The sequence below is a fragment of the Bactrocera dorsalis genome, chromosome 5 (assembly GCF_023373825.1).
Source record: "Bactrocera dorsalis isolate Fly_Bdor chromosome 5, ASM2337382v1, whole genome shotgun sequence".
Lineage (NCBI taxonomy): Eukaryota > Metazoa > Arthropoda > Insecta > Diptera > Tephritidae > Bactrocera > Bactrocera dorsalis.
Window position 1 is genome coordinate 52,669,703 of NC_064307.1, and position 72,089 is coordinate 52,741,791.

General features: G+C 35.2%; 4 protein-coding genes across 8 annotated transcripts; 1 reads left to right on the top strand and 3 right to left on the bottom strand.

Moving 5' to 3' along the window:
• Nucleotides 1-33,176: 33,176 nt before the first annotated feature.
• Nucleotides 33,177-36,825, bottom strand: LOC105225235 (uncharacterized). 2 transcript variants are annotated; one of them, XR_007422948.1, is made up of 6 exons: nucleotides 36,292-36,825; nucleotides 36,087-36,231; nucleotides 35,320-35,930; nucleotides 35,101-35,254; nucleotides 33,825-35,035; nucleotides 33,177-33,764 (listed from the first exon to the last, which is right to left on the bottom strand). XR_007422948.1 is itself a non-coding variant. In XM_011203609.4 (5 exons), the coding sequence occupies exons 1-5, from the start codon at nucleotides 36,608-36,610 to the stop codon at nucleotides 33,880-33,882; spliced, it is 2,385 nt and encodes a 794-aa protein (XP_011201911.3). In that variant the 5' UTR covers nucleotides 36,611-36,825; the 3' UTR covers nucleotides 33,177-33,879. The 2 variants fall into 2 exon arrangements, 1 of the variants encoding a protein (XP_011201911.3); XM_011203609.4 differs by having other exon boundaries at nucleotides 33,177-35,035.
• A 1,151-nt stretch (nucleotides 36,826-37,976) lies between these two features.
• Nucleotides 37,977-39,848, top strand: LOC105225234 (guanine nucleotide-binding protein subunit beta-2). The gene is made up of 7 exons (XM_011203608.4): nucleotides 37,977-38,239; nucleotides 38,407-38,622; nucleotides 38,701-38,930; nucleotides 38,989-39,190; nucleotides 39,245-39,374; nucleotides 39,445-39,531; nucleotides 39,598-39,848. Exons 1-7 carry the CDS (start codon nucleotides 38,171-38,173, stop codon nucleotides 39,702-39,704), a joined length of 1,041 nt encoding a protein of 346 aa, XP_011201910.1. The 5' UTR covers nucleotides 37,977-38,170; the 3' UTR covers nucleotides 39,705-39,848.
• On the bottom strand, nucleotides 39,837-40,870 carry LOC105225233 (ER membrane protein complex subunit 8/9 homolog). The gene is made up of 2 exons (XM_011203607.3): nucleotides 40,562-40,870; nucleotides 39,837-40,432 (listed from the first exon to the last, which is right to left on the bottom strand). The coding sequence occupies exons 1-2, from the start codon at nucleotides 40,757-40,759 to the stop codon at nucleotides 40,022-40,024; spliced, it is 609 nt and encodes a 202-aa protein (XP_011201909.1). The 5' UTR covers nucleotides 40,760-40,870; the 3' UTR covers nucleotides 39,837-40,021.
• Nucleotides 40,871-42,473: 1,603 nt separating this feature from the next.
• LOC105225231 (hypothetical protein) lies at nucleotides 42,474-52,005 on the bottom strand. 4 transcript variants are annotated; one of them, XM_011203603.4, is made up of 6 exons: nucleotides 51,862-52,005; nucleotides 51,706-51,786; nucleotides 46,211-46,331; nucleotides 45,862-45,992; nucleotides 43,983-44,132; nucleotides 42,474-43,914 (listed from the first exon to the last, which is right to left on the bottom strand). In XM_011203603.4, the coding sequence occupies exons 2-6, from the start codon at nucleotides 51,755-51,757 to the stop codon at nucleotides 42,764-42,766; spliced, it is 1,605 nt and encodes a 534-aa protein (XP_011201905.1). In that variant the 5' UTR covers nucleotides 51,758-51,786; nucleotides 51,862-52,005; the 3' UTR covers nucleotides 42,474-42,763. The 4 variants fall into 4 exon arrangements, with proteins under 4 accessions (XP_011201905.1, XP_011201907.1, XP_011201908.1 ...); XM_011203605.4 differs by lacking the exon at nucleotides 45,862-45,992 and adding an exon at nucleotides 44,779-44,891 and having other exon boundaries at nucleotides 51,862-52,004; XM_011203606.4 differs by lacking the exon at nucleotides 45,862-45,992 and adding an exon at nucleotides 44,779-44,891 and having other exon boundaries at nucleotides 51,706-51,806; nucleotides 51,862-51,931.
• Nucleotides 52,006-72,089: the final 20,084 nt, after the last annotated feature.

Consider the following 72,089-nt stretch of genomic DNA (forward strand, 5'->3'; position numbering starts at 1 on the left):
AGCATTCTCGGATCGTCTCTTGGCAGTACGATTTCTTCTTCATCTTCAATGCCTATGGCCCTTTATATTGCCAGCACTTTTTGCGCCGATAATGATGTGTGATGTTGGAATTTTGTGCACTTTGAAGTTTCGTTGGATTCTCGGCATTGGAACGCTGCAAGGATCACAAGTTATACAATTGCATTTAATAAAGTTGCCATACTTTGGTGATGAAGCGGTCGATATTAGCGCTCAGTGGTTGGATCGAACTACATACATAAATACAGTTTGCGGCATGTAATAATTAAATTTTCGCGAATTCGCTATTGTTTCGATTGAATTAAGAATTCTGTCTGTCGCAATGAAAGTGACGGCTTTCATCAAAGAACATAACGGCGTCTGTACGTCTGGGTGAGTTTTCATTCTATACGCACCAAAATTAATATTGAAAATGGATCTACAGAATTGAGTAAGTAAAAGCAATTTTAAGTAATTTGTAAGTATTGTACTTACTTTATTTTATCCAAGCTTACGATAAGCTATGTCTTCTATTACTGTGTAAGATGAAGGTGCATCTAGAACACATCAACCACAGATGTTTTTGCTTTTGGGCACATTCTTAAATGCATGCATATGTTGTTGTTTCAAAACCACTTTTAATGTCATTATAACTAACCAATTTTAAATAAAATACAGTCTGAAAGAGTTTTAACGTAGATTTGGCTATAAAATACCACTTCTATATGCCATCTTGCTTAATTAAATAGACCTTTTAAGCGGATTCAGCAACTATAAGCACTTAGAATTGGCGCTTTGTTCGATCCAGGAATAGAACGCTCTATTTACAATTATTAAGAAAGTGTTTATGACGTAGTTCTCCTTCCTTGGTATGATCTGAATTGATTTAAATTTTCTAAAAGTATAAGAATTTTTCATTTGCATTGCCATTATTTATTTCTCTATACGGTAGGGAGCAATAATAGTCACTTGGTTTGACTTTAAAAAAGGCCCAATGTACCTTGTGTGTATTTTATACTCCCGGCGCCAAAAGATGTGGGCGAGAATAAAGTTGACTGGACACGAAACCCCTTTTGACTAGATTATACAATATTATATAGTACGTTGAACGTTAAGTGCTGAAACCCCCGAACCTAAAACAGTTGTAGGTAACTTATCCAAAATAATAGCGACTGTTAAGTTGAAAGGAATGTGAATATACACCCTCTTGATGTTTTAGATCAAGGTCAAATAAATTCATTATCCAATCTCTATAAAACGCTGAAATCATATAATAACGACGCCAACTCTTCATATAAGGGTTATGTTGAAAATACACACAAAATCAGAAGCTCTAGGTTTGACAGCTAAAACAACATTTAAGTTTTAAGACGGGTGTGACACCGTCCACCTTTAGGTGAAATTCTATATCTCAGGAACTACTAGAGCAATTTCAACGAAATTCGGTGTGTTGCTTATGTCACAGTGTGCAAATTAGTAGAATCGGAGTCCAACCTGGACTACTTCCCCTAAATAAGAATTTTGAATTGTATCTGAGTTTTTCTCTTTCTTCTTCTTCTTCTTTACTGGCGTAGACACCGCTTACGCGATTATAGCCGAGTCAACAACAGCGCGCCAATCGTTTCTTCTCTTCGCTACGTGGCGCCAATTGGATATTCCAAGCGAGGCCAGGTCCTTCTCCGCTTGGTCCTTCCACCGGAGTGGAGGTCTTCCTCTTCTTCTGCTTCCCTCGGCGGGTACTACGTCGAATACTTTCAGAGATAGAGAATTTTCATCCATACGGACCACATGATCTAGCCAGCGTAGCCGCTGTCTTTTAATTCGCTGAACTATGTCGATGTCGTCGTATATCTCGTACAGCTCATCGTTCCATCGGATGCGGTATTCGCCGTGGCCAACGCGCAAAGGACCATAAATCTTCTGCAGTACTTTTCTCTCGAAAACTCATAACATCGGCTCATCAGTTGTTGTCATGGTCCAAGCCTCTGCACCATATAATAGGACGGGAATTATGTATGACTTGTAGAGTTTGTTCTTTGTTCTTGGAGAGAGGACTTTACTTTTCAATTGCCTAATCAGTCCGAAGTAGCACCTGTTGGCAAGAGTAATCCTGCGTTGGATTTCTAGGCTGACATTGTTGGTGGTGTTAATGCTGGTTCCTAAATAGACGAAATTATCTACAACTTCAAAGTTATGACTGTCAACAGTGACGTGAGTGCCAAGTCGCGAGTGCGACGACTGTTTGTTTGATGACAGGAGATATTTCGTCTTGCCCTCGTTCACTGCCAGACCCATTTGCGTTGCTTCCTTGTTCAGTCTGGAGAAAGCAGAACTAACGGCGCGGGTGTTGAGACCGATGATATCAATATCATCGGCATACGCCAGCAGCTGTACACTCTTATAAAAGATTGTACCTGCTCGGTTCAGTTCTGCAGCTCTAATAATTTTCTCCAGCAGCAGATTGAAAAAGTCGCACGATAGGGAGTCGCCTTGTCTGAAACCTCGTTTGGTATCGAACGGCTCGGAGAGGTCCTTCCCGATCCTGACGGAGCTTTTGGTCCCGCTCAACGTCAGTTTACACAGCCGTATTAGTTTTGCGGGGATACCAAATTCAGACATTGCGGCATAAAGGCAGCTCCTTTTCGTGCTATCGAAAGCAGCTTTGAAATCGACGAATAGGTGGTGAGTGTCGATTCTCCTTTCACGGGTCTTTTCCAAGATTTGGCGCATGGTGAATATCTGGTCGGTTGTTGATTTTCCAGGTCTGAAGCCACACTGATAAGGTCCAATCAGTTTGTTGACGGTGGGCTTTAATCTTTCACACAATACGCTCGATAGAACCTTGTACGCGATGTTGAGGAGGCTAATCCCACGGTAGTTGGCGCAGATTGTGGGGTCTCCTTTTTTATGGATTGGGCATAGCACACTTAAATTCCAATCGTTGGGCATGCTCTCATCCGACCATATTTTGCAAAGAAGCTGATGCATGCTCCTTATCAGTTCTTCGCCGCCGTGTTTGAATAGCTCGGCCGGCAATCCGTCTGCCCCTGCCGCTTTGTTGTTCTTCAGGCGGGCAACTGCTATTCGAACTTCGTCATGGTCGGGCAATGGAACGTCTGCTCCATCGTCATCGATTGGGGAATCGGGTTCGCCTTCTCCTGGTGCTATGTGTTCACTGCCATTCAGCAGGCTGGAGAAGTGTTCCCTCCATAATCTAAGTATGCTCTGGGCATCGGTATCTAGATCACCTTTGGGGGTTCTACAGGAGTATGCTCCGGTCTTGAAACCTTCTGTAAGTCGCCGCATTTTTTCGTAGAATTTTCGAGCATTACCCCTGTCGGCCAGCTTATCAAGCTGTTCGTACTCACGCATTTCGGCCTCTTTCTTCTTCTGTCTGCAAATGCGTCTCGCTTCCCTCTTCAACTCTCGGTATCTATCCCATCCCGCACGTGTTGTGGTCGATCGTAACGTTGCGAGGTAGGCAGCCTGTTTTCTCTCCGCTGCGACACGGCACTCCTCATCGTACCAGCTGTTCTTTTGCACTTTCCGAAAACCAATGGTTTCGGTTGCAGCTGTACGTAAGGAGTTTGAAATGCCGTCCCACAGTTCCCTTATACCGAGTTGTTGACGAGTGCTCTCAGAGAGCAGGAGTGCAAGCCGAGTAGAAAATCGTTCGGCTGTCTGTTGTGATTGCAGCTTCTCGACGTCGAACCTTCCTTGTGTTTGTTGGCGTGCGTTTTTTGCTGCACAGAGGCGGGTGCGAATCTTGCCTGCAACAAGATAGTGGTCCGAGTCGATGTTAGGACCTCGGAGCGCACGCACATCTAAAACACTGGAGACGTGTTTTCCGTCTATCACAACATGATCGATCTGGTTGGTGGTTTTTCGATCCGGAGACAGCCAGGTAGCTTGATGTATTTTCTTATGCTGGAATCTAGTACTACAGATAACCATATTTCGGGCCCCGGCGAAGTCGATCAGCCTCAACCCATTTGGGGATGTTTCCTCGTGGAGGCTGAATTTACCGACCGTAGTGCCAAAGATACCTTCTTTGCCCATCCTGGCGTTGAAGTCGCCAAGCACCATTTAGACATCGTGGCGGGGGCATCTCTCATAAGTGCGCTCCAAGCACTCATAAAAAGCATCTTTGGTCACATCGTCCTTCTCTTCCGTCGGGGCGTGGGCGCAAATCAGCGATATGTTGAAGAACCTCGCTTTGATGCGGATTGTGGCTAGACGTTCATTCTTCGGAGTGAATGATAGTACTCGGCGACGGAGTCTCTCTCCCACCACGAATCCAACACCAAACTTGCGCTCCTTTATATGGCCACTGTAGTAAATGTCACAAGGACCTACTCGTCTCTGTCCTTGTCCCGTCCATCGCATTTCTTGGACGGCGGTGATGTCAGCCTTTATCTTTACGAGGACATCTACCAGCTGGGCAGCGGCACCTTCCCAATTAAGGGACCGGACATTCCAGGTACATGCCCTCAAATCATAGTCCTTATTTCGTTTGCCATGGTCGTCATCAAAAGGGGGGTCTCTCATCCGAGGCTGTGTTTGCTTTTTCATTGGGGGTGTTTTTTTACGTGGCGGGTCCCAAACCCAGCGCACAACCCTATGCAGGGGATGTTTCGCCTTCTCACGTTAGCTCGCCTTCAAACGGATGTTCTTAGGCTACCCAGAGGATACTTGGTCAAAGACCGGAAGTCGTGAGCTGCTTGAGTCATATGTAAAAGAATCGTTTCTGGCCACTCCCAAGTGAATGGCGATCAGAGAACTTTCCTCACTTGCGTGAACTTCTACACGTGACTCCATCCTCCCTTTTCTTCTTTCTCTTTACAGTATAAAAATCAAGCACGATCGAAGTCATCGGCATACATGAGTTTACAAGTATATCACATACATAAATAAAGTATGAATTAATTAAATTAAGATTGAAGAAAAACATAGTAGTGAAACTAACAGTGTCTAGGACCTACATAATAATTTACAATAATAACAACCCGAATACCCTCCCATTCATAAAAAATCCAATTTCGTTTTATAATGTTTGCATGGCACTTTTTAATAAAAATAAATTCAATTAAGCCCTGTGGAGCTAATATTTTTTTTAATCGTTGAAATAAAAGTTCTAGTAAGCTTTTTAAGCTGCTTCACCCATGTTACCCCTTTTAATAATTAGATATTAGTGAACATTAAAATATACTATAAAAAGTAAGTTTTCTATAATATAAATGCAGTATTGAAAATGGATAAAAAAAAAGTTTTTATTGGTTGTAGTAATACTTTTAAAGCGTTTTTCTTATATTTTAATTTGACATAAAAATGTACATTGTTTTTAATAGTGGATATGACGGTCTTTTTCTTTTACAACATTTTTAGCCTAGTGGGTATGCTCTCGTACAATTTTTTAATTAAGTCTAAATAAATTTCATTAAACCTAGTATATTTAACAATGTCGTTTGGTTTTTCAATGTTTTCCAATGTGCCATAAACCAAATGGCGTCGAATTTTGTGCTTTATAATTGTCTACAAATTGTCAATGGGGTTGAGAACAGGTCTATTTTCAGGCCTTGTGAAGAGACTCAATCCCCAAAATAGCTTTATATTCAATAACCTATACAAAGTAAAAACTTTATTTGTAAGAAATACCAAAATAATTTTTTCTTTGAGCTTAGTTAAAGCATCGATGGCGGCTAAAACACCTTTTTTTATTATTTTTACTCTGAACACTTTGAACACATTAATCACTGTATCGTTCTTTGACTCTGCGTCGAACCATGATAACCGAAACTGGTCCAGTAAAGTATATTTTGCTTTCGTCTGAAAAAATAGTTCGAGCCCATTAATTTTCTGACCATTATGTTCCCTCTTTGCAACAATTTTCGCAACCCTTCGGACATTCAAATTATTCTTTCAACCAACGTTTGACAGTTGAGTTGCTTTATTCTATTTGATATATTTAGGCTCCATAGCAATTTCTGAAGCAGTTTTAAAACGGTCTCTCTCAGATATTTGTACTAAACCCCTTTTTTCAATATTTCTTATTTATTGGATATTCTTTTTTTAAAGACTAACAATAAGTTATAAAATCGTAAATCTATTTAAAAACTAGAAAAGCTCAAGCAAGTTATTAAGCTGTTTTTGGTGATACGTTGATCGTTAGTACGCAGGCGTCTGTGATCGCAGGAATGCCATAGATTTTATTACAAGGTTTTTGCTAACACCTGAAAGTATTGTCCCGACTTTTGCTAACTACGAGAGTATAAGATGTTCGGTTACACACAAACTTAGTCATTCCTTAATTGTTAAGCTTGACATCACATCCCAATAATGACGATGCTAATAGGGAGGGATTATCTGCGTATTTGTATATTTTCTTTTCGGAAGCCCCGCCAATTGTATTCATTTACAAATTATATACATATAAATTATCTGGCTTATAATTCTAGAAGTAATGTATTTTTGAGTTGAACTTCGAATGCGACACTGTAAGTGTTCAAGCCTCGAAATAATGTATCTTTCTTCCCATCGATAACAGCAACAAATAACAATGAACATTACAAACTCAATTAAGCAGCTGATTTGCACGAGCTAAAGTGCAGAGCTGGAGTGTGTTATCCACTGCAACATCATTGAAGTTTATTTGCGCACACATTTGGCAACTCGCCTAATTATCACCAGACCAATTTTATCATCAAAAAGTGATTTGTCTGGCGTGTTGTTGCAGCAAACGGCACACAAACAAGACATATGCGAGTGTGTTGTTGCAACATTGCAGGCGATTCGTCATGCTGCGTTGCGCACACATACAAATGCATAAAATAATAGCAAAAACAAAAGCGAAATCAACGGAGTTCAGGTGGGGGATAATTACTACAAATTCTGAAATGTCATCGGTACGAAGGCGATTTGTACCAACTCCACACGCTCCACGGCGGGCGCATTAACCATGTGATAAGCACGATTAAGCAAAGTAACGGCAACGTGCAACACGCTACGGTGACACCGAAGGCGAAAAGTTGCCGCTGGCTTTGTGGTTTGAGCGGTGTAGAAGGAGGTGTGACCGTGTTGACGCAATTGATGCTTAATCAACGTCATTGCGGACACATGTGACGCGCATTTCCAAAAATACAAGGCGAAAGGGCGACAAAGACTAAATATACATAAATTAGTAAATGATTTGTAAAGGAGCTGCAGCATTAAGCGCTTGCAAGTAAAATAATGTACGTATGCACATCCATATGTTTATATGTATGAACAATTTGATGGCAGAGAGAGGCGCACGTATGTATATTTATATATGCTATCTGTTATCACAACCATTTAGCTTTACTAACTTCCACATTCAGTTTAAAACATCTAATCTCCAATTCTTATATTGGAAATTCTTTAAACCAGCCTCACATGTGGGTGGGGCAATGGCACGTGTGCGCAAATTCCATATGCTTGTATGTACATATATTTACAGCACCCCTTCCGCATTTTAGTTGCGAATTTATTACTGTTTCTCGACTATTTCGCAAGCGCTTATCATCTTCTCTAATCTTTCAACTCAGTGGGGAGAAAAAAAATCCGAAGCTTATCTGTAAATATTACAAACTCGTATATGTACATACGCTTATATACCCACTATATATGTAAGTGCATAATACGTAGTCTTTTGCAGGTTGTTTCAAGCGAAATAGAAAAAAGTTTCATTCATACATACTTGACTTTATATATGTATTTACATATACAAAAGTTGTATTTGCTTTTATAAAATGCATCCAAGCGATAGACAATAAATCTTTTTCAATTATATCAATTGGGGGCTTCCTTTACCAGTTTTTAAATATCTTTAAATTTAACTTATTTCAGTGTTGAATGAAATAATAATTCAATAATTCAGTACAAAATGAAATAATAAAGGAATTTTATTTTAACATCAAATACATTTATTCAAACAAAAAAATATTTAATTGTTTGTTTGTAATCATTTAAATAAAAATGGCATATCAGTTGGAATCATAGGGATACGCGGTATTAAAAACCTTCCTACCGCCTTCTGATTTTGCCGTTAAGATCGTAGCTTCAGTCAAATTTGGCAACAATTTTTTCACTGCCAAACACCAACAGGTTGCAAGAGTATAATGATTTTTGTAGCACCAAAAAATGTCATTTGAAATTTCGAATAATATTGTTGAAATTACTCAAAAAAATCTTCGACGTTTGAGATGTCCCAAAAATTCATGAATACAATAGTTCGGGTGGAGTTTTTAATGCTGGTAATCTTACTTTGCCATTAGCACAACACATCCCGGGCGTTTCATCTTGAGCCGTAATCACAATGTGGACAAATTGCGGCCATCATTTCAATGTATGAGCACATACTATAATCAATCTGACTGTTGTAATTAAAAGCAGCACGCCTCATTTTAGCCAAAATAACACGACGTATTCGTGATCGCCGCGTTGCTTTTCTTCGTTCGACTAATTTTGTGAAATAGGCCAAACAAACCCTTAAGATTCTTAAGTTATAAAATTACAACGAAAAGTGGTATTACTTTATGTATACAATACTACATATGATTAGATTAGATATTATGCTACTTTTTTTTAATTATCTACCGATATTTTATTAAATTGATACTATTCTCTACAGAAAATTTAACTGTCCTGTCGCGCGCTTCGATCAACTTATGGTCAATAAAATCGGCCTTCTGAGAGCTATTTGCAACACCATCACTCATTATTTATTATCGGATAATGTTCGACTAAATTAGTCCATATAAATGTCGTATTTCGGTTAACATTATATAATATAATATAGGAATTATCCTAAGGAAATATACGTTTCAGTATAAAGATAGGTAAGCCCTACATTCATTTAGGACGAATATCTCAGATATAACATTTTTGGTGGCGAGAATCTCAATATAATTAAATAAAAAAGAATTTCGAGGTTTTATTCCAATGTTATTTAAATCGATTAATATCTCTCTTAACCGTTAACCATATACAATATTTGGAATCCCTCCTTCCGGTTCGTTTCGTGAGATATTTTATGAAAAACAATTAAAAATGTTTTACTCATTATCTCAATATCCATATAACGAATAAATAATTTTGGAAATACCATCAATTCATGCTTGTGTATCAATTTCATATACTAAATTTGTTTTAGGAAAGACAAACATTTGTAAAAACACACTAGGGTCGGTTTTGGACTCGTATAAGTACGTATTACAATCTACATTTATGGTACATTTGTACCTGCTAAAAAATATTAACTATTTTACCATGTTCCAACCATTTCCAAGTAAGTTGTTATTTTCAATTGTCCTGCAGTGTGCTTTTGTAGACATGTTTGTATGAGTATATAGTCACTTACTAAATGGTCCAAATCGTTTGGCTAAATTTTAACTCCTTGCAAATGTGTTCAACACTTTGTCAAGCACAAACATTTTATTTTTATATTGCCTTAGCCGAGCGGAGTTAGATAAAAAGCGAGGAGAATATGTCAAAGTAACTATCTAACTTTCAAAGGCATTTCACAACACAAATATTCACAACTCTGCGACTCCAAACGGCTGCGGCTGAAAGCGTTATTGTGGGAAAGTGCGGCTTTCCCCCAAACGGTGCTTTGCCGTTTGGTAGTGCAAGCAGCTGCGATGGTGTCAAAGTACATTTTTCAAATGTTTTTCAGGTTCTCAACACACGAACTGATATAACACATGTACATATATGTATGTACCATATGTATGTGTATATTCGCATTATTTCTTACTTTTGTACGAGTATTAGGCGTCGATTTCGAACGGAAGCGGATGTGTGTGAACTGCGGTTACACAATCGGATGTGAATATGGTTGTGTGGTTGTGGTTTTTGTCGGCCGTTTGTCGCTGGCAATTGAAGTAAGTGATAGTGGCGCAGCTTTTTATGTGCGTGGCTGGAGGGTGAGGGTGTTATGTGGCGGAAAGTGGTAATTGTCGCTTCTGTGAAATTCAGTTCCGCTGCCTTTGCAGCATTGTTTTTGTTTGCGTGTCGCTTCCTAGTTTCCAAAACGATTTGCAAATCATTGTTGTTGTTGTCGGGTTTTTTGTTTCTGCCCCATTTGAGATTTTTAAAGCGTATCTAGACAAGTTGTAAATTTACCGATTAACATCCTTTTTGCACACAGGCAAGGAGTTTTCTTTTATTTTTATTATTTTTTCTTTTTGTATTTTTAGAAAGAGTTGTACGGTATCCCATGTAGAGATAAAAGTAGTGGATGAGTTATATCCAGTTAGAATATATATTGGAAATTTTCATATTTGCTTTCAGATTTTATGTGACTATGTGTCTTTAAAAGAATACCTATATTTATATGAAGGTAGGCAATCGGAATAAATTGCTTTCTGAGATGTGAAATTAAGCTGATTTTAAGCATTTTTAGTAATAAGAAGAAAAAACGTTAACCTAAATTGCACCAACACTATAATACCCTTCATAAATACAAAAGGTTCCGAACCACTTTTTGTTCAATCGCTCAATTTGTATGGCAGTTCTTCTTCTTCTTTACTGGCGTAGACACCGCTTAAGCGATTATAGCCGAGCTGGCAACAGTAACAGTATGGCAGTTATGTGCTATAATTAGCTATGTGAACAATTTCTTCTTAGATTAAAGTATTGCTTTGTACCATAATAATCGCCAAATTTCGTGTAGATATCTCGTCAAATTAAATAGTTTGGAAGCTATAACATATACACAGTTTCCCTGAACTTTAATTCTAAAAATTTTTGTTATATTATAAAGGAATATGATGCTCTTGTCGAATACATCGGTCAATATATCATATAACTTAATGCAATTAAGCGAACTATTGTGGCCCAAAGATAATCAAGAACTTACCATGAAATCAGTTCACATTTCTCTAGTGTTCCAATGTGGTCTCAATACAAATTATAATTTTAAAAAGTTACGATTATTATTGTTTGGTTTGGTAACACAATTTTTGAGTATACATAATGTACCCCTTAACCAGAATTAACCGTTTTTGATGATTTTCCTTCAAAAATTAATATTAGGTAGTCGAAAAAGTCTCTTCGTATTTTGTAAATAGATGTTGTTGCGTTGTATATCTCCAGTGCTGTCAATCACATTGTGTCATAGTGATGGGAATTTAATTCGGGGAAGTTGAAAAAAGTCACAGCTGTTCAAAAATGAGTGAAAATCATAAAAAAATCGCTATATTTTGAAATTTTTGTATAAAAAAGGGAAAAATGCCACGCGAGCCACAAAATTTGTGAAGTTTACGGAGACGATGCGGTATCAGTTCGGGACATAGTCAAGTTTAATCTGAAATTCTTCGAAATTGTATTGATTGATTAATTACCTGTGTGAATATTTTATGACTTGGTACCAAAAAATCGAAGGGTTTCACATCTTTGTCTAGACGCCATAGGCCAAAAATTATTTAATTCGAATATCTTTCTTTACTATAGTACAAGCTAAAAAAATTTGTTGAAGATTTCATTTAATAAAAATTGCCCCCGATGAATTTTGAAGTATATCATGCATGGTAAGTGTTTTTAGCATTAGCTGCATCACATTTCAGAAAGAAAATTATATATGTACGTGACTTAAATCATATTAAGTTAAAGCTGAATATGCTGTCCATTGAAGAGTTTCGAAAGAGCAAAGTCATGATGGCTTATATATACTATATATGTCTGTACATAGATCGAATAACTCACTACAAAATTTTTTTTTGTTTTTGGATTCTGTTTTCATGTTCAATTTCGGATTCTAGATATTGAAAAACATTGGAATTCTTCATTTTGACTCTCAAAGGTGGCTTTTACCAGAATAGAAATACGAAAAAAACTATTACAAAAGAAAAAATTAATAAAAAAAAATTAGTTTAACATGTAGAAGTCAGACCCGAAAATTATGTTGCGTATAAGAGTGTACTGGGTTTGTCACAGATGATTCCCTCGGCGTTTAATATTTTGGTTTGCAACGATCCAAAAAATACATGAGACTAAAACACCAACAAACATTGCGGAGGACCCCGCACTCCAGGAACTCACTGCGCGGCATTTCATGAATAAAACATTTAGCTTGAGTTGCAGCATTTTTGATGTCATTGTGATCGCCAATGGGCTCATTGTTGTTACTGTGCCGCTACATATTGTTTTATGGTCGCAGTTGAGACATGTTAAATGATGGAGAAGCGTTTACAAACTTCTTTACAAGTTTTCACAAGTAACTCCTTTTATTTGCTCCATCAAACATTTGGATGTTGTACTTGTATTGCTCTTTGCGGTCTACTCGCCAGCCACATTGGCGGCAGCGCTGATGTGGGAACCTGAAATATTTGTATGTACACACATACATATACAAATGAACTTGCAAATCGCAGTTGTTGTTTGTTGTGCGGCAACTTCGTAATCTGCCCCTGGCTAGCACTCCGGCTACTCTTGCTGGGGTCGACTTTGGCATGATTCCGAGAAACAATTCAAATTGCGCCATCATATGTCGCTCGAAGGCCGTCGTCAATGTGCTCGGCTTGCACTGCACTCAACTCTTTCGCTCTTGTGCGCTTTTCTTGCCTTATGACTGCTTCTTGGACGCCTACTGTGGATGTTTATTAACAGCAATAAATCAGTTTACAGATGCTGCCGAGGCACTTGGCTAGTTGCTTTATTGCTCTGCATCTTGGTTACACCTTTCTTCGCTGCAAAAATACGTATAACATATGTATATATCCCATATTTATTTAAGGATGAGAGGAATATGCAACCTAACGTAAACATTTTTACTATTGTGCTAGGTATTTAGAATTATTATTTTTGCTAGAATGGATGAGCCTCGGCACATACTGTTATGTGCCCATGGTACCTATACATATAAACCTAATCATAAAATTAGCTTTCAAACCAACTTCAATTCAAGACCTATCAATATTAAGGAACAGAATGTTAATTTCCTAGAGGTACTTAATTAGGTGATCTTAAATGATGTAGATAGAGGGTATTAGATCACCGCTTTGCTAATGACTATTACCTTTACTTGAAGCACATTGAACTTAATTACGGCAAACACCGTTTGGACAACAATTTCATATTATATAAATATATGTACGAGTATATATGTACAGTGTGCGACAAAACTAAAGCGCGGAATCTACCTTGTCGGTATTTAACCGAATAAAATCATAAAATAGGCATTACATGATGTTTTATTGATTTGTATTATTAGTTCATGTATTCTTCTTTTAAAATTAGTAAAAATTAAACAAATTAACTTATTGAAATATTATATAAAATTAAATATCTGAAGAACTTCAAAAATCTGGTGCGACAAAACTAAAGCACATAGCCAATAATTCATATTAATTGCACATTAATTGTTTGTTTAACGGTTTTTAATGATCAAAAAATGTTGAATATGTGTAGTTATTAGCTAAATAGAAAAATATTAGTGCATATTCAGTTTCAGTTCGTTATTCAATACGATTGGTTGTATATTAAAGTGAAAGATATATCAATGGCTCGAAATAACTATTCTGTTCATTTTAGAGAAAAAAATTTTAAGGATTTTAAGAAAAGAGAATCGGTTATAACTATTGCAAAAGAGTTTGGAATAAATCATTCTATTGTTTCCCGAACATTTAGCCGATTTCGCAAATAAAGCTCTTTGGTTACAGCGCATAGAGGTAGACGATCACGGAAAACAACCGAACGAGAGGATAAGGGAGTCATTTGGGCAATAAAAAATTACGCCCTTATATCGGCAATATGTATTGTAAGATAATTACAGAGCTCCATACAACGTCGAGCTGTCCATGGGGGGTTTTCATGCTAACTGTAGCAAGTTAGTGCAAAAAAGCTGTATTATTTATTTAAAGAACAGACTGGCGCGATTGGAATTTGTGAGGATGCACATAAATTGAACGATTACCAAATTGTAAACTGTACTTTTTTCTGGCGAACTGAAGTTTAATATCAAAGATTGAGATGGGCTGAAGCTGGTAGGCAGACCGAAGGGACAACGCCTAAATCAGCGCTATAAAACAAGCGCGGTGAAACGTGGTGGAGACAATGTACTAGTGTGGGGTTGTTTTCCAGAAAATGGAATTGGGCCAATTCATTATATAAACAGTACAATGGACAAATGCAAGCATAAAAATATTTTTCAGAATATTATGCTGCCGCATGTTGCAGAAGAAATGGTTTTAAAATGGCGTTATCAACATGACAACGACCAGAAACATACTGCTATTTGTGTAAAACAGTGGTTTGTTGATAACAGGATTGAGGTTTTGAAGTGACTCGCACAATCACCTGATCTCAATCCCATAGAGAACCAATAGGAAATTGTAGATCGAAAAATCAGACGTGAGAATTGTAAAAATAAGGCCGTTTTATACATACAAGTAAAGGTAGCATGGAAAAGCATTTCCTGCGACACATCAAATAAATTAATTGAGTACATGCTTCGCCGATGTGCACCTGTATTGAAAAATAAGGAATATGCAACAAAATATTGAAAGACATAAATTTTTCAATCATAAAACCCTTTCGTGCTTTAGTTTTGTCGCACCAGATTTTTGGAGTTTTTCAAATATGGAATTTTATAAATTTTCTTAATAAGTTAACTTGTTTAATTTTTACTAACTTTTACTAATTCAAAAAGAAGAATGAATAAACTAGTTATAAAAATAAAAATAAAATCATTTATAACATACTTTATGATTTTATTAATTTAAATACCGAGGAGGTTGATTCCGTGCTTTAGTTTTGTCGCACACTGTATGTATATTCTTCTAACCATATCTTTATGTTTTTTGAACCTTTCTTTTTGTTAAAAAAAAAATACTATAATTATCAACAAAGTCGTATTACGAAAAACTATAATACAATGTAATTCTTCATAACCGGACACCCACCGCAGTGTATTTGTCCGGCTAAGAGAGCGTGTTCACATATAGGGACGTGGCAAAACGTGTGTTTAAAATATGTATATTTTCACAGTTAGAAGCTACAAATCGGAACTATATTTCTACTGAATAAATATATACGAGCCAATGTCAGACAGGAGTGAATGAATGACGATTATCTCATTAGTTTCCGTTGAGCCACCAAGAATCAGACAGCGCCAGTGCAAGTCAATTTGTTTACTGTGTGTATGTTAAGTATTATTCTTAAAAAATTTCTATCAAAACAATAAGAAATTAATAAGATTTTAAAAAATCGGGAACTATAAATTGAACACAATCTTCTTGACACACTCTTATAAATCTTGTCCGTCTATCAGAGATAATTTTAACGAAATATTACAAGAATAGTGTCCTTGTACGGTCATTGTAGCAAATTTATGTCCATAATGGTGAATGTCACTATATAACGAAGAAAATCATTAAATCTCGCTTTTTTTGGTTCTCAAAATTTACGGATTAGTTAAGTAAAAATGTTGGTCACCGAATTAGGGGTATATATCATATTTACACAAAATCGTTATCTCTCGAAGGACTTCCAGGTTTCTAGGCAGTGTCCCCAGTAACATATTTTACTCTCGTCAAGAAGTTCACCTCTGTTCTAATTTCAACTTCTTTATTCAAATACTAAATTAAGAGCTTGTTTAAATTGTTCAATGGCATAATTTCATGGCTGAAGTTTTCAAAACTTATTGTAATACTCGTCCACAAAGAGACGAAATTTTCTACAGGTACGACTGTTAACTAACATGAAAGCGAAAAATAATTTATGTTTTTGTTTATGTGATAATGTAAATATTGTATTATCTTGCTTTGGTTCATTACCTGAAACAGTCAGCCCCTTTCTACGTATATCGAATCAACAAACTATGTAAAAAGCTACACTTTCATTTAGACTCAAATCGGCTTAAAATAAAAAATATTTATCAAATCCAAATATTCGTTACTTCTAGTCTAAACTTTAGACCGATAATATAGATGAGAAATATTTACGTTAAATGATAAAGTTTGATGTTTTACATATATAGAAATTGAATTGTTGAAATCGAATTTCGGAATAATTTCAATAACAAAAAATCGATGGGATTATTAAAGCGTAGTTCTATCACTTAGAAGTGCTTCCAGAGATTCGAATAAGCTTTTAAGTCTCATAATATATGTATTACCATATTCCACATGTACAGTAAAAAACATCTTACATGTGACAAATTCGTTCCTTCCTTTTCGGCAATCTGATCTTGGGAAGAGGAAGGGAAGGAACGATTTATATCGATTTTCAGCAAAACGCGTCTCATATACTTTTGCAAAAAAGTCGTATTCCATTTAAATATGCAATAATTTGTTCTGATTATTTGGCATTATGCGCAACTTGTCAAAAATATGTAGGCACAACCAAAACGCTACTACGAAAACAATAAAACCACTTTCGTTGTTAAATATTCCTATTTTCATTATTAGGCCAGAAATATATATAGCAGCCCTCGTATAACTGCACTTTGTTCAACCGAAATTCTTAAAAAAAAAACAATTTACAATCTCAGTGCCTGCTAGATCTAGTGCATCTTATTGAAACTTAGAGAGTATATTATTGGTAAGTGGCATAGTATGTGGTATTACCAAAACTAGATAAAAACGGCTCAATACGTCCCAAATACGTAACAGACAATTTCAAATTTCTTTTGGCCGTATACCTTATATGTATGTACACGAATTACTCTCTCTCTCTCTCATAAATACTTCATCTGTATAACGATTTCAGATCCTTCAAAAAGCCTTATGACGAATATGTCGTTCAGTGTGTGAGTTACAGACATGTTATATATAAAATTTTTTGAAAATATTTTTGCAAATAAACCTGAGCAATGTCCAAATTTATGCAATCAGCCCGTCCCTTTGTATGCTCCAATTTATCCTATATAATGATTACTGACTTTCCACCTGAATTTAAACTGAACAGGTTGGTCAAAGTGTCTGATATTTGAATAAAATTAAATGGCAAAGTTTCCTTTAAAATTGTGTGATTAACCATCACAAATGAATGAAATTGGTCTATGCCTTGGTCTCAACCTAATATTCCTAGTATAAAGAATCAAGAGTATAAAATGTTCGGTTGCACCCGAACTTACCCCTGCCTTAGCTGTTCTTTCTTGGTTTTTATCTAAATCGTTTAAATAAAAATGAGTCACACTTCCGCATGGTACACCAAAGTTTATTATTTTCGTTTTCGTCAGAAAAAACAGTTAACCACCTTACTTTCTACATTTTCCTTAACGCCGGAAACTATTTTTTCACTCAGTTGCACTTAACACATTTTCCTTAAAGTGATTCGAAAATTTCTGCCAAACATGATTTCATACATTTGAAGCTTTTTAAATATTTGCTGGTGCATTTTTCCGCAAAGTATGTGCCAGGCAGGCCAGGCTATGTAATGTAGCACTTAGGCGTACATTTTTAACGGTTCAGCGCTTCTCTCGTACACACTCGAAATCAAATTGTCGCGTGGAAAATCTTCAAGAATTTTCAATTCTGCCCAAGAGTCTCATCGCCGCTACCTTTTCACACACCCCGAGTGGGCAGCACGCAGCAAAAGTGTACCGGCTCAGCCAACTGCGCTGGAGTGTCGTTGCGTTTGCTGCGCCTGGATGCGTCAGTGGATGCCCTAGGCTGCGGGTAAATGTGCAAACTTCTTTCATTTTTCTTTTTCTTTATTTGATTGATGCTGATACTTATTTTCAGTCGAAATTTACTTTTTCTAACGGTTGCATTTACTCAGAAAAATAATCATTTTCATATCCTTCAGCAGAAAATTACAGAAAATCAAATTTGGTTTGCCAATTCGTTTGCCAGAGCGAAAAGTTTATTTTGCGCCTATCGGAGATGAGCTCATTTCCTGATTAAAGGTGCAGAAAAATGATACTATTAAGTTGACGGCTAAAATTACCCACTCATGTTTGTATGTCTGTATTACAACGTGTTGCCATGAGTTAAAAAAGCATTAAAGTTCACGAATTATTAAGAAAGGTTATGGATAACATTTTAGATATATGTGTGCATATGCATTTATATAATAGTATATGTACATAAGGTACCAGTATTGAATTTATGGGTTGAAATGAACCGCTATACAGAGATAAAAATATCAGTAGAAGGAAGTACTTTAAGTTAACTTACTTTTAAATGATGCCGGTGAGCATTCCAAGTCATCCATATAAATAAACCAAATATGTGCTTTTATTAAAAATACCGCCATTTTTTAACCGGCTATAGCATTTTTTTATATCTCGGATATTTAAAGAAACATTTAAAAGCTTTGAAATCATATAGTTGCATTAAAGCATTTTTCAGATAGGATGAGTTCGATCTTTACGGTTCTCTAAAAAATTATAATAAAAAACTAAATATTTGCTGAGAGTTTAGACCTGTTAAAAGTTAAAGTAAGAAAATATTCGCAGATCAAAGCTGAAAATATTTAAAAGAAAAGTATTGCACAGGCTAGAAAAAAGTAAAAAAAAAAACAAGTATAATGCATAAATAAAGGACGATATGCGATTATATATAGTAATTGATTTTGTGTCGTACTAGCTCTTTTAAGACGATTGGTTATTTCTATAATTTTTCCTTTTACACAAAAATTTATTAATTGCAGCGAATATCTCCATCAATTGCAACATCTGTATTCAGCCTTAAAGAAAAAAATTCGATATAAACGTTACGTTCTAAGTGGTTGGCAAGCTCTTACGTATTTTGGCTCTGATCAAATGTGTAGCACAAAATAACTAACGCCAAAAAAAGTTTCACATTTATAACATGAGTCCTTAATTAAAACTGCATTCTGCATCGTGCTACCCAATGGCCAATACAACTATTATATCCGTACGTATATTTAAATACACACACGGTCAAAATAATAAGTACTTACACTTGTGTGGCTTTCAATGACTAATAAATTCCCTTTTATTCATGTTTGGAAGGAAAAAGTTTTACATTTCATTTCTTTGATCATTAAAATAAAAGCGATAAACATATTAGTAATAAAAATTTAAATTTAAATAGAAACTTAAATTTCTGGGATATAATTAAGACTGTAAAAGTGGCTGAACAAAATAATAAGTACTTCATGTATCTGTTACTGAAAAAATTGATTAGTTTCAGTTTTTTTGCCATATTTGATTTTTTGCTTATTTGCTATTTCATCGGTAACTAGTATATCTGTCATTATTTTCAGTTACTTTCAGCTCCCCCCAATGATTTCATTTGGATTCAAGTCGGGGGACTGACTTGCCAATTAAGAGCACTGCCACCGTTGCTCTGAAACCAATCTCTTACCAACTTCGAAGTATGTTTATGATCGTTATCCATATTAGTGGCATAATTTCCTTAGCATATGCAGCATCGTATTGTACAATATATCTTTATTTTGAAATCTGTTCATAGTATCGTTCATCCATACCATGAAGAGTAGCACCAGGCCATTAAGTTGTCGCCAATTTGTTCATCGTGAATGCAACTTTTTGCCTTTTGGATGTCGAACGTTGCGACCGGCATCATTCCCGAACAAATTAATTTTTTTCATCACTCCACAAGATGTTGCCACTAACTACCTGGGTCGGACCAATTTCTATGATTTTTCTCGAATTATGATCTTATCCTTAAATTTTTTTGTCACAATAAAGGTTTTTCTCGCAATCCTGCCGTGTAAATTAGCTCGTTCTAGCCTTCGTCCGACCGTTCAAAAAGATACTATCTTAGCAATATCGCCTAAAATGTTTCTTGAAAATATGAATGGAACCTCTTTAGCGAGATATGACGATACGGTTGTCTGTTGTTATTGTCTCTTTTTTTGGTTGACCGCGACTTTCGACATTATTTTTAATCTTTACAGCGTTCTGCATGAAATACAATGAACATCCTACATTTTTAGCGATATTTCAAAGACTTTAGTCGTCTTTTTTGAGGTTTGAAACGATTGTCTCCTCCTCCACACCGCCATTGCCTATTATTTTGAGCACTCAAAAAACGAACTTCAACAATTGATTGGCACACTTACTCTAATGAGGGGATTCACCACTTTATTTTCACTCTTAAAAGTATTGTCATATCGAAAGAATTAAAATTGACCCAGATTGCTCTCGTTTACAACATTCAAAAGAAATGTACTTATTATTTTGACCATGTGTGTATACACACACATATATATGTTTAGTACTTTTGCAACTGAAATAAATTTGGCGATTTATAGTGGGTGCTCACATGAAAAATCAATCAACTGTGGCGCAACCGAAATGTGCGCCAATAAACCCAGAAAAAATATTCAACAAATCACATGGACGGAAAAGCCAGCAATCACACAATTAAACAAACAACATTGATTTTACCAAAAAGATCAGCGACTATGATTTCTGCTTTCGTGGCACATTGCAAAAAAAGTATAACATAAAAGACTCCGCGCTATATGGTTATATATTACTGCCACGGTAGATGTGGTCGCTCTCACTCTTCGACCATTGTTGCACACATTTCCCCTTTTTCACAGTGTGGCCACGCCCAAGTACGTGTGCAGTACATAATTACGCACACCAGCCTTGTAACTGTTGATTAAGGAAGCTCATATGCGTTCTCTCACTCTTACACACATTCTTATTGGCTGCTGCCATAAACCTGTTTTCGTACATATGAGATGGATAAGACCACTCATACTCGCTGTAAATAACATGCAAGAGAAAGAGAGAGTGGAGAACGTGTGCTATATACTCCGCACTCCAGCGAGCACCATCTCGGTCACACCTGCGATCTGTGCTGCCTTGAAGCTTGTGCATTTTGAGTGTATAATAAACACAATTGAGCCCACGCCGAGCCATTTCACTGGCCCCTATTTACAAAGATGGTAGAAGCTCGTCAGTTCTTTTTGCTTTTTTATGCACCTGCTTTTCTTTAATTTGCTTTGCTAGTTTTAAAGAAGTCACGAGTTGTTTGTGTTAATTGTGTGCAGTTTTTGTAGTAGTCTTCATTTATTTTGCAGCCTCACTGTTCATAGCTGAAAGGATAATAGTGTTTCCTGACTTCATTGTAGTTGTGGCAAAGGAATAATTACTTTTTTAACCATTGGATGGGCGTATAGAACTAAAGTTAATTATGTAAAAAATATTATGGTCACAATTTATTGAAATGTATCTAATGGTTGGCACGTGCCAAAAGTATGGGAGACAACAAAAAACGTACTAATAATAATAAAATGATTTCCAAACTATTTGTTACGAAGGAAAGTTGTTATGAGGTAAACACGCCAAGGTTAGCAAAAGTATTGACAAACTTTGATTTTTGTGAAAAATGAATATGTATATGTAAATGTATACATACATTCATATGTATATACATACATGTATGTATGAACATGTTAATATACATACCTAAGTATACATACATATGTATTTGTTTAAATTATTATTTTAAGAAAATTATATTTTCCGAATAACCAATGTGTTTTTTTTTACCTTCACCGGAGGCAACCCATTAAGATGCAAGAATTAAGCATTCACTGTTTTTATTCAAAAATCGATTGTACATATGGGTGGTTGCCAGGATAAACCAACGTCGAAAGTCCGTATTTTAATTCTCATAAAATATACTTAATAGCGGTATGAAATACTATATATATGTGACCTGGTCTACGGAAAGGGGCTTAGGTGTCAAAAATTCAGAGATAACGAGAAACTGACGAAACGAGTAGTTTATTTTTAACAGCTGTTTCCCAGAAAACTAGTTTTCACACGTTAGCTCCCTTTTCGTAGACCAGGTCACATATAAGTATCAACATGTGTCAAGTTACTATTATCAACACAGTCTCTAGTCTTTAGTTACGAAACATTTTCTCAAATTTCTCATCTGATAGTTAGCAGGTCGCAAAACAAAAACTAAATGTTTGCCATTTTGACTTTTATACTGACTCTTGACTTATAGAGATCATCTTAAATATTACTCGATTGGCCGATTTTTTATATTTTGCTAAGAACTCACACACTAAAAAGGTAAAACTAAATCAATTTCATTAATATTACGTAAATATTATGAAACGAAGTCAAGTTTTTATTGGTGTTTATGCTTTTTGATTGTGATATATATAGAAAATTTAATATTTGTTATCGACTTATTTTTATTCAAGTTTGTATACTTCGCTAAATAATGAAATGTATGAGCTGATTGGACCTGTTCGTTTTCAATTGAGAGACTTTTGTGACTGTCTCGTACTGAGTTTTAAAATCGTCAAAAAGATTGTCTCTATTTTAAAATCTTAATTTTAGAGACTTGTGGCTGTATCGTTTTACAGAATTATGGTATTAATTTAAGAAAAACAATGGTGTAGCCAAAATCGTAATATCTTGAAGAAAATCTGTGTAAAATATACTTATGTAGGGGAAGGTGGGGAATGTTGGGCCACGTTTTGATTTCGGTTAAAAAGTCACATAAAAGTTATGTTTTGTGAAAAATTCCAAAGCATGGATTTGTAGTAGTGCGTTATAGCCATTAGCAAAAAACCTGATTTTGCGATTTTGAAAAAAGGTGGGGAATGTCGGGCCAGTCTGTAAATCGATTAAAACATGATTGTTACCGATGAAAAACGTTTATTTATCAATGGGAAATGAAAGAGAGAGATTCATAAATAATAAGAAAAAATAGGAATTGGCGAAAAAAATTATTCCGACTCGCAGTGGATGCAGGTGTAAGTGTTCGGGTTCGGTCCGGCACATTTCAAGTGAACCCCTCGATCACAAAACGATGTAATGGGCCGTGTTTTTGACGATTCTCGTGCTTCGGCATCTTTTTCTTGCAAATCGTGCAAAAAAATCGAAGTCCTCTTCGATGTCGGTTTCGGTCGGAGACGGGCTTCTCTTCCGTGGCGTCTTCGATTTGCCACGGCCTTTTTGCTTCTTGGCTGCTGGTTCATCGGCTGCCTTCGTCAATTTTTGCCGCTTTCTTTTCGGCCTTGTCACGCAGATCTGCGACAACCTCAGGCGATGTCAAAATCGTTGACTCCATTGTCTTGCGGCCACGTTTTGATTTCGGCGCAGGTGTGCCCAATTTCAACGGGCCAACCGATTTCAATGCATCACGGAGCTGTGGAGCCGAAACAAGAGACAACGACGATGATGCAGCACCACTTGTTGAAGCTGGGGCACTTGTCGATGCCTCCGACGTTGACACCTCCTCATTCGCAGCAGTCACAATGGCATCACCAAAGGCAAGAAGGAACTCGACGTTGATTGTCGTTCCATGGATCCGGATACGACGCGCCAACTTTCCGAGCAAATTCATACGCGAGCTTACGAAGCTCCATCAAACTAATTCCATAGTTGATGGTCGCTGGCCTGGAGAATGTAGCTTATCAGCGTCTTCTCTTGTTCGATGTTGAAGATCTGAAATAAAAAAAAAATTATTTATGATTCGATGAAAGAAAAAGAAAGAAACCAGCAGAACTCACTGTTTTTGTGCCCATCGTCGTGCTTTCAGCCAGCAAATTCTTCATTACATCGGCATTGGCAGTAGTAACGTCGATGCTCGCACCATCAAATGCTGCAATATAACGCATCAGGTAGGTCCTCGGAATTTTGTGTGCCGGCGCAGATTGTCGAACGCTGTTGTGATGTATTTTCACCGACTTGATCGCCTTCAAAGTGTTGTCGAAATCAACAATTTTCTCTTGTTTGGGATAGTACCGCGGCATAATGACTAAAAAAAATTTTTCGGAGCACGAAACTATCAGGAAATGTTGAAAAAAAACTATTTGTGTTGTTGAAATTCTGCACGAAAAATCACGTACACACGTCAAATATATGAAGTTAGCATGTCAAATGTAAAAAACTATGTGGCCCGAGATTCCCCAAACGCTCATATTTGCAAAATGGCGGTGGTGGATAACGAACACAATGTAAATTCGTGCAAAATTTCTTTTGTGTGTCGAAGGCTAAAGGCTCAACTAATATTATAAACATATTTACCTGAATGAATTTATTGGAAAATGTGAAAAATCAACTGTACACAGAGTTGAAAAAAAAACTTTTCGGAGTGTCGAATTTCTTTTTGTTGTCGCAGAGAGGTTATAACACGTGTTCACAGCTCGAGTGCTATATAGAACTGAGCTTAGTATGAGACGAGCCGATGACAGTTGGTTGCAGCTGTCAACCTATACTAGGGAAAAAAATATCGCGCTGGCCCTGGGATTCCCTGCCCAAACATTCCCCACCTTCCCCTACATATATACTTTTTACGGTTTTAACCCTGGATGGGCTTCGTTATTTTGCTGCTGTTTGCAAAACACGATGATTCTTAATCACGATAGAAAAATTATTGGTGTTGGCAAAATTAAAAGTTAAGATTTGACGGATAATTAAAGAGTTGCACGTTTTTAAACGAATAATCAAACAATCGCTAATTAAATTCATACGTTTTGTCAAATCCATTTGAACTCCCTATCATCAAATAAGCCAAAGTTTTACTGATAATTAAATTATTCGAATAAGTTCACACAGTCGTTAATGTAATATTGGTAGTCGAAAAAGTCTTTTCGTATTTCTAATCAAACTTCAACTTATTTTTTTATATTTATACTAATAAATAAATAAACAAATATGTACCATTTTGGTCGACCACTTTTTGCCATTTTTCCGCTAAAGACATACTCGTAAATCGAAATTTCTAGAACGTAAGCGAGCTTTGTTGTGCTACACGAACCGATACAGCATCGTGTGTTTTATACAGGGTTTTCCACTAAAAATGATATGATTTTTTTTCAAAACAAAAAAAACACCCTAACTGCTAAAGAAATTCAAATGCTTTTATTAAATATGAAGTACAATCGATACGATAAAGTTCTAGATACATATCACATCATTTAAATGGCCTCCACGACAAACTTCTCAACTTCTTTCAAATGCGGGCAACTTCTTTCAGATGATTCTCCCAGACTAGAAACCATACCAAACTGCCAATTTAGATGAATGTAATGGTTGTTCAGGAATAACACGGGTCAACACAAAACTTGACCTTAACTTTAAAGCAGTAAATTTCTATGTTTTACGTCGTAATTAGACGAAAAAAAATATATGCCATGAAAAAGTTTGCTTTTTTATTGAGGAAACCGCTTTAGCGATAGTATAATTATATAGATATAATTATTATACATATAGTATTATCACTATAACTTTTACAAAAGCAAACTTTATACGAAAAAAAAGGTATTTTATTATCGTTTTTGTTCATAATTAATCAGAAAATCATAAAATCAATTTTAGGACACAGAACGAAAAATTTTTTGTAGAGTCGTGTAATTTGTAGATATTCGTCAAACCAGACTCGACAGTTTAGTTCATTGATGGCACCACTCAGATGATAGTCAGCCGCATCGAAGAAGACTTGCTGAACGAAGACTTTTCATTACTTCGAGCGGTTCTTTGTCCGCATGAATATTATGTAAATAAAATTTTACATTTTGTGTGCGATTATTTTGATAGTAAAATTGAATAATTTGTTAACGTTGTTCTTGCATATATCCATGATGAAATTGTAAACATTACTGAACACAATGAAAAAAAATTACAAATCATGACATATTAAAAATGGCCGAAACGACACTTAGAAATCATATCATTCCTATTAGAAACCCCGATGTGGTATAGGGTGATTTTTTAAGAGCTTGATAACTTTTAAAAAAAAAAAAACGCATAAAATTTGCAAAATCTCATCGGTTCTTTATTTGAAACGTTAGATTGGTTCATGACATTTACTTTTTGAAGATAATTTCATTTAAATGTTGACCGCGGCTGCGTCTTAGGTGGTCCATTCGGAAAGTCCAATTTTGGGCAACTTTTTCGAGCATTTCGGCCGGAATAGCCCGAATTTCTTCGGAAATGTTGTCTTCCAAAGCTGGAATAGTCTAAAGGCGTTAAATCGCATGATCTTGGTGGCCAACTTACGGGTCCATTTCTTGAGATGAATTGTTGTCCGAAGTTTTCCCTCAAAATGGCCATAGAATCGCGAGCTGTGTGGCATGTAGCGCCATCTTGTTGAAACCACATGTCAACCAAGTTCAGTTCTTCCATTTTTGGCAACAAAAAGTTTGTTAGCATCGAACGATAGCGATCGCCATTCACCGTAACGTTTGCGTCCAACAGCATCTTTGAAAAAATACGGTCCCAATGATTCCACCAGCGTACAAACCACACCAAACAGTGCATTTTTCGGGATGCATGGGCAGTTCTTGAACGGCTTCTGGTTGCTCTTCACCCCAAATGCGGCAATTTTGCTTATTTACGTAGCCATTCAACCAGAAATGAGCCTCATCGCTGAACAAAACACGCGCGCGAAACACATTTCGAACCGAACACTGATTTTGGTAATAAAATTCAATGATTTGCAAGCGTTGCTCGTTAGTAAGTCTATTCATGATGAAATGTCAAAGCATACTGAGCATCTTTCTCTTTGACACCATGTCTGAAATCCCACGTGATCTGTCAAATACTAATGCATGAAAATCCTAACCTCAAAAAAACCACCCGTTATTATTATTTTTATTAAACGTAACTATGGAATCTTTATCCGCGGCGATATTACTGGTTGAGGAGGAGAGCAGCGCATCTCAGAATGCTGGGGTGAGAATTGAAAGGAGAAGATTACGAGATATGTGCGATCCCTTCCAGATGAATGACGGGCTGTAAGAAATTGCACGTGAAAGTATACATTTTTCTTACAATTTGTTTATTTATTTAGATTCAAAAAAACTTTCGTCTGAATAAGGACGCATTCAAGTATGTCCTAGATACATTTGCGGAAGAAACGACGGCAAGTAAATTTGATGCTACCTTTTTCCAAAAAGCCTGCACATCTTCCTTAGGACGCTGGTGGAAACCGTTGGCTATATCTAGCTTACTCTCCATCATATCTGCCAATTTTCCATATTGCCCTGGTGTTGTTGTTTTTGACCTGAAAGCATATCAAAAAACCAGGGACCGTAACTCTTATGACTTTTATCAAAAAAATCAAAAAATAAGAATTATTTTTGATTTTTAAATATTTAGATCAAAAATAAAAATTATTTTTGATTTTTATATATTTAGATCAAAAATAAGAGTTATTTTTGATTTTTATATATTTAGATCAAAAATAAAAGTTATTTTTGATTTTAATTTTTTTTTATCAATAATAAAAATCAATTCAAAATTTGTATTTATTTATTTATGCCGTATGTATTACAATATGCTGCATCATTCCAATTCTTATATATGAATATGTGCGACTTATAAGCCTCTCGCAGTAGTAACCATTACTTTTTAAGCTTTACGTAAATAAATTTGCTTCTTCTGAATACTGTTATAATTAAAGCATTGCTACCGTGAATATATTTGCGTAAGAGTTTATTGGACGTTTGATAATGGACAAGTCGCATAATTCATATATAAAAATTGGAATGTTGCAGCATATTGTAATACATACGGCATATATAAACATTTTGAATTGATTTTTATTATTGATAAAAAAAAATTAAAATCAAAAATTCAAAAAATAACTTTTATTTTTGATCTAAATATATAAAAATCAAATTTTTGATCTAAATATATAAGAATCAAAAATAATTTTTATTTTTGATCTAAATATATAAAAATCAAAAATAATTCTTATTTTTTGATTTTTTTGATAAAAGTCATAAGAGTTACGGTCCCTGGTGTTAAGATGTTTTTTCAGGTGTTCAATTTTACCATCATAATCGATTCTAAATGTTCCTCAGATAAATTATATCTCAAATCTCCCAATATCAATCTGAGTGCCGAAAATGACCTTTCTACACTGACTTGAGTGGCAGGTACAGAATGAACAACTAAAGCTAATTTTCGAAGCCATGGATACGCAAATTTTGAATTGATTTTTATTATTGATTTAAAAATATAAAAATCAAAAATAATTCTTATTTTTTGATCTAAAAAAATAAAAATCAAAAATAACTTTTATTTTTGATCTAAAAAAATAAAAATCAAAAATAACTTTTATTTTTGATCTAAAAAAATAAAAATCAAAAATAACTTTTATTTTTGATCTAAATATATAAAAATCAAAATTTAAAAATCATACAATATTTCGCATATAGTTCACCTAAAAATCATGATGGTGTAATCAAAACTTTTCTACGATGTTCCTTTATGTATGATTTTTTTCATTAAAAATTGTAAAATAACTCTTATTTCCGGTCCCTGCAAAAAACATCACTAAAACTGGAAATATCGTGTGTTTTACAACTTTTAAATACAAGTTTTACTTACATTTTTAGAAAATTAAAAAAAAATCACGCAAATAATAAAATTTTCGCAGCAAAATAAAAACACAAAAAGTTCTACGCCAACAAAATTGCAACTTAGCAAAACGGAGCTACGATCGAAATGCATGATAGGCAGAATTGTAAATTTCGAAGTTGAACTGAACGGGAACGGAAGGCATGATACCAAAGTCGCCAAACGGAGAAAATTTCAATCCAAGTCGAAATGCGTGATAGGGGTGATTATATTGCTACGTCCAAGAAATGCGATCCACTTTTTCATATATTGAGGCAAGAGTCAAAGATCTGACCTACTGTGAAGAATACCAGCAACAGACATCGCGACGAATGAAGCGAAATACAAAGTACGACGTCTCTACTACACTCGACGTCTTTGTTGAAAATCAAACACATGGACAACGTTCCGAATTTGAGGTGTTTATTGTCATTATTGATAAGATACTGTCTGCTTTAACTAAACGTATGAAAGCATATCCTATTATTACTAGTGTTTTTGAAGTATTTCGACAGCTAAAATCTCTTCAACAGACTAGATTTTGGAAAAATCCTCTAGTATGGTCATTGCTTACGAAGATGATTTGGAGAACAGCCCAGGGGGCGAATTAGTGCAATTCGCAGAGCTGCTGGATGTGGCTACTGTTATTGACAGCAAGAAACAGGAGCCTCTGGAACAGCAATATTATAAACTTTTATTAAATAATTCTTTAGATTCGTGTATCCCAAACTTAGAAATTGCTTTGTGAATTTACTTTTCTCTCATAATCACTAACTGCAGTGGCGAACGTTCTCTTTCAACATAAAAACGATGTGCAAAGAACTTGACTTGCTTGAAGAATTCGATTTTGAAAGTATTAAAAATTGTCCATAACAAATCCAGAAAACTTTATTTGTAACAATTTCGTTTTATTTAATACCCTAAACTTGAGAACCTATAGGAAGCCACGGGCCCCTTGACAGAATTTGCTAGTTTTATCCGGCACTGGCAGTTTGCGTTACTGATTTCCCTTATATCCTTGTATGCAAATGGTAAGAACTGCGCATTTGAAGATTTGCAAAAATGTTCGGTTTCAATTAAAAAGTACAAAAAGATAATAAATATTGTAAAAAAAAAGTAATTTAATATTTGCGATCAGATTTAAAATTAAACAGATTATTCCAAAATTGGACGCAATCTCTTTCTACTATATACTATAAAATTAAAAACAAATCCATAAATATAATAAAACAATAATAATAAAATTATATTTAGGATAAATAACTTACAATGACATTTTAGCTAGCACAGTTGGTTTTGGCGTAAATTTTTGTGCAACCTCTTTTCAAATGATACGACAGTGTTGCTTTTTCGAACTTTTAGTTTTAGCAAAGATGCCAGGTTTGCTTTTTTGAACTGGTTGCTTTATTGCGGAAAACGTCCAATAATAGTTTCAAGATGCTGTTGTCATGGAAAATTATTGATAATAAATATATTCGATTAATATACTTACATTTTGATATAATCAAACATTCATATTTATAGCTGTTTTAACTTAATCGTCAACTTTCTCTAAGATTTGTATAGAAAAATTTATATCAAGACGGCGTTCAAGTTCCATAAGTAGGAGTGTACCTAAGAAGCTTGCTAAACTAAACTACGAAATAGGAAGATTCTTCTAAGGATTTGAAATCCGAGCAGAACGATTATTGTTTCTTTCGGCGAACTCAAAGTAAAAATTTTCAACCACATAATAAACACGCCTAGAATTATGCTAAACAATTCCGTCAAGTTAAACTATTTACTTATTTATTTATTTTTAAAATATACAGACGCCAATCGGCATTATACAACCAATATTCGAATTTCTTAACGAGCATTATCAGGGGTAGGATCCGCAATTAATTAAATCGACAATTAATAAATTATCCTTCCTTAATTTGATTTTAGGAATAAAGGCACTGAGCGAGCCAATGTAGAAATCCATGTCGTTGTGTAAGGAGTTGACAAGATTGCCGATGCGGTTGTGAGGGCCGTTATATACATACATATGTACATAGTTCTTGGTAGTTTTTGTACTTTTTAGCAGACGATTGTGTCTTAACGAGAAATCGAAACAACTGTTAATGTCAGGCGCGTTAATCAGAAAGAGTCATAACGGTAACCTAAGCTCTTACAAAGTTTCATTTGCGGTGCCGTATTCCAAAACCTCAAGAACAAGAGATGAAATCCTTGCCAGTGCTGGTTATAAAAGCTAAAACTTTGAAGAAAAAGCCTGGAAGTGATCTTATCAATGTGATTGTTGAGTCAGTTTATTATCTATGATGATGGCCAGGTCCCTTATGTGAGAGTGTGAAAGGGCTACACACTATTTCATGTTCAAAGTTAGTTGGTTTTTGTGACACTAGGTCATACTGGAGATAATGGGTGTCTTGTTCACTAGTTATCGTACTGAAGATCTTCAAACTGTCTACAGCAGATATTCAAACTGAAAGTTATCATCAATATCGTTTACAAAATCATTAAAGAGAGTTGGATCCAGGTGTTATCCTTGTGGCACTCCTGAGGTTACATCATACTTTGTAGATAGATGTCTACCAACTGTAACTTGAAATTGCCTTCCAATTAGGTATGAGTGGATCCATCCCAGCGCGTTCCCTAAAATATTGTATCTACTTAGATTATTGAGAACGATACTATGGTCCACCCTATCAAATGCTTTGCTGAAGTCCGTGTAGACGGTATGAACAGGCTGACCGTATTTAGAGTTGCGAGTAGCAATTTTACATAATGAATTTGTTGGAGGTAGTTGACCTCCTACAGGTGATTATATTCTTAAAGAATGCAGTGATTGTATACAAATTGGCCTATAGATAGAGACATCAGATCTTGTGAATAGGTCAGACATCGGAAGGTTTCCCAGCAGTTCTGAATGTATCATTTTGGTGTGAGAAACTGAACATATGTGTGATATGTTCTCTGCCAGGACCAGCGTCCTTTCTCGTATTCAGGCACAATAGTATTTTTTAGACGTCATTAATGCTAGCCTCAACTCTTTAATGGCTCATTTTCGATTAACGCGGAGCACTGACGAGAATCTTGATTGTACGACTGTTTAAGAAGGATGCAAACATATTGCTAACTTCGACCGACTGATTTTTCAAGAACATAGTGAACGGAATATCATTATTGCTTCTTCTTTTGTGTTCGACATAGTTCAAAAACACCTCTGTGTCCGATCTTGTAATATAGAATACTTATCTTTTTACTTTCTTGCCTAAGTTCGCTAAATTTTACATAATTCAGTTTGGTATTGTTTTTCTTACAAGTGAAAGGAGCTTCCCTCTCGAATAATGTTTTATGTTTTAATTGGTTAGTGAACCAATAAGGAAAATAACTAGTTTTTGTGTACGAACTGGAATATAAGTTAAGATACTTTCCTGAATTACCTGTATGTCGTAAAATTTGATTTTGCTGTCTAGGGAAGACAATGCGTAGTGATGTTTAGATAGTAGGCATTAACGTTGCCGCATTCAATGTTCTTGAAGTCGAAGAATGGTAAAGTCATTTGGTTTGAGTCTAAGCTGGAGCTCAACTGTGACATCAATGCAGGATGGTATAATTCCATGGTGGTAATCGCCTGGGTGTGCTCTATATGAATGCTAAGGTTAATCAAATATAGTTCAAGAATGTTATAAATGTCGATTTAAGCACTTTTAAGTAGTCGGAGGTGGAGGTGTCTTTTAAAATTTTAATAAACGGTGTGATATCACACGATCTTGGTGGCCAATCGACCAGTACAAACCGTGAAATTATCTGCTCACCGAAGTGTTCTCTCAATAAATTCATTGATTGATGCGATGTGTGAGAAGTGGCGCCGTCTTGTTGAAACCAAATGTCCCCGAGTCACGAGCTTCAATTTCAGTCATTCAATGGACAATTATGGCGCGATAACATTTGCCGTTGACGGTTTCGTTCTCCCCGGCATCATTTCTGAAGAAATATGGACCGATGATTCCACCGGCCCACAAACCACACCAAACCCAAACCGTTGTTTTTTCTGTATGAAATAGCAGCTCTTGAACCTTTTCAGGTTACTCATCGTCTCAAATATGGCAATTTTGTTTGTTTATATACCCATTGAGCCAGAAATGGGCCTGATCGCTGAACAAAACTTTGTTCGAAAATGTCGGATGTTCTTGGATCGAAGCTATGTCGCTTGGGAAGGTCGAGCGGCTTCAGTTTTTTACAAACTATATTTTGTATGCTTTCAGTTTAAGATGTCGACGCCAAGTCGCTCAAAACGTCAATTTGAGTTGCCGCAAACGGCGCCGAATTGACTTTCCACGATCCACACCTCAGCTAAGGTTGCTATATTTTCTTCACTGTGTGCTGGACGTGGTCTATTCAGTCGAATATTATACAATAATCAATGCCGGGTCTCAAAATTGGTGATGGTGTGGCGATATACGCTCAGTTGAGCGAAGCGCGCGAATCACATTCTTTATCGGAAGTGAATCTTCGTAATAAAGTTGAACGATTTGGAAACGTTGTTCAGGCGTAACTTTTTCCACGGTGAAATGCTTAACAATTCCGACCAAAAATAGCATCGCGTGCTCTGTCAAAAAGAGGCTATTGAAAAAAGTACTACTTGTAACACCCGTTATAAACAAAAATGCTGAGCACTTAGTATGTATTAGAACCTTGAATTGATTTCTAAAATGTGTTTGTTTGTAAATATTTATGTATATGTCAAAAATTTAATGTTTTCTTGGTATCATGAGAGTTCTTGATTTCGAGATTAATTTTTTTTAATTAATAATTATTTGGTTTAGCTAAAATTTTTATTTACAAATAATTTATATATGCGTACATACATATATATATGCATAAAAGCATATCTATTTGCATATGCACAAAGTTTTCGTTCGAAATTATTCTTATATTAATGAGAACAATACAAATATAAAATTATTTTATTTCATTTAAAAAACTGTGCAAAGTTTACGAATATAATAATACCACTAATTACATATGACCAATTGAAAATAGCACTAAACGCAGACAAAACAAAATCTATATCTAATTCGCAGCCACTGTTGGACTTTTTTGCACACTTTGCTCAAGTTCAAGTCCACTTTTTGTTAATAAATAATCTACTTTGGCACAAATCTAGCCATTTCTTTTAACATAATTCATAAACGGCATAATAATTCATGAGGAGGTTTAGTTAATTTAAAGAATATTTAAGTTAAAAAACATTAAATTTTGAATAAATTAAAAAAAATTCAGCTATCTGCGCGTGAAAATTACTTTTAATAACTTTTAAAACAATAAAAAAAATTGTTTAGTAATAGTGTTATGATTTAATTTAACTTCAAGACGTACTGAAGAACTAAACATAGCCTATTTACACAAACCAACACGTACCAATAAAACATATCTGCAACAACAGATATCTTTTTTGTAAGACGGTCAAAGAATAAACTTAGTAAAATACGAACAATTTCTGAAAAGAAAGTACATTGAGGAAATGAAAAACATTTATAATAAAGGACTAAGTGCTTACATTATATAAGAGAATACAAAAAATTACACGCGCGATGAGCTGTAAGAGCTTCTAACTAATTGTGGCGCAATGTACTGTTTATCACGCGTAAAATATCGATTTGTAGGTCGGTGAAAGACACCGGCGACATATTGGCATTGCGTATTTTCATGGCAACTGCTTTGAAGAAAGCGCCGACCTCATCGTCTCCAAAAGTGTCGGTCGCTCTTTGATTATCAGCTATTGGAAGAGAGGCGGCAGTGACTGCGGTGGACGGGGCATGCGTTGTGATCGGTGTTGTCGTCGAGCTATTATGTGAACTACTTGTCAAAGATTGTAAATTGATGGCCTCCATGCTGAGGGAGGTACTAGGGTTTAATATTGACATGCCACAGTTGTTGTTGGAAGTCAAATTCGCACTACTGCTCTTCACTAAACCACTTGTAAGCGCTTGTTGGGACTGTTGATGCTTTATTTCGTTACTGAAATCATGTATTTGTTGCTGCGGCTGCTGTTGGTGATGTAGTTGCATGAGGGATTTATCCCTAGTGGTAAGTGTGGCAGTTCTTGTCTCCTCACCAACATCTAAAGAGAGCAAATGTTGGTGGTGCGTGGTAGTTTGCGACGTTAACTTCATTAACGGTGGCTGATGATGTTGTTGTGATAGCACCAACTGTGTCTGTGACTGCTGCTGCTGAAGTGACGACTGCTGTTGATGTTGATGTAGTTGTGTTTGTAATGTTACATCATCTTGTTGTATCATTATGTTACTATCTTTTATATCTTTGAATTCATTCATCTCCGTTTTTACGTCATTACCGGTATCCTGCTGATTTGCGCTGTTATTGGCAGTCATTTTAGTTGTTGAACTTGGCGGATACTCTGTAAAATGTTGATGCGATTTTTGATCTTCCTCGTCATCGCCAGTATCAATGTCTATCCCATCATCATTGACGCCCGTATCGCTTGTATGTCCGATAATGTAGTGATCAATATCCATTTCATCGTAGCCGCTAACACTGCTGCCACTAACAACGCACATATCATGTGTTGCTGTATGCAGGTCATGTTGCGTATGTGGACCTGACAGAGTTGGTAATGTTTGCTGATCCAAATCGTGTTGTACTACTTCTATTGGAGAAGGCAATGGCGGACTGTCGATGATATGTTCATCTACATCAAGCTCTAATTCAGTTTTAGGCAATCGTACCGCATTTTTAGCATCACTCTCGCTGTAAGAAATATTTTGAAAAGCGTTATATTTAATATACACTCATCTCAAAATATAACAAATTACCTTGTTTTATGCTTTATAAACTTTTGCAAGAATGTAAGCGCATCATAGTGCTTCCAACGCGGCAACAATTCAGAATGTTCACGGTCTTTCAGTCGTTTATGTTCTCTGATATATTGATCCCGCAGTGCTTTCCATTTCAAACGACAGCGCCCAACTTAAAATTAAAACAGATACATAAATATATAATAATTGGAATATTATCTTAGTTTTCACGCTAACCTGGCTTTTTTAGTTTGCGTGCAATTTCATCCCAAACTTCAAGTTTCATTTTGGCATTGCGATAATTTGGATGAAAATTATTATATATAATATCTTCCTGTTGAATCATGTTAATGAGGTCTTTTTCGAAGAAACTTTCTATATTGAGGAACGTGTGTATGGGATCGTCGTCTTCTTCCTCATTGTGTGATTGTGTTTGTTGCATTTGAACACTTGTAGACGGTACACTTTCTACCAAAGCGCACAGCATATCATCAGCTTCTGAGCTCGGGTGTGTATGTTGTAATAAATTAGTATCGTCGAGTTCATTAGGGCTGTGCTCATTTCCTTCCAAAGTGTGAACATCGCTTGTGGTCGTTGTCGTGGTGAGATAATTCCAACTTCCACTGTGTTGCTGCATCACTGAGTGCAGCTGCTCATCGCTTAATGAGTTTAGAAGGCCTGAAGTTGTTGAGTCAAGCTTATCTTCTGCACTCAAAACGTTATCGGCGGTAAAATCAGACGCGCTAAATTGACCATGTTCCATTTTAATACTTGGTAATTTGTTACAAGTATTTTTTCCGTTCGACCCAGTTAAATTTTCGTTTTTATTTGTGGCGCGCGGTCGATAGCTAATTTCACAAAATTGGACAAGTTAAACGCTTATTCCTAATATTTTTATAACACTAATCTTATAACAGTTAGTTTCACTAATACATATGGATATTATTGTATATGTACAAAAGAAAAGATGAAAATAATAAATAAAAATTAAAACAAAAACTTACTTCCTCGACAAAGCAAAAGGTCGTAAAAATTCTAATTCCTTGAAATATTTCCATTTTACATTAGCTTTGATATTAAATTTGCTGCGTTTTAGTTCACGACAATATTGGTCACGCATGGCTTTCCATTTTGATTTACATTGTGCCTCTACATGTTAAATTTATTATTGTTATTAAGTTGCACACCATTTACATTAAACATACTTACCAGTCCAACCGACGTTGTCAGCAATCTCTAGCCACTTAGAATCTTTTCGATGTGTATTACGATAGAATTCATGCTTTGGATTATAAAGAGCCTGCTCTTGCGATACCAGAGATATTAGCATAACCTCTTTGGGTATAGATACAACATCTTCGTTTAATCCGTGGTTAATACTCCCCATGTTATCGATATTTATTAATTGCTGCTGCTGTTCATTCAAATGATTTGCCTGCTCCTCCAAAGTTGGAGAATGTCCATCCTGATGGACTTGCATATGCATTGTTGTAGTGCTACCTGTTTCAGTCAATGTTAGAGTCGCCATTCTTGTCAACTTGTATTCGTATGATTCGCCTTTTTTTACTGCATATTTTTTTATTTAATAATAATAATTTACTTTAGCTAATGCTTTATTTTGATATATATTATTTTTGGCTTAGGTATTCAGGAAAAAAATCTTAGAAAAACAATTTTCCACCTTATGTGGAATAGTAAAATGAAATGTCAAAAACGACTGCTTCAACGAACTGTCAAAGACAAAAGGGCAATAAATGCTGCCACCTAATACTTATAAAAGCTTATACGAATTGTAGTTGTTTTAATTTATACGACGAGTTGTGAGTTCAATAAGTTATCGTTTTTTTTTAGCAAGATTAATAAGCCAAAAAAGTACAGAAATAAATAATACTGTTCTGAACAAAGAAACAAGTTACAAAAAATTCACGGTTAAAACAAAATTCCGTTCGAAAATATATACCAATACACATGCACACTTTTAAATCTTATGGATGGTGGAGCCTTCGTTAACTTTATTATGAATACACCGCCCAACCTAACCGTTTTATGTAAGATTTCACGTTTATTGTAAAGTTAAGGTCTGGTATTATTAATAAAATTAAAAATTATTTTTGGAAATGATCAATCCTTTTCAAAGTGCTGTTGTAGCGGTACAAAACATTAAACTGTTTGATCAGTTTAAATTGTTCGTTCCGGTTCCTGTCATATATACCTGTCGTGGGTTCACACATGAGAAATATTTTTTAATGAGTATCCAATATCCTCTTCTGTATTTAAAAAAAATCGATTAGGATAAAATTATTGGAAATTTTCTTAATTCTTATGGATGAAATAACATTTCGATTTTCATTGTTGACAAGGAATGTGGTTAATTTAATTAATTTGCTTACATTTTTATAGAATAATTTCAACACATTGTTATGTTTAGAATTATATTTTTAAGTCTAGTTGTTATATGGTCACTTACGACGCGACTGAAATTTTCCCAAAACATATCCACATATGTACATACATACACACATATGTTTTTTTACACGGTTGAAGCACTTGTTTGCTCATTTTGCTTCAACTTCCGTCTTTCACAACAGGAAATGCTAGACCGTCACACCTCCTGTTATGAGGTGGATAACATAATTTACTTCCTGCGTTTTACTTTAATGCTGCAAACATAAGAATTACCATTGAATGCGTTATTTAAAAGTTTTAAGAAAAACAGTGCTTAATGTCGTTTCTTCTACTTTCCGATGGTGGTCATGAGAAAAGTACCTTTCGATTTCGGTTTGCGCATGCACTCTCGCCCTATATTTCCCACTAAAATTTCAATCCAATTAGTTAATTGCATTAATGTTTTGCTTTTTTATAACGGCGCATTATCATAACAGTGAAAATTTTCAAAAACTTTTCGTAGAACAGTTGGCATGCAGACGTTGACTTTGAATAGGTAGTGGCGGTCAGTAAAGAGTGTTAGTGTAAACAAGTTTATTTCATTGTAAATTTTATTAAATACATTAATTAAGAATACCAAACAAAAAAAAAATAATAATAATAAAAGTTAAAACAAATAAAACAAAAAATTAAATAACTCAAAATGCCTAAAATTGATCCTGAAACTCAAAAACTTCACGATGAGATTAATGGAATGATTCAAAAGTTCAAGGTAGGCCTTGAAGTTAAACAAATTAACGCACAATGAACATATTAAATAATTTGTTAAAGCATTATATTGCAAAAAGTATTATTTATTATAATTTTACATATAAATTTATATACACGGTGTGTATTAATTAAATAAAGAAGCGAACTAATTACATTTACTTTCTCTAGGACGATCAAAAGGCCAAAGCTGACTGTACATGGCAGGAAAAATGTGGCGATATGGGTGATGTACCTAAATTACGACTTAGTTCGAAGAAGATTCTGAAGGGTCACATAAACAAAGTCAATTCTGTGCACTTTGCTGGCGATTCTAGACACTGTGTCACTGGTTCGTTGGATGGAAAACTAATTATATGGGATACGTGGACGGCAAACAAAGTTCAGGTACAAAGTACAATTTCTTAATTACTTACATTTTGTTAATTTTTTGAAATCCATTTATTGGGTATTTTGTTTTCCTAGGTTATTCCTTTGCGTTCGGCATGGGTTATGACAGTCGCTTTTTCTCCATCGGGCAACTTTGTCGCTTGTGGTGGTATGGATAATCAGTGCACAGTTTATGATGTAAATAATCGAGATGCTTCGGGCGTCGCCAAAATGACACGAGAACTTTTGGGTTACGAGGGTTTTTTGAGTTCATGTCGATTCTTAGATGACGGACATTTAATAACGGGCTCGGGTGATATGAAAATGTAATATAATTGATTGCAATTAAAGACGGCTCGGGGTATAAAACTCAAATATTTGCAGTTGTCATTGGGACTTGGAGAAGGGTGTGAAAACAATGGATTTTAATGGACATGCTGGTGATATTGCTGGTTTAAGTCTTTCGCCCGACATGAAGACGTATATAACAGGTTCAGTAGATAAGACAGCCAAACTGTGGGATGTACGTGAAGATACATACAAGCAGATGTTCTTCGGTCACGAAATGGACGTAAATTCTGTCTGCGTAAGTAATATTTTTATATATCATACAAAGTTCACTCATTATATTCACTTATAGTATCATCCAAGTGGTTTTGGGTTCGCCTCTTGCTCTGAGGACCAAACAGCGCGTCTTTATGATATACGATCTGATCAGCAAATAGCTCAATACGAGCCACCGCAGAAAAACACAGGCTTCACTTCGTGCGGTATATGAAGAATTTTTCTTGTTTTTACCTTAAGGTGTTTTTTTTATAAATATGTTTAATGTTTGTATAGCTCTATCAACCAGTGGTCGCTATTTGATGTGTTCTGGAATTGAGGGAAATATTCATGCTTGGGATACAGTTAAAGTTTCACACAATGGTAAATTACGCCATTGAACGCCGTTAAAAATATGATTAAATAATATTTATATTTAATCATTTCCAGCAATGCTACAAGGCCATGAAAATCGCATCACATGCATTGGACTCTCACCGAATGGCATGTGCCTTGCATCTACTAGCTGGGATCAGCAAGTGCGCCTTTGGCTTTAAATTCGATTTATTAACGGAATTTTTACTCAAGCGGAATGTATTCGTAAGGCAGACCTGTGCAAATTTTTCAAACTAAAATGTAAATGCTCAGAAAATAGCTAAAATTTAAAATAAATACTATAGAAAAGCGCGTTTATCATGTAATTATGTATGTATTATTTATTTCTTTAGCTAGGTTCCATAGATATTTTAATATTTTCATCAAAATACTATCAAACAAATACGTTTAAACAGAAATGCATAGAGACTTTATACCAAAATTGCACGCTACAATTAGACACCTTGACCCCCATTCAATTTAATACCTCTTTATAGAACTAGTACATGGCCATAAGCTGCTTCAAGTCCCGGTTATAGTGTTGATTCGTCCAATCGTTCGCTGGATTATCTAAATGATTATCGAAGTCCACCACTTCACGCATAGCTCCACGCTGTAACAACTCTGATACCGTTTGTAGTGTTATTTTCTGCTGAGCGATTGTGTAGTTAGCTTTTGACCAACGTGCAGACTCTCCGCTACTACTAAATACTTTTAGTGCTGCTTGTGTATGATTCAAGCGCATTAACTTATTGTCTACTACTACGAAGCAAGCATTTTTGTTAGTTTCAAGAATTTTTTCACCGATTTTCGCCGCGGGTGCCTTTTCCACGCTGCTGTCATACAGGTTCTCTGGAGCTACATAGTAGCCGGCTACAATCAAATTTTCGCGCTCGGCGAATGCATCAACCTTTGCAACAAAGAAAAAGGAGCGTATAAATAATATAATCATGGGAAGAAGCAGGTGTTCTTAAACTTGAAATAGAACAATATATCTCAATCAAAGTCTCGTAAGTTATATTTCACACTAATTGTATACCTGTGTAAGCGCAATCTCTGCCATTGGTGTAACATAGAGACATTGATGGAAAAGTGGTATCGCGTCAACTATTTGCACTGTGTTGCCTTTCGGTGACTTCTCACTTAATAGAACTCCATTAACGGCCAAGTGTGGATATTTGGCAGCATGGAAAATTATTTTGGCATAAGCACGTTCATTGAATTGATAGTCAGTCATATTGCTACAAAGTGAGCGATTATATTTATTTCAACAAAAGCGAAAAACACAGAATAGTCGAGGAAAAACACGTACGAATTCTCTAGTGGGAAAGTCAGCTAATAAAATAAATTAATGCTGTCAAATCCAGCTGTCACGGCTTCGAAATGCGTTTGGCAAAATAAGTAATTAAACGCTTTATTGTGAACGTGTCAAAGCAGCGTTGCCAGATAGTTTGATAACCAAAACGGTGAATTAAATATTTTTCCCCCAACATTGTCACCACAGTTATTTAACAGTAAATTTAAGAAATTTGAAATATAACTAGTGCCATCCTGGTTTATTAAGTTTTATATCTCCGATCTTTTCGCTTCCACTAAATCCACAGAGGTCATATTCACTAAACTGACCAAAGAGAACAGATTAATTAAGATTCCGACTGTTAATAATCCTATAAATTTAGGTGTCACTTTTGACAGTCTGTGCTTCTTCACTCCTTATACGACCGCGATTATCGCCCAAGTACAGAGCCAGAACAAAATCCTCAAGTCGGTAGCTGGCATATGGGGAAAGGACAAAAAAACGTTCTTGCAAACTACAAGGCAGGCAGAGGTCATTCCTCAACCACCCATTTCAGACGAAGAGCTCCAGTTGTCGCGAGAAACGACAGTCACCTTTGCGCAGTTTCGTTCTGGATACTGTAGCAGGTAATACTCCCATTTATCCAGAATAAGTCCCGACATATCCAATATATGTATGCCCTGCGTCCACTAATCATTAACTAATCCTTAGCACAACATTAGGTTTCCGTACTCGTATATTGAGTTAGTTATGAGTTGCCTTGTTCACCATAATATCAATTCCGACGTAGTTTGGTCCGAAACATGTTTAAGCTTTCATTACACTCAAAGCCGAAAGTACTAAGAAGATCCGGTTTACGATTAGAGAAATTCTGCTTAACTAAACCAAATTCTATTCGACTTGAATAAGGTAGAACCGAGTTTTGTGGTATAAAACTATCGGCAATGGCTTTCGATGTTTCGGTTGCTGGTTACTTTGGTTGCTAGTGGGTGTGTCTTCGTGAAACGGGCAGTTTTCGTAGCTGGCTGTTATTAAATTAAACATATGGCTCAAGGAATTTTAAAAATAAAAATCAAATTTTAATTTCTTTAGGAATTTTATTTTGCTTTAAAACAATTAAATTTTTTCAGAGAAAAATTCATTTTCATGTATTCCTTAGTTAAAATACTAACATAATTAAAAACGAATATAAACTGTTGTGATATATTTGGCGTTTTTCTTGAAGAGAAAACACAGTAAAAGGAAAATGTAAAAGTGGAAAGCGGAGAAGAAGAGAGTTCATAAAAGTGGTGAAAAATAAAAATATATCACTTTGTACAGGAAATATTTTACATTAGAAAGATCATAAGAATAGGAGGAGGAAATAGAGGAATAGAACATGTACAAGAAAGCATACAAGTTTATCAAAAGAAAAATGAAGATAAATAAATAAAATGTAAAGGAAATAGTTAAAAGATAGAAGTAGATATGTCAGATATTTGAAGAACATAAGAATAGTTGTGGAAGGATTGTGTGAAGTTGAAGAGAAAGTGTCATAGAGCTTTTAGTTTAAACTAGCAAAGACTTCAAGTAATCGTTAGGTGAAGAGGTTTAAGAATAAAAGTCGGAAATGATTTTTAGAAAAAGGAGAGGAAGATAGTAAAAGGCAAGGTAATTATTTTACAGTTATGAGTATTTTCCACGGTAACAAAGTTTCGTTTAACATTTCGAAGAAATAATTACACTTTAAATTTAGTTTTTTGTTTAATAGATCAGACTCTCGGTGGAACTTCTACGAGTTGCAAATTATTAAGTTACAAATAAAGGTAATAAAGTATAATTTGTATAAAACTCCTTCCGGTCTTAAGTATAAATTACTACAATTTTTCTTCCTTCTGCTTTCTAGATTTTGTGTGTGTGTATGTGAGTAATGTGTGTGTATTCTTTTCTAATCTACTAACGAACTTAAACTGAGAAACCATCGCCTGTGGGATCCAAGATCCATGGATAGTTGTTGGGGCACTCCATACAGGTGAAGAGACGTAGAGTCTCTCCAGGCAGCTCTCTCGTCGTCAGTGGACACGCGTTGGGCAACGAACAGTAGGGTTGACCCTTAACATCACACTTCTCTTTCCATTCCTGGAAATCGCGCAGTGAATTGAGTTCAGTTGGATTCTGCATCCATTGGATAACTTGCAGATTGGTAACGAAGAATACGTCATTACGTGTCAGCATCTCTTCGATGAATTTAATAAGCTCATCACGGTACTCCTTCTTAGATTTAAGCCACGAAGCATGGAAGTGCAGACCCAATGGAGCACGGTTGCTATTGTAGTGACGGTTGAAATTGTGACGCAATAGACGTGCGAATTGATCGCCGGAGGCGACGTTTGAGCACGAGTCCACCATGTGACAACCGGGCAGCGACTCGTCGAAGGTCGGGTCATCACGACGATCCAATTCGTTCATGACCATTTCCCACACTGGGTGGCTACGCGATGGGCAGTTATGTGCGTTACCGTTACATTTGTGTGGCATGCGGAAGTACAGTGTGTAAGGCCAGATGGGCACACGTCCCAATGAGGCGGTGATTGAGGCATCATACACGAAGAATTGATCAGCCATCATCTCGAATTGTTTGTTGCCACCGACACGCAAGTAAGGGGCACGCATACCAATAATCGAACCATCAGTAATATTCGCAAAACGTTCGATAATCAAACGAGCGCCAGCCATTTCGGCGAGCCAATCATCGTACGAACCGCTGCTCCAGTAGTTTGGATCATCTTTGTGTGTCAATGAGAAGACCGAGATCTCGTGACCGCGACGGTGTAAATCTTGCACAGCCGAATAATTGGTATACTTGTGTGAAACGAAGAAGGTACCCTTGATCGAGCAGCCATTTGGATTCTGACGTTGACCATTGAAAATGTCTTCGTACAAATCGATATTATCCACATTGACAGCTCCGTTAAAGGTGATGGTTATCATTTGTGGCACCTGTGTGGGCTCTATGGCGCCAGGTATGCGCGTACCATCGGCCGAGCAGAAACAATCGGGCAAGGCGCATTGTGTGGGGTCGCACTCGGGTGCGCGATTTGGATCGTCATCAACGGCTGTGCGGAGAAAATAAAAACAGAATTGGTTTATGTTCCACATTGCAGTAAAAGATGTCACTACTTACAGCAGGCATTCTCGTCGGACTCATCTTTGCAGTCAGGTTTGCCGTTACAGAACAATTCCTTGTCAAGACACTCGCCATCACCGCAGGATAGTTTACCCTCTGGGCAGATGGGCTCATCAGTCTTCAATATGGGCTTAACCTTACGTGGTTCTAATTCGTGTAAATATGCAAAAGAACGTGTTAATTTATGGGAAGAAATAAATAACGGCAGTAAAAAACACATTGTCAGTTAGTGGATAATTGAAGAATTATATACAAAAGTATGCATAGAAAAGTGGTAGAGTTTGTGTGGTGTGTGATCATTAAAAAAACAAAAGTATGTAATCCGAATTGTTTGTTAGTATTTTATGTGCAACAACACCAAAACCAAAGTTCCAAAATTTTAACAGAAACCTCCATTTTTAAGCAACACAGTTTTTTCGCATTTTCTCAATTAAATTCGGGCAATTAAATATGTATAAGCTGCGGTGGTAGGCGTGATTTTCAGTATCCAGTTTCCATTGTGCCATTTCATAAAGCCAGTAAAAGGTTATATTGTATTTTTTATTTTAGAAATTATGTACAAAGTCATCGACACTTTCAAGTTGCTAAGAAAATGGCACAATGTAAACGTCGCCTTATGCTGCCAATCAAGCGCCTTTCAACCGTTCAACCGGAAACTTTCAAAACTAACGCTACGCACATAACTATGTGTACAGTGATGGCAAAAGTTATTACGTCTACTTTATTTACATTTATTGTAGTTAGCAAAAAAATGGCGCATATTGCTTTGTGTATTGGAATTTAAGACACTTACTCTCTTTTTCATCGCAGTTAGTTACTTTTGCTTTCCAGTCACAGGTTTGTTTTAAAATATCGAAGGCCAAGCCGGAGGGGCACTGAATTTCTTTCAAACCCGATTTTGTACATCTAAGGGAACACAAACAGATTGCAAATAGTGTCCATTGTTAAGACTTGGTGAGTTCAATTACTTAGTTTTACCGTTAAAAATAATGTTTGAATAATAATTTTTTTTTTACTAAAACTTTTTACTTAATCCTTGTATAAAATTAAGTGAATAAAATAATACAGGGTACGTCGATAATATATATATATATATTTTTTTTTTCGAAAAGTACGCAGAACTTTGGTTTTTCGACAGAATTTTTGACATTTCATTTTGCGTTATTATTTTTAAGAATGTATGCTAAAGAGGAAGAATGTATACAAAAAGGACTCGCACACTTATGGAAAATAAAGAAAACAAAGATTTGGTTAGTTACATGTAAGGAGAAATAACGAAAAACGATCGCAAACGAAAATTAAATACAAAAACATAGTAAACAAGACAGCCAACATGAAATTATACATAATACGAGCATACACTGTCACTTGTGACAGCTGCACTGACAGTTAGAAGTGAGCCAGAGAGCGACAAAAATCACCATTAGGAAATTAGCAACAAAGAGGCCAATAAATCAACCAATATCGAATTGTAAAAAATTTCAAAAATTTTCAAAACTCGACATTACTTTCTTTAATGCCACAGAAGCTGTCCGAGCACACAGTATGAAGATTTGAAACAGAAAAAATTCATATTAAACGGTTACAATGTATGTATGTACTATATATGTATATAAGTATATGAATTGAAATTTGGTTTGATTTTGAATGCCAATATGTTGTGGTATTTAGCAATAAATGTTTTTGCACATTTCTCATTTTCGTTCGTGCAGTGTTTGCTAACTAAGTAGTAATACGAATAGTATATATGGAAATTGAGGGCAACGATTTTTTTATTTTTATTTTTTCTTTCACACCAAACAGAAACAACAAAAACAAACAGAAAAACAATGACGTCACTGAACTTTTCAGGCCGGACCATAAATGGTCGACTTACTCTCAATTTGATCACAATTCTTGACATTCGATTTCCAATCGCACGTCTGTCGTGTGATATCGAACGCCAGGCCGCCGGCGCATTTAATGTTGGCTAGGCGCGTATTGCCGTTTTCGCCGGCATTGTCACATCTTCAATTTGCAAAGAAAATGTTGGCATTAATACGGTATTAAAATACTTAGCATAAACTATATTTCTAATACTAAACTTTCGTGAAACAATTTTTTTTTTTTTAATTTTCGACCTCTAATTTTCGACTTTTTAACTTTAATTAATTTTTTTTTGTATACATATATTTAATAATTTCTATTTAAAATTTAATTAGCTGCATTAAATGCTTATAACATACCTGTAAACTTCACGACAGTCGCCGTCGGTATCTAGACGGAAGTACTCGTCAGCGGGTCTGTCGGCGCACACCTCTTCAACATCGACGCCTTCGAGTTTGTCTCTGGAATCTTGACATGTTGCTAAATAATGCAAAAAGAACGGTAATAATTATTTTAAATTGTTTGTGTATTTCAAATGTTTTGTTTTTATGTTTATGTATTTCGCTGCATTAGTTTATAAAATGTCTAAAATTAGTTTATAAAATAACCAACTTATTCCAGTGTGAGAGCGCCTCAAAATAAATAATTGTAACCAGATCGGGCAAAATAATAATTTTTGGGCTTTTAAATTAAAACACCCAATATATTTTACAATTAAAAATTATTTTATATTGGACTTCTAATATACCGCGAAAAAATATAAATGTTTTTTTTATGATTTTATGGTATATTAAAACAACTGACTTTTGAACTTTCAATACTTAATAAGGTGAATTAAGCTTGCTAGTTCTCAATTAATAAATGTTTTTAATCATTGGTAATTGAAAATTAATATTACTATGCATCACATTGCAAAACGTTTCATGAAATATATTTAAATTTCGCATTTTCTTTAGTTTTCATTGTTTTACATTTTTTATTAACGGCGGCAACAAATCGCTCCGTTTACATATCTGGCCATCGCTCGTTTCCAATTTGTAAATGTCAAAACCTCTTGAACTCTGTTAACTGTCAAACTTCAAGAGGTTTGGGCATTTAGCAATTGGAAACGAGGGGTCGCCAGATTGAAATCTTACTAAAAAAATATATATAAAAGGAAGGATTTGTTCCATCTTTTAAGACCACTAATAAAAAATGTTAAATTAAAATATATCTCCGTATCTCTCTTTATTACAACTTAAATACTAAAACAACTCAAGCAACTTGGTTTCAAAAAGTTCAAAATGAAATTATGAGCAATATACAAGATGCGTTTCAGAGTAAACAGGAAAATCAGAACAAATGGTTCTTTCGGCAAAACCAATTTATTTTATTCAAAATAGTTTTGGTCAAATAATCGTCCTTCGAATGGTGGATTCTGAGCAATTTTTGGTCGTCAGTCAATTTGTGCGGAACAAACCGTGCACACACCTTTCGTAAGCCCAAATGTTCGGTCAAAATGCGATAAATCGATGTTTTGGAGATGTTCAATTCCATTTCCGTGAATTTCAATGATGATTTCGGCTGATTTTTGATAAATTCACGCACAGTTTCGGCCGAATTTCCGGTGATCACGGTTTTTGATTGGCCCACATGCTGATCGTCATTTATGTCCTCACGAGCACTTTGAAAACGTAGAAACCAATCGTGCACTCTAATACGAGATAGGCAATCATCAAGTTAATGTTTGCTCTTTGTTCGAAGCTCATTTTCGCACCGATAACACAAACATACTGACACTTAAAACGCAATTCACTTCCAATCGGTGAAATGTCATGAAATTCTTACTGAACAGTTGATAAAGATAGTAGATTCTAACGCACCAATCGACATATAGATGGCGCCACCAGGGGCCCTAGATTAAAAAAGTCCTGTTTACTTTGGAACACATCTTGTAATAGATTTTGACATTAATATGCATTAAGTACAGGAATTTGTTTTAACGTCAAATTGCAAACTCTACCACCGGTAAGTTTTTTTAAGTTATCACTTTCCGACAATTATGGTCTAACATTCAAAAAAACATACATACATATAATACAATATCAAATGACATTTTCAAATTAGATTTTATTATTTTCTATTTTCTACTGAGAGGAATTGAAGTTGGCTCTGAAAACTACTTTTCCATAAAAAAAACTTGTGTTAACATTCATGCTTAGTGCAAATTAGCATATTTGTAGCTCCCTACATTAAATCACTATAAATTTAATGGGTTTAATAGCCAATTTTATAATTCCTCAAATGAAATCGAAAGAAGAAATGCTCTTAGCCATTGCAAACTGGTAACGCTGGGTGCGCATGCTACATACGGAGATAAACAACAAAGTTGGTGAAGAGAAAATCAAAAAAAAAAATTAGTGCCATGAAACCGGTTACGGCGCGGTTGTAATTGCAACCGCAAAACGCGTATCTATTGATGGTCATAAAAAGTAAAAGTTATGCGGCTGTGGCTGCGAGCTTAAGCATTGTTGCTGCCACACAATGAAAAGTAAAAAACTAATGAAAACACAAGAAAACCAACAAACTTGTTTCACAGATTACGAACGTATTGCATAAACGCGATTATCAAATGGAACAAAAAATTAACACACACAGCTTCATATACAAAAGAAAAGTAAAAAAATGTATGCTTTTTTAGGTGGCATCATCTTTCATGATTATGTAAATATTGAATATCAGCGCAAGCGAATTAAGTTATTATGGAGGCAGCTAATCAAAATCAGGCCTAAGCCGCTTGTCTATATCGTAACTTATAGTAATCTTGAAATTCACAAACAAATAATGTTTTTATTTACATATGTATATGTATGTAAGTATATACCATATGGCTGTTTGCTAATGAATTCGCTGAGTTGTTGAAATAAACTGGTAATTCATCGATTCTGCTATAACTGGCCTTAATTATATCTAATTGGTAATGCATACGCCGGGCGCCCAGCTACTTTGCATAATATTTACATTTTTAAAAAGACCTGTAATCATTAATTATAGTACTAATATATCCCATTCGAAATTTTGTGTAATCGTTTAACTGGTTGTGGTAAAACCATTTATTGTTACCTCTAATAAGGTCTTTAAATTTAACGTAAATGCATTTTTATGCAAGTAATTAATATTAATTATAATTTTTTTAAATATTCATATATAAATACATATATTTATAAGCATACGCAATAGAATAAATTCTTTTGTATTGAAAACACTTATAAATATTAAAAATTTAAATAATAAAAAAACCACAGTTATCTCCACATAAGTTAGAATTATATTTTTCATCCAATTCTATTTGCAGAAAATAATTTAAATGAATTTGTTTCTAGCAAATCATCTACAATTGAAGGGTGTAATTTAAAGTGCTTTATATTGAAAAGAAAGGCCCCCTTTCATATCTATTTATTATACCTTGAACAAGGTATATTAAGGTTGTCACAAAGTTTGTAAAACCTGTATCTTCACGAAATTTGACATGGATTACTGTTTAAGGCAACAATATAATCTTCGAAAACATTGTTAAGATCGGATTACTATACCATATAGTTGCCATACAAACTGGACATATAGTTACTAAAAAAAATGTACCTGTGAAGGGTATATTAGTTTCGATGTAGTCGAAGTTAACGCTTTTTCTTGTGTTTTTTTATAACTCTAGAATTGCTAGCTCACATCTCTCTATTCAAGAAGCTAAAAAATACCTAGCAACGAAACTCGTTTATTTTCGGTTAAACTTTACTTTAGTCAATGGCTTTCTGGCAACCCTACAATATTAGAACTTCGTTTATAATTGCTTTGAGTTACATTTTAACGGCATACAAACGCTTGCTTCTAAATATATAACTTCGATTTCTTCATATGAATATTTTATGCTAATCAGTTGCTTAACTTCGTGAAATACCAAGCAACCATCGCTGTTCTGCTGAACGCACTCAATCGCATGCACTAACTGTGTTGAATTGCTTGCAACACCCACGTCCACATCTATGTATATGCTCATATTTAAGGTGCAGCAGTTACACGACATGCTTTATTTTTGTTTCTATTTGCGTCGCTCAAGTGCCCAAAGGCCAAGTAAAAGGTTTAAAACGGGACCTTTCGTGAGCGGCCGCACCTTCGGAAACTTAACGGACAAAGTACTGTATGTTTATATATGTGTGTAAGTATGCATGTGAGTGCAGTAAAATGGTGCCAGAAATGCAAGCAAACTTGCTGTGCATATTGGCATCTTGAAGACACCGCTCGAGACATTGCATGTCTTTAATGATTTATTAATTGTTCGTGAGCTTGTTAGCTCGCCGAGGTGTTTGCTGATGTGTGCTAACTCGCCTACATTTTGTTGTTGTTGTGTGTTTATTTAAATTGATATTGGCAAATGCTAAATCAATGCGACTTTTGCCATTTTCAAATGCAGGCGCTTGGATTCAAATGTCGGTAGGCAAGTGTGTGTATGTGTGTGGGGATGTAGACGGGTTTGAATGAGTTTAGCCTTTAGTTGTCAACCTTGATTTTATCTAAGCAAGAATATGATGGACAGCGACATTATAGGAAACCAGTTTGTGGACAATAATTAGTGCAATTTTATATGTTTTCTTCTTCTTCTTGAGTGTCTGATTGAGTACAGTAGATTTTCGTTTAAAAGTTATGGTCAGCTGATGGCTTTGATTCTGCCTCATCGTGTAACTCGGCACCGGGTTGGTCTGCTCATTACATTGAATAATCTAAAATAATATTTTCTGGTTGAATGAGTTACAGTTTACTTTTAGCTAGATTTCTATTAATGAATTTTTGTCTACAAACCGTCGATACCCGATGATAAAACATTGGGAAATCTCATTATATGATCAAAAGGCCTCTAACTGGTGAGAAATATGAAGTGATATGTACGAACGTCGCCGAGGGGAAAGCGAGGTTGCACATTTAAAAGTGGTATTTAGCTCTTGATTTTTTACTATTTTTTGGAAAATATTACCTACAATTTTTTTGAAACCCTCAAAAAAATGTAAAAAAATAATGTGTGAAAATACATAACTTTCTACTTTGGTAGAAAAATTGATTTGAAAAAATATTTTAAATTAATATCAAAAACAAATTCTAAGGTTTTGTTAATTCTTAAAAACTAAAAATTAATAGAAGAATTGAAATTAATTAAAAATAAAATCCGAAACTAACAAATATTAGCTTTTAAAATTGAGTTATTGACAAATATATAGTATTTTCTACAATACTTAAAATAAACTTCAGCATGTTAAAAAGTTAAACGAAAAATATAATTTGAAAAATTTGTAAATATTATTTCAAATTTTTTTTCTTAATTATAAAAGTAAAAGAAGTTTTAAAAATACAATATTAATAGTTTTAATACTTTTTTGGTAACTTTTAAACCATATTTTTTGAAATAAAATTTAAAATATGGAAAAAGTTGTTTGCGTTAATATTTTTTTAATGAACTGTATGTCTATCCACGTTTATAAAACAGGAACATGTACAAATTATGTAACTTAGTGGATATTTGAATGCTTAAACAGGCAACGACATAATTTCCGGTTGAAGTCAAAGATAACAAATATGGAAATTTAGCGATTTCATTATGCACAATATATTTATATGTTTTGTTTAATTTTTATTATTTATTTATATTGTATGTATATATATAGTACAGAAACAAAATACTAAAAAAAAATTACCAAAACTTTTTCTTTGTCTTCTAAAACACTGTTTCACTCTTAAAAATACACTTTTGAATTTAAAATATTAAAATATCTTATAAAACTCAGCAGCGAAATATTATAAATATTTTCTGACTATTTTTTTTACTCACCTAGCGCACAGCACAGCAAAAATATAGAGAAAATTGGCAACACACGCGCCATTTTGCGTATGTGTTTCCACTAAAACTAAACTGAAATTAATGGAAAGGTACTTTCGTTATTTATACAATTTCAATAAGTGCAGGCTGGGAAAAAATGCTATTTACTTTGTTAAAATTTGGTTAAAATCTTTAACGGACAGCTCTCGAGGTTTACACTCGATACACAGCCACGCTTACACTAGGTGTTGGCCACTGGCAACAAGTTCTATTTATTAAGATGGCCAAAACGGTGGGGCAGTGTGGTGGATTTCTTGCAGTGTGCAAGCGGCTGAAGCACAACAAAAGAAAACTTCATTGCAGAGGGGTAAACGAGAGACACTACACTTCGAGAGAACACATGGGCGAATGAGTGCTACAATATGAGCAGGTGACGGATATAAGCAATATTGTTTAAAAATTGCAGAGCAAATGCAGAGATATTGTTTGTTTGTACATTTAATATTTTATTCCTACAATTCTATGCCTTTAAATAAAGTTTTAATAAAAGTAGTGAAAATCTACAAGTTATGTAACACTTTGAAATCAGTTTAATCAAACATTTCCATTTGTGTATTGTTATTTAAGTACACATCATTTACCAAATCCTGTTCAGGCGCTCTTAATTTATATTCACCACACCTGGTATACCCCTTATTGCGCAGACAAACTCACACATGCTCACAATTATATGAGTTGACTAAGCTCTTCGCAAAAAACCCGCAGTAGTTTCTTTAATCATACCACACATTATTCCACTTATTGAAGTTGTAAACAAGTTTACTGATATTTTTGCAAAATATTACGCAGCGCTTAAAATAGCCAACCTTCCTATAGTTACCGTGACTCCGCACGATCAATGCTGCTTTATCGCTATAAAGAGCGCTCTATCTCTCTGGCTCTCTCGCTCGCAAGTGCTTTAAACTTACTCACCACGCTGTTGGCGGGGAAACATGAGTCCAATGCGTTTGTCGCTTCCGTTGAAGTCTTTTGTGGAATGTTGTGGAACCCAAGTTGGTGGCTTTGTAATTTGTAAAAAAGAAAACAAATTTTCAAAAAATTTGAATAAAAAATACTTTCTGTGCAATTGACATTAAATGCCAAAGCAACAGTTTCCAGGTGAAATGTCAGGGGTACATAAGTCGACTCTGAATTTATGTAAATCATGCCATTTAAGGATAGATATGCATATATTTTATAATTAGAAATATCATTTGTAATTTTACAAAATAATAAGTATGTTATCGTATGACCTACCAAACACGGTGTAGGCATGCGTGAAGTTCTGCTAGTTGTCTTGTCACGTTTTCGTTATTACTTGTCTGCTTTCAAATCGTCATTCGATATGTCCGATTATTCGATACCTTTACTTTTTCCAAGTATTCACTTCTCGTAGTTTCAATGCTTCAAAAACTCGATTGATTCAGCACTTGTTTATTTTTTTTTGGTTGTGCAATGAATCATTATTTCGAAAATGTAATGTAAACACGATTTTTTTTATATATTCTCCGTTTTGGTCCGAAGATTTACTCCATGGCCATAAAATGTTTGGTTCTTGCAGGCAAAAAACTGGTTCAAGTAGTTTTTGACGTCCTCCCAGGACGTGTTGCTTCCTCGAGATCCAAAAACCGGAACAAGATTTCGCATATTTTCGTTCGGTTAACACATCTTCTCCGAACATAGTGTGCGTCGAAAATGCTGTTTTCGGTCTTTCATCTTTGCTAGGCTCAAAAAATTTAAGAAAATTGTTTACAAGCCTTACTATATCAGCTATGTAAATATGTGACGGTGAAATGGTTAAGTGTGAAGTTGGCTGCGAAAAAATTCAAAATGAAAAGCTCTTGTCATCAAATGAAATTGTTTAGTGAACGACCCAATAATGAAAATGTTGTTAGATCCCGGCTTGGCAGATAGTTCTTCCAAAAATTATTATTATTAAGGCTAGAAGGTCTTAAAACCCTTTTTATATAAGTGATCACTTATAACACTAGAAAAACAGTAAAAAAAGTCATCAACAAAAAAAAAGTTATAAAAAGTAAGATATTTTATAATAAGCCATAAAATTTTAAAAATTACAAAGACATACGAGGACTTTTTGATAACGATGAATTTTGTAAAGAAAAAATCATATTCAACATGTAACGATTATTTTTTTCAGGAAAAATAATTATTAAACTTGTCTCATAACTGTTACGGTTCCTAGATTTAGTCCCCTGTCCGATATTGCCACAGAAACTTACGAGGGTGTAGTACCGAAATAGAATTTGGAAAAAGTAATATCGGTCTGTGATTTGATTTTTGGTTTTGAAAGAGAATTCGGGTATTCGGTAAATAAGGAACAATAGAAAAAGTACATATAATACTTTCCTTGTCTCTTCATAATTCTAACCTGAAGGAATTGTCTTCAGTAAATTGGTCCTTTCACTTTACCTTTTTGAGCAGGCGGCTCTAATATATTTATGAAGGAATTATATCTTCCTTTGAGTATTTTAGTAGTTCCGTTACTATTAATACCAGTATATATATAGTATATAAATAACAAAGATATTCGATTTTTCCATGTCTGATAATATACCGCTATTCGAAAAGAGCTATTATTTTCGTCTTGTCTGATAAGTTTACATAACTTTTTTATTGAATGAATCATATTGCTTTAAATCGCAGACTGAGCTGACCTGAATGTAAATCATTGGCAAATACTTCCTTAACATAGTTTTCCAGAAGCGGTCATGCACATTCGTGCATGTATACAATATGCATGTCTGGCTGATAAACCTACATGTACACACGTATGTATGTAAGCATGATTGCTCTGTGGTCTGATTGCTACTTTTGCTGTAAACAATCAACAATGACCGTGAAATTATGATTATACTGCTTACCACCCTTTTTTTAAATACCCACCTATAAGCATGCGTACAAAGTAAAAATAAAATAATAATTTTTCTTCAATAATGGTATGATTGCTATTCGTTGCTGAACTTTGTTGGGCTGGGCCGGCCGGGCTCATTACCCTGTAATCAAATTGCGCATGCGCGAGTACGCTTTCAAGCTGCGCTGCAAGATCAAAGTGTTGTGGTGTTGGCTGTTGTGCCGCATGACTGATGAGAATGGAGACATTATTTAACAATTTCTTTTAGATTATGTTTCCTTCACTCACTCTTCACATGAATTTTAATACGATCTTATGTATGTATGTATATAAGTTTAGCATTGGCCGTAAATTTTAGAAGAACGTACCTGCAACGCATCACAAGCAACTATTTCATGGATCGGCATCGCGATTAGGCGCTAACTGCTGCGCGAGTTGTTCTTTTTTGCTCTTGAAAGCCACCTTGAATACTAAATAGTTTTAAATAATGTTTTGCGCTTGCTTCTACTGGATGATTTACTGGTGATAAAATCGTAAGATATTTCTTAGTCGTATAACGTCGCATAGAAGAGATGAATAACTCTATTAACTAGTATACTACGTTCGGAATAAATTCTATTCGGGTTCAATAGAAGTTGCATTTGAAAATTTGCTGAAAAATATATTAGGGCGATTCTCGTGCTCTTGCAAGATTGCAGATTGCAAAAATCCTATACCGAAATATACAAGGGCACGACAGCACCTATTGCAGAATCTAGTGATATATGAACGGCTGATTCAGTCAATTTATTGTAAATGACTATTGTGCATGGCTATTGTGAATTGGCGCACCTTCTGCATTCATTCTTAACAAAAAAACTGTAACTGAAATAGAAATTATAAAAGCACGCAAATAAACATGGGGTTTGGTCTGACATATTTTACAGCAAATAATTTTCTGCGTGTGTTTGTTGTTGTGCCGTTGCACCAAGAGGAAATTTCTTCAATTCGTGCACCGTTAGAGGGTTTTGCAAAGCAAGAGAACGCCCCTATAATATTTACGTATATATAAATATTATTATATAATTACTGTGAGCTTTTAGAATCTTTTTGAATAACTATGATTTTATCTTCACATGGCTGGAACATTCAAGGGTAGCCGGGGCGTATGGTAGACTTTCGTATACAAATTTGTTGATTTGTATACCTAAATGTACATATGTATGTATATATACGAGTATGAATGTATTTTCTTCACAAATTTTCATTTAAATAGGACGGAACTATAACTTAGGTCGATGAATTTCGAATATTAATTTCGGCATGAAAGCCCTAGTTAGTGTGGGACGTGAGGTCACTTAGATCATTTTGGTTTAATATTTGGTTGTCAAAAAAGTCTTGCGGTATTTTCGCTAGTTGGCGCTGAAACAGCGTAGTTCTAGTTTTATTCGTCGCTTCGGGTCATGCTATACCTTTTTGGAAAGCTCATTTCACGCGCTAACAGGTGTTTGATTGATTGTAGTTTCTTTTAAGTCGTTCGTGAGTTATAGCGTCACAAACATGGAGCAAAATAAAGAGAAAATACGGCATATTTTACAGTACTACTACGATTAAGGCAAAAATGCATTTCAAGCCGTCAATAAAATTTGTGCAGTTTATGGACCCGATACAGTTTCCATTTCCACCGCACAACGATGGTTTCAACGTTTTCGTTCTGGTGTAGAGGTGGTCGAAAATGCGCCACGCTCCGGAAGGCCTGTCGTCGAAAATTGCGATAAAATCGCTGAATTGGTCAAAAGAGACCGGTTAGTAGTCATCAAACCGTTATAAACCATTGAAGAAGTTGGAGTCACTAAGAAGTTCGATGTATGGGTGCCACACGAATTGATTTAATAAAAATACCGCAAGACTTTTTTGACAACCCAATATACCCTTAGTATAATATATGGCGGAGTTTAGAGCTTTATATATGTATAACAGGATCGTTGCATGAAACGGTCCACACTCCGAAATTTAAAATTCAAATATTATAATACGGTCGATACCAATATCCGTCTCTCGACCTGATAACTGTGTTATGTTGCTTATGTAAGGTTGTTCAATAAGTTTTGTCGTTCGATAAGAGAGGGCCTTGTTACTAACCCAAATTTTTGTTTTGTTTTGTTGGTATACTCTTCATATGAACGTATGCGAAGTTTCATTTCAATCTGTCAATTCATTCTTTGTTTACAAGTCATTCAGTGTCGCCGTGTCACAGTATTTTTATACTCTCGCAACAAAGTTGCTAAAGAGAGTATTATAGTTTTGTTCACATAACGGTTGTTTGTAAGTCCTAAAACTAAAAGAGTCAGATATAGGGTTATATATACCAAAGTGATCAGGGTGACGAGTAGAGTTGAAATCCGGATGTCTGTCTGTCCGTCCGTTCGTCTGTCCGTCCGTCCGTCCGTGCAAGCTGTAACTTGAGTAAAAATTGAGATATCATGATGAAACTTGGTACACGTATTTCTTGGCTCCATAAGAAGGTCAAGTTCGAAGATAGGAAAAATCGGCCCACTGCCACGCCCGCAAAATGGCGGAAACCGAAAACCTATAAAGTGTCATAACTAAGCCATAAATAAAGATATTAAAGTAAAATTTTGCACAAAGGATCGCATTAGGAAGAGGCATATTTGGACGTAATTTGTTTGGAAAAGTGGGCGTGGCCCCGCCCCCTACTAAGTTTTTTGTACATATCTCGGAAACTACTACAGCTATGTCAACCAAACTCTGTAGAGTCGTTTCCTTTAGGCATTTCCATATACAGTTGAAAAATGGAAGAAATCGGATAATAGCCACGCCCACCTCCCATACAAAGGTTATGTTGAAAATCACTAAAAGTGCGTTAAGCGACTAACAAAAATGTCAGAAACACTAAATTTTACGGAAGAAATGGCAGAAGGAAGCTGCACCCAGGCTTTTTTTAAAAATTGAAAATGGGCGTGGCGTCGCCCACTTATGGACCAAAAACCATATCTCAGGAACTACTCGACCGATTTCAATGAAATTCGGTATATAATATTTTCTTAACACTCTGATAACATGTACGAAATATGGGTGAAATCGGTTGACAACCACGCCTTCTTCCCATATAACGCTATTTTGAAATCCATCTGATGCCTTCTCTGTATAATATACATATATGTACATTAGGAACCAATGATGGTAGCGGAATAAAACTTTACACAAATACGGTATTTGAGCTTGTGGAAAAATTGTCGTGATCGGACTATAGCTTTTCAAGGTCCCTGATATCGAACACGAAGAACACAGTGCCTAACCTAACCTAACCTAATTTTTCACCGAAAATATCGGTAAATCTCTCAGAATTTAATTCTAATTAATTTTACAGCAAAATAAAAAAATATGTAAATGACGTATAATGAAATCTCGATTATCACTTTATCATGCGAGAGTATAAAATGTTCGGTGGCACCCGAACTTAGCCCTTCCTTACTTGTTTACAATAGAATATAGTGCAGTGATAAAATTTTTATTTTTGGAAAGTGTAGCACTAAAAGAAATTCCCGAAGGAATGTCAAAAGTGTATATTGATTGTTCACCTACAATTAGAATAGTAGAAAGATGGGTTGCTGAATTTAAACGTGGTTGTACAAGCCTTGAAGACGATACACGTGAAGGACGTCCAAAAAACGCGTCAACACCTGAAATCAAAGCCAAATTCAGGATAAGGTTTTAGAAGATCGTCGATTGACTGAGACAGATTTAGTAAAAGCTCTACACATCTCATTAGGCAGTGTGAGCCATATTTTAAGTGAGATTTTGGATTTTAGAAAGCTGTGTACACAGTGGATGCCGCATTCGCTAACAATGGAACAAAAACACATTCGAATGGGACTTTATCAGCAACATTTGGAGCGTTTTAAAAATGATAAAGTAGATTTTGGCCTTGGATTCATCATTATGGACGAGACTTGGGTCTATCACCATGATCTTGAATCAAAATAAGAAGCTAAAGATTGGTATGAACCTGGTTGTTCGGTTTCGAAACGAGTTTGTGTCCGGAAATCGGTCAAGAAGGTTATGACATCAGTTTTTTGGGATGTGAGAGGATTTTGGTTTGTGGATTACTTGCAAACTGGTAAAACAATTATTTCTGAATACTGAACCTTTTGGATCAGTTGAAGGAAGAAATCGTTTTTATCAGGACAATGCACCGAGCATTTTGACAATGGCTAAAAACCATAAATTAATGTTGAGATTGTTTGAGCATCTAGTATATTTACCAGATTTGGTCCCAGCGATTCGTAGCAAGCGTTTTTCATCAAATTAAGAGATCTTAAAGGCTGTTGAAACGAAATTGCAGACCTTCCGGATTCTCACTACAGGGATGGGAACCACAGACTGAAGGATCGTTGAAGCAAGTGTATTAATGTTCATGGAGATTATACTGAATAATAAAGTGTATTTTGAATCAAAAAATTGTGTTTTTCTTATCAAGCGACAAAACTTATTGAACAACCTGGCCAGTATTTTGGTATACGGCAATGTTAAATTTATATTATTTTCTCCATTTGCGTACTTAAAAATATTTTCATTTAAATTACCTCCATCATAGTGAATTAATAAAATCTTGTACAAATTTTTGTTGAGCAGACGCTCAAATGAGCTATTGATCTTTGCATACTCACAATGACTGCGATAATGGTAAGCATTTGAAATATACATTCAAAAATTTTATATTCATAATCACATAATCGAGTCATGCATTAAAAGTTCCCAATAAGCATCAAATGTATAAGGTTTTGGTGGAATGAGAGACAATTTCACGAATTTTGACTTTTATTGATTCCTATAAACAATTAAGTGAACTCACGGAAATGTGGTGGGCTTGATTGGGCAATATGTTTGTATTATGCTTATATAATTCATTAAGCTGCGAAGACCAACTGTTTTTCGTTGAATAAGCAAAAGTTTGAAATGCAAACTGAATTTTTTCTTTTAGAAAAATTGCTTGGCATGTATCATGATTTCTGCTTACTCTATGTATGTACATATATATGTATATATAATATCGAAGTTATTGTTGTTATTTATTTCAGTAGTTTCTATAAATTTCCTGATCTAATGTCGCCACTCGCAAACATAGCCGCTTTCAAAGCGCGACCATTATATGGCTGAATGTATACTTGTATGTGTATACATATATGTGTGTATATATGTATGTGCGCGAGCATGTACAAAATAAAACAGCTTTTAACATTACATGCAAGAATAAAAGGTTTGGAGAAGAAAACCAAAAGCAATAAACAGTAATAAAATGCAAATAAAAAAGCTTATTGCTATGCAGAAGGTGAACTACTCTTTAACTGCAAAAGGCACTAACAAATGCAATGAAATGAAGAAACAGTAAATAAAAACAACAACGCGGCACTCCAACACGCCAGCAACAGGCGACGGACAAGCAACAACACCTGCCTGCCACCCGCAATCGCTATGGCATGTAAACCGAACGCTTGCAATAGCGGCGACAACTTCCAACTTCTCTGCCCGACCATCTCGCCCTCCAGTTGTTTCTACATGCCACTCGCGTACATTTGCTTGTAACTATAAAAGTTCCATGTATAGCTCGTGTGTGTGTATATATGTATGTGCTCGAACCATTAGTCAATAGTTCAATCAAGTTCTGTGGTGTTGAGAATTCCACAAATGATTTATAAGTGTCTTATGTGCATGCAACCATGTGCGAGGCAATAAGCGCATGTCGACAGTATCTATTCATTAATATGGACACAATACAGAAAATATGTGAATGCGAAGGAGAGCAACACTAACCAAACAATAAAGGCGGTATTTTTTAACTACCACTTAGATCAATTCTTGCCTTCCTTTATTACCTAGTGAATGATAGACCTCTATGGTGAAATAAATATTCTTGTTGCTTGGGTATAAGTGAAATTTAAAACGGTTTACTGACTCAATGAACAAAAATTGATAAATGCCTCAAGCTGACAAACAGCCTTGGCGTTGATCATTGTGCTTTAAGAAGGTAGAGAATTGTCTTTATGGATCGACGAGACCTCTAAGATGTTAGTAAGATCCGACATAAGCCTTCCCAAGAAGAGATCTAGAATATAATACTCTAATAAGTACTTCGATGTAACTAAGACTTGGATTCATTTAGTCTTTTGAACCTTTTTCAGCTTACAACTATAATCTTAAAGCATATAGACATGTACGCTTAAAGATGTATTTCGAAGCCTTAAGAGCGTAGACCATCTTTTTCCTGGTCCATTTCCTGGTCCATAATGCAATGACCAAGAACTGTACATTGTGTCCCAACATGGCAAGGGCCAACGGTGTGTATACGTAATATTCTTGAAATTCTCAACGCAAAGCCCAGCTGTAGCCGAACAAAGCGAATGCGCTTAGATTTTACTGGGCAAATGCCAATATTACAGATATGCAATTTTTTATTTCAGCAAACAAGTCAGACAACGAGACTTGTTGTTTAGCCTTGCCACATTTTTGCCACAAAATTAATTTTACGAAACATTTAGTGTTGTTGTTGCGTTCTATTGGACTCAACGTAATAAGGAATGGTAAGGATTGTTGAACTCAATGTAATAAGGCATGGTAAGGAGTGTTGGAAAAACTTTCTGACAGAAAAGTAGCTGTCAGTTGTTTGAGCCATATACATATCTACATGTGGACACTAAGAGGTTGGGTTATTGAAAAGCTTAAGGTCGAAAATTTCTATAAATAAAATCTAAAAGGGGGAAAACTTATTGACTTCCTTTTCATAAAAAAACTGATTATCAAAATGCGCTGAAAATATACTTTTGCATTACTAATAAAAATATTCTAGTGTGGCAACGTTGTTTTGTCAATCAAATTCTTGGAAGTAAACGAACGGGGGTGAAGTTTGCGGTCGAAGCAGCTACAGGTGGCAGTCTTATACGATATTAGCGTCTCTTGCCTTTGTTTGCGGGAACGTTAATCTGTCTTATCGCATAAAAAACGCGAAGAGGCAGATTTCAACACCGCAAATTAAAAAAAACGCTGATACCCAATGGAAGTCTCAGTAAATATTTTTTACATGTATGTAACTAACCACCTTCCGCTTACGCAAGCCAGTAACATCATTTGTGGTAACTCTTTTAAGAATATTCTCCGCTGATCTAGGTGCAACCCGCTCCCCTGCTCCACTAAATTTCTGAAATATTGAAATGAACGCGAAACCGCAGTGTGATTTCGTACATTTAATTGCCTTTCTAAGCATTTTTGCGCTATTTTATTCAACAGTTTTTGCTGTTATTTGTAATCCGTTAGAATGTGTGTTTCTTAATTGCAAATTGCTTCAATTAAATTACGCATCGTAAGTGAGCTGGCGGCTGACAAATTGACATAGGTTGGCCAACCGGGCAGCCTTGCACTTGTTGTCTTCCTGCATTGAGTTTTGCACGGCCACTCGGCATTCAATGGGGAAGTTGGTAACTACATGCAAATGTACTACATACTTGTTTACCTGCGTTGCCACCAGAGTTTGTTTGCATATTGACAAAGTAAATAAACAAGAAAAATTGGCACTTAAATCTTATGCATAAATATAAATTACATATGTGTAACGCATGATCACCTCTTGTGGTTTACATCTGGCTATCCATGCATACATATACAGACATATATGTGCATGCATTGAATTCCTAGTTAACTCAACATAACTTTTTTCATTACATTTAGTAAAACAAATACGCATTTGCCCTCCAAAATTAATTTCTAAATTCAAATCTGCTATGTTGTTTAGAAAAGATTCTTGGGCTTTTCTGACTTTTCAATGGACTCTCTTCGAAAAACTATTTGTTAGTATAGTGGCGGACAAAAGTCTACATACACCTCCTGTTTTCTTCGATGTGAGAGTACAATAACTTTTTAAAAAAATGTGTTGATACAGTTTTATTCTATTCTTCTTTCTAATAACAACAAACTTAAAAAATCCATTAATTAATATAAAACTACAAATTTATGGAATAAAAACTCAAATATTGTGTTGACAAAAGTCTACATACAGTACAAAAATATCTTAGTTCAGTGCGAAAAACTTTACAAAATGCTAGTTATTAAGACGTTTTAGTATTTAGTTGGGTCCCCATTGGCATCTATAACTGCTTGAAGACGCCGTGGCATTGATTCTGCTAAATTTGTCAACGCTGCAGATGTAATGCTGTTCCAAGGTTCCAATATGCGCTCTTAGAGTATAGCAGAGCTAGAAACTTGGTGCTTTTTAATTCTACGCTCCAAAATCTCCAATACATGTTCAATAATATTCATATTTCGACTTTGAGGTGGTGTATGTAACTGCCTTGGAGTATAATAAAGCAACCAGTCCTTAACAATTTGCGCCGCATCGGATCGTTATCTTGTTGAAATATCTAACTGGAAACGAGCCCTAAATTATCCACCAAAGGCTTCAAATTATGTTCCAACAGAGACTTATACTTATAACCGTCCATTTCACCTTTAATAAAGTCCGAATATCTAACTCCAGAGGCCGCAACAGCTCCCCAAACCATTACGCTGCCGCCACCGAGCTTCACAATTGATACTACGTTCTTCGGTTCAAGCGTGGCGTTAGTTTTCCTTCAAATTTTAGCCCTTTCGTCACTACCAAAAAGGGTGAATTTAGAATCATCTGTAAATGAAACTTTTTTCCAAAAATCCATTTCCTTTTCTTTGTGCTTTTTGGCGAACTTTAAACGAAGTTTCCTGTTTTTCAGAAATAAAAGGTTTCTTCCGTGTTGTTGAGTTTTTTATCGTTCTTGGTTGGATAATCATTTGTGACGTACTTGCTATGCGTTCGGCTAAATTTGGAGCATTTACTTGTGGATTTTGGTCTACTTCGTTAAGAATCAGGCTGACGTCTCTACGAGATTGTTTTTTTGGGCGTCCACTGCGCGGTTTATTTTCGTTTGAACCATTATTTTTAAAGTTTTTTTAGAATTGTCTGTACTGTTGCTCGACTCAAGTTTAAAATTTTAGAAATTTCACCATAGGATTTTTTTCTTTTCTCCCTTTTATCACCAAATTTCTTACATCAATTGATATTTCATTTCGCGGAGCCATTATAGCTATTGAAGTGTTTAAACAACAACTAAATTCAATAAATATCAAACAATAAACATATTGAAATAAAAGAAAAAGGCCAACGTTACCTTACTGTTAATATAACAATGTACAAAGTATGGGATTTGAACTGTATGTAGACTTTTGTCAAAGCAATTTTTGAGTTTTTCTTCCATAAATTTGTTGTTTGATGTTAAATAATGAGTTTTTTTTAGTTAATTGTTATTATAATAAATATTAGAATAAAACTGTATAAATACATTTTTCTAAAAACTTTGTGTACTCTCATTTCAATGGAAATAGGGGGTGTATGTAGACTTTTGTCCGCCACTGTATATGTATGTGTGAGATTCCGCAAAATACGGTCTATATATTTTTCTTTGGTCATGCTCAACGATGAGCTGCAAAGATCCTACTGTTAAAATAATTTTGTTGATCAAAATTAGGGAGGATAGAGTCTTGTGTAGAAGTTCACGCAAGTGGGGAAAGTTCTCTGATCGTCATTCACTTGGGAGTGGCCAGAAATGATTCTTTTACATATGGCTCAAGCAGCTCGCGACTTCTGGTCTCTGACCAAGTATTCTCTGGGTAGCTTTGAAGGCGAGCTAAAGTGAGAAGGCGAAACATCCCTTGCATATGATTGTGCGGTGGGTTTGGGACCCGCAACGTAAAAAACACCCCCAATGAAAATTAGCAATCAGTCTCGGATGAGAGACCCTCCTTTTGATGACGACCACGGCAAACGAAATAAGGACTACGAATTGAGGGCACTACGAATTGAGGGCACCTGGAATGTCCGGTCCATTAATTGGGAAGGTGCCGCTGCCCAGCTGGTTGATGTCCTCACGAAAATAAAGGCTAACATTACCGCCGTCCAAGAAATGCGATGGACGGGACAAGGACAGAGACAAGTAGGTTCTTGTGGCATTTGTTACAGTGGCCATATATAAGAGCGCAAGTTTGGTGTGGGATTCGTGGTGGGAGGGAGACTCCGTCGCCGAGTACTATCATTTACCCCGGTGAATGAACGTCTAGCCACAATCCGCATCAAATCGTGGTTCTTCAACATATCGATGATTTGCGCTCACGCCCCGACGAAGGAGAAGGACGATGTGACCAAAGATGCCTTTTATGAGCGCTTGGAGCACGCCTATGAGAGCTGCCCCCGCCACGATGTCAAAATCGTGCTTGGCGACTTTAACATTCCCAAATGGGTTGAGGCTGATCGACTTCGCCGGGGCCCGAAATATGGTTATCTGTAGTACTAGATTCCAGCATAAGAAAATACATCAAGCTACCTGGTTGTCTCCGGATCGAAAAGCCATCAACCAGATCGATCATGTTGTGATAGACGAAAGACTCGTCTCCAGTGTTCGAGGGGTGCGTACGCTCAGAACAGCTGGTACGACGAGGAGTGCCGTCTCGCAGCGGAGAGAAAAAGGAGTTCTTCTTACCTCGTAACGTTACGATCGACCACAACATGTGCGAGATGGAATAGATACCGAGAGCTGGTATTTTAAACAAAAACTCGAGTTCGTAGATAGGGTCAATACTTCACTGAGCCCCTACCTAATATAAAGATTTTATAACTTATGTTTTTACGTACACTTTCTGATAGCCTGCACTAAGATAGGCTAAACAAATGTAAAGATCTATTTCAATACCTAAACATTATTTTGAATTAGTTCAGAAATTATATAACATTAATATAGTCTTCAAATTATTATAATTCCCATTCAATTTTTGCTTTAATATCGATAAATGATTATTGGATTTGGAGTTAGCTGCTAAAGACATATAAGAGCTCTTATTCTGATTCCTTTCCTCGTTGGATAGCATGAAGAAAATTAATAATTAAAGACATAAGATACAACAGTAAATAAATAAAAGGCATTGATTGATGGATATGACAAAAAAGTACAGGCTAATCTCTTTTAAGTATGTTGTAGTTTAAAAAAAAAACACTAAAACTTATCTCTGAAGGTTAATCCTGTCGGCTTTTGGATAGATTGGCTGATGACCTTCCGCTTTATTTCTTTTGGGGTGTGAGTTATGCAATCAACTAATATTAAAGTGGTCGAATATGGATTTAACATCAATAATTCAAATAAATTACATTCAAACAAATTTGTGGATCACCAGTTAATCAGGCAGCCAAGTAGATAAACAAAATAGATTAAATACAATATCTTATTTAAATTTAGAAATTAAGTCTAAAATACACTATATTAAAACAATGAGTGTAATAAAGGAAATCTATAATTTACAAGTAGTTAGAGAAACTAATTATAAGGTGTGATCCATTTGGACGTTTTCTACTTTCTTAAAGAAACATCATAAAAAATCCAAAGTTAATGGCGAATGTTTATTATCATTCGAAATAATATTCTTTGGTATTTATTTTTTGCAGATCTTCTCTTTCAAATGTTGACCGCACCTACGTCTCAGGTGGTCCATCCGTTGAGTCCAATTTTCCACGACTCGTTCGAGCATTTCGACTGGTAACTGGCGAATGACACGGGTGATGTTTTGCTCTAAGGCCTGAATCGAAGCGGGATTTTCGACATAGACTTTAGACTTTACATATCCCCACAGGAAAAAGTCTAAGAGGGTTATATCACGCGTTCTTCGTGGCCAATCTTCCAGCCCAAAAAATGAAATTATTTGTTCTCCGAAGTGTTATCTCAATAAACCCATTGATTGATACGAGATGTATGACGTGGATCTAAACGTCACCGACGTCATTCATTGAATTCATTTCTTGCACAAGTTGTATTTTGTACGCTTTCAACTTAAGATCTCGACGTAAAATGCGCCAAGTCTTTCCATTCGTCAGTCCGAGTTGCTGCGAACAGCGCCGAATCGACTTTCCACGGTCATGGTGTATACTCTTAGCGACGGCTGCTATATTGTTTACGATTTGTAAACGTTGTTCAGGCGTAAGTGGTAAGACTCTCCATGATAAAATGCCAAACAATACTGAACAAAAATGACATGACACGACTCACGAGCGTCCTTTCAAAAAAAGGTTATTGAAAAAAGTATCACCCGTTATAAGCGGACAACTCATTGCATTTTACGTAAAAAGTTTTGTTAGTTTCTTCTAGTACGTCGGTTGATATAAATAGTTTTATAGTCGAATTGTGTCCGAGTAATGATCAGCAATTAAGATAAAAGGAAGTGTAGAAATTTACCAATGTATGTATGTTGACATTTCAAAAAATGAAGGACTAGTTCGTGTAAATACAGAGTTGTTCATTAAGTAATTTGTTTTTTTTTAAGTGAAAATTTAACTAAATTTTTTATTCTATAAACATTTTGAGAAATTTTGCGGAGACTGAAACAAGCAATGGCCGGAAGGCATCAAGTCTGGAGAAAATTATTATTTAGTTGGAAAATTACACCTTTTCTATTGATCCATTCTGTTCTTTTTGAGTCCATTACTCAACTCTGTCCAACTGAACACAACAAACTTCATAATTAATCGTGGTATTATCGGGCAAAAGCTTAAAACAAACGATACCTTTGAAATCACCCCAAAACAGACAACATAATCTGTTGTGGTGACTATCGGCCTTCGAAGTGTCTGAGCTGGTTCATCCTTTTTAGACTATTATATCTAACGCTTTACGCTCTTTATCGTCGTTTCTTTAACGTTTGATAAGAAAATCAAAGTCGATAATCCGACGCAACAAATTTCGTACTTAAGGAACATGGGGAGTCCAAAGTTCAAGCTTCGAAATTAATCCTAGAAGTTTTATGTGCTTCTGAACAGTCACGTTAGGCAAATTTAATATTTTAATTTATCGAGCGATTATTCGACGTTTTACATCGTATAATTTTATTCATATCGGTTTCAAGAGCCCTTCCAGACGTGGTGCATCTTCAATATCGAAATTGTCAGAACGAAACCAATTTCGACATTTGCGTTTGGTCAACATATGTACATATGTTATACAGTAAAATATGCCGAAAATGCTGTTTTAAATCTTTCCTCTTCGATAGGGCACCATAGAAAAATTATTCCAAAAAAACTAGAATTTTTTATACAATCTAGCCTTATTACATTATTTGTTTAAATATACAACGGTAAAGTAGTTCAGTATGAAGATGGCTGCGAAAAAAATCAAAAATATCAACTGTTGTCATTAGACGATTTTACTTAGTAAACAACCCAAAACACATATGACCTCGGCATACACCCTGTTCATGGTAACAAAAGACTGAGAACAACGGAAAGGAGGATATTGATATCATTTTGAATAATTTAATTTCTTTCTATTTTAAATATTATTATTATTATTTTTTCATTAATACAAATTAATAAAAGAATTTTTTTCAAGTTTTAATTGGTATACAGTGTTTTACCAATTAAAACTTGAAAAAATTCTAAATCCAATTATTTTATTTACTATTGCGGGAGTCTTACATACATAAGTATATAGACATACATATAAAAGTGCATGCTTGAATATCTAGCAGTGAATTCCGTTCGTATAATAAAATTAGAGTGACTTGTTTGGCATTTTAGTTGTTAATCCATTATACTATATATTCAAGCGTAACTATTTAAAAGGTAATACTCTGGTACTCCAAATTCACTTTAATGTATTACAATTGCACGCAATTCAATTTAATGTCCCTTAAAGCAATTCTTCTGCATGCCAACACTGCCCGACTTCATTCACTTCGGTTACAATGGTGGCTCGTACGGAGCCCTCCAACCAACTGGAGGACAATGGCTGTTGTTATGACGGCGTTGGTGTTTTTGTTTTTGCTTTTTGAACTCTGTGCTGCTCTGCATGCGTCACATTTTTCTGCTTTACCATTTGCCGTATGTTTGTGCGTTTGTATCTTCGTGACACTGCAAACAATGCTATCGACGGAATTACAGCACATTAAGCGTCAGAAGTTGTGGGTTTCGCTGGAAATGTCGAAAACCGGTAACATTGACGTGTCTTTATATGGTTTTTATAGCCACTCAGGTATTTATTATTTTGAAGTTGCACTCAATAAGAAACACTTTTTCGGAAACAAAGAAATATGTGTGACATTGCAAAAATTTGCAAACCTTGGAGAACAGAAAAAGAGATTTGGAAATTACTTCCCCGATTATATACTAAATAAGTGGTTTGTATGTTTTGTCAACATCATAAAAAGTATATGATATTACCATAAAACCTTTGACAAATGCTTCTTCTTTAAACTGAAGCCTTGGTTATTGCTACCGAACAAAAGTAGAATGCGAATTCCAATTCATCTGTGTAACTATTCGTTTCGATGCTTCTGGTAGATTCCGTTGTTCCATTTGATTTAATTTCAAGAATGATTTAGTTTCGCAAAAGTTACCTTTATCTGGTATACCAAGAAAACTTAATGTGTCAGGAGTTAAGTTAAATTGAGAGTATTATAATTATTGAGGGTATAAGAATTAATTAGATCGGTGGACGATTAGATGCCAATAGAGTCTTCCATAAGCAACTGGAATAAATATTTTGATTCTTGCTTTGACATATGAATTATTAACTTCCATAAAATTTTGGTATGATCCTTCTGCACTATGTATACATTAAGTAATTATTTTTGTTTGGGGCAGTTTTGTATAATCGTCAATTGCGACGATTTCTTAGGACGTCATCTAAGGTGAAGAATACTTGGATATAATATTTAATCCAAAGAAATCGTCTTAAACTAACCTTAGACTCATTGTCTCAAAAAACTCGATGGAGTAAATAACAATTGAACCTTTTTCTATCCTGTCATCCCATTTTTTTTAGATTGCAACGATGGGGGCCGTGCACGTTACCTCTGTGCGACCGTCTCAGACTAGATATTTGCAGCGGTTATGCTCTGTCGATATATTTCTCTGCATTCTGCAATATCCACTTTGCTAAGTTTCTGCCAATAAAGCAGTGTAAATTGTGATGACCCCTTCGTATTACTCTGTTTTCTCATTCCTAAAAGCTGAAAAGCAAAGCATTTTTGTGGTGTGTAGTAATATTCCAAGATTTATAGTATTTCTCTGACATACACTGCTTCAAGCAGCCTTTTGGTTTTCCGCTGCTTATGGATACCGCATTTTTTGGTTATCTGTCTCTTGGATGTTCCATATAAATTACTTTAATTTCTTCCCATTAGTAGCTCGATTTTCTGCCAAACTGACTGTTAACTTCTTTAAGGTTTTTGTCCAGTAAAACGTCTATACTTTTATAAATAATATTGTTTTGTGGCCCATAAATGAAAAAAAATATATATTTTCAAGAATTGTCGATTGTCGAGTCGCTTAATAAGCTTCTTAAATGGTTCTGTCATGATTTCGGAATATGCATTTCAATTTGTTTCTAAGCAAAAATGTTAGTTAAACAATATAGAAAATGTGTTTATGAATTATAAAATAACTAACCAATTTATAATACAATTAAGATGTGTTTCTACAAAAAATAAATGTTGTTGCTTGAGTTTTGAAAACACCCAAAGAAACATAAAAATATATTAGTTTAATTAACATATTAGTAAGTAAAGCATATACAAAGTGCAGAAGTCGCTAAATAAATCTAACAAACTAATTCAGCATTTTATTGTCTTAATGGTATTTCCCAAATAGAAAACCAGATACCGCTTATTATTAGTAAATCTGAGTACTTATTCATTTGACCTACCAGTTTTCATACATTAACGGTTTCAATAACAGTTTTAGAACAATGAAAAGTAAAGAAATTGTCATAAATAAAGCAATGAAAGTGACAAATATATTTTATTTACCGTTATCGTTTATATAACACTTCTAACTGTTAACCAATATTCTCTAAAACATAACTGCAAATTTTCGAGTTTCATTGCGCAAGCAAAAATAGGCATAAATATTTAATAACAATAATGCTAATAATATTCATGCATAAAAACCATAACCTCAAAGGTAAAAAATAAATATTCAAATAAACAGGTATCTTCCATTGAAAATTAGGAACTTGTTTTCTAAATAAAAGTTCTAATTTTATGTATTATTAAACAACAAAAAAAAAAAAACATTACCAAAGCCTTACTTACCTCAAATCTGTCTTACTTGAGCATGCACCCGACTGGTTACGTACTCAGACTTCTTACAGACTACGGTCCCGTTGTGTGTCTTACGCGCCTAAAACTAGTTTTCTTCAGTTTTATTTGCAATCAAAATCCACTCTAAGTGTTAAAGAAACCTTATGCATTTCATTATTACTGAGTTTTTAAAACTCATTTCTATTTCTCCACACAATAGTTATTGTTTTCATATTTTTGTGAGAAACATTTCACTTGGCACGATCAAGTGCCGCCACTGCACAATGCTTATTCAAGTTCAGTGAATAATTAATTCGGTATTAAGTGATAAAATACTTTCACTATACTTTTTGTGTTCAAAATGAATTTGAAAAATTTCAAAATTTGTTTAAGAAACCAATTTAATTTGAGATAAACATCAGGCGTTCCAGTTTTATGAATATGTATGGTAATGTTAAATTCAAAATCATGAACGTTGGGCCTAAAATAAGAAATTGTGCAATAGCTGTGGGAAATATTTTTGTCTGAGTAGGCAAAAGATTTTCAGAGTCCGAAACAGGAAATTATAAAAACAGTACCTTCGAAATGAATCTTATCTTGAATATAAAAATATTCATTCAATAACTTCTCAAAGTTAAACCTCCGTTCCACGTTTGTGTGGAACAGAGTAGTATGCATTGATCCGTTGATGAAAATTTTTACTGGACTATAATGTTTTTCGTAAAAAATAACGTTCACAACGTCTTTCAACTGCTGTTCAGGAATTCGGTTCGAAGAGATTGATATTTCAATAATATTGATTTTTTGATGAATCAATTTATCTATGGATCTATGTTAACCTAGTTTGGATTGGTAGAAGTAAGCCAACGCGCCACTGTGACAACCGTCTGTATAGCGGAGAAATTACCTAGTTCCTTCACTGCACCACCTCTACCAACTAGCAAGACTCTCAGTTTGATCAAACCCCTCAAAAACCACGATTCCGCTCTAATTCTAATGCAGATCTCTAAACATTAGTAGGGCACGACAAGCACGACGAAAAGAAAGTGCTAATAAGTGAAGACGATGCACCGTTTCATGGTTAGACGATGCACGAGGACATATGTTAATAGATTTGGTATGTTGGTGTTAGGAGCTTAATCTGTTACAGTGTCCAGAACTAAGTTGCGACAGGCTCAATATAAATTATCGGACGAACCCGAACTTTTCGTCTGGCATGGGTGCTGATGATATTAAGATCTCTATTCCTTCGTCCATTTCGTTAATTTGTTCGCTATGGATTCAGTAGTAGAAAGACCCAGGCTTCTTGCAGCAAACTCCGAGAAAGATCGGTGAGATAGATGTTTAC

What these genes read in the sequence shown, in the direction of transcription:
- LOC105225234 (XM_011203608.4), top strand. Translation starts at nt 38,171, where the DNA reads ATGCCTAAAATTGATCCTGAAACTCAAAAACTTCACGATGAGATTAAT. An exon ending in TGGACGTAAATTCTGTCTGC is followed by an intron (nt 39,191 to 39,244) that starts GTAAGTAATATT and finishes ATTCACTTATAG; the next exon opens with TATCATCCAAGTGGTTTTGG. An exon ending in CACAGGCTTCACTTCGTGCG is followed by an intron (nt 39,375 to 39,444) that starts GTATATGAAGAA and finishes ATGTTTGTATAG; the next exon opens with CTCTATCAACCAGTGGTCGC.
- LOC105225233 (XM_011203607.3), bottom strand. Translation starts at nt 40,759, where the DNA reads ATGACTGACTATCAATTCAATGAACGTGCTTATGCCAAAATAATTTTC. An exon ending in CAGAGATTGCGCTTACACAG is followed by an intron (nt 40,433 to 40,561) that starts GTATACAATTAG and finishes TTTGTTGCAAAG; the next exon opens with GTTGATGCATTCGCCGAGCG.
- LOC105225231 (XM_011203603.4), bottom strand. Translation starts at nt 51,757, where the DNA reads ATGGCGCGTGTGTTGCCAATTTTCTCTATATTTTTGCTGTGCTGTGCG. An exon ending in GACTGTCGTGAAGTTTACAG is followed by an intron (nt 45,993 to 46,210) that starts GTATGTTATAAG and finishes TGCAAATTGAAG; the next exon opens with ATGTGACAATGCCGGCGAAA. An exon ending in GTCCGACGAGAATGCCTGCT is followed by an intron (nt 43,915 to 43,982) that starts GTAAGTAGTGAC and finishes TTCTCCGCACAG; the next exon opens with CCGTTGATGACGATCCAAAT.
- LOC105225235 (XM_011203609.4), bottom strand. Translation starts at nt 36,610, where the DNA reads ATGGCGACTCTAACATTGACTGAAACAGGTAGCACTACAACAATGCAT. An exon ending in TGACAACGTCGGTTGGACTG is followed by an intron (nt 36,232 to 36,291) that starts GTAAGTATGTTT and finishes TTTAACATGTAG; the next exon opens with AGGCACAATGTAAATCAAAA. An exon ending in TTTATAAAGCATAAAACAAG is followed by an intron (nt 35,036 to 35,100) that starts GTAATTTGTTAT and finishes TATTTCTTACAG; the next exon opens with CGAGAGTGATGCTAAAAATG.